The 50,739-nt window shown below is 41.9% G+C and overlaps 2 protein-coding genes across 2 annotated transcripts in view; one reads left to right on the forward strand and one right to left on the reverse strand.

Moving 5' to 3' along the window:
* Positions 1-4,164: 4,164 nt before the first annotated feature.
* LOC111821330 (zinc finger protein 239-like) lies at positions 4,165-31,210 on the reverse strand. The gene is made up of 6 exons (XM_023735365.1): positions 31,102-31,210; positions 30,775-30,866; positions 28,393-28,525; positions 14,058-14,127; positions 9,213-9,327; positions 4,165-7,651 (listed from the first exon to the last, which is right to left on the reverse strand). The coding sequence occupies exons 5-6, from the start codon at positions 9,247-9,249 to the stop codon at positions 6,717-6,719; spliced, it is 972 nt and encodes a 323-aa protein (XP_023591133.1). The 5' UTR covers positions 9,250-9,327; positions 14,058-14,127; positions 28,393-28,525; positions 30,775-30,866; positions 31,102-31,210; the 3' UTR covers positions 4,165-6,716.
* Positions 31,211-49,067: 17,857 nt separating this feature from the next.
* The window catches only part of RNF216 (ring finger protein 216), a 150,203-nt gene continuing 148,531 nt past the window's right edge, over positions 49,068-50,739 (forward strand). The window contains exon 1 of the mRNA XM_004380829.2: positions 49,068-49,275. The gene's annotated coding sequence lies outside the window, so the exon portion shown is untranslated. The remainder of the gene's footprint in view (positions 49,276-50,739) is intronic.

Raw genomic sequence — 50,739 nt, forward strand, 5'->3', positions numbered from 1 at the left:
AAAAAAAAAAAAAACAACTACATTCAGAAAACTTGATAGATCTGACTGTATCCCCAAGCCCAGACTTCTAGATTCCATGAGAGGGAACTTTTTCCTAAGACACGCGTAAGGACTCACTCAGTTTCTCCCATTATTAACCCTTACATTGGTATGGTACATTTGTTACAGTTAATGAATCAATGTTGATATATTGTTGTTGTTATTATTAATTAAGGCTGACAATTTATTCAAATTTTCTTAGTTTTTACCTAAAATCTCTTTTTTATTACAGGACCAATTACATTTAGTTGGCATATCTCCTTGGCTCCTCTTGCCTGTGTAAGTTTCTCAAACTTAGCTTGACAATTTTGAGAAGTACTAGGGAGGCATGGACCCCCAGAACTGCTCCATAGGGTTTTCTTGGCTGTAATCTTAATGAAAACAGATCACCAGGACTTTTCTTTTGCAGTACCACTGGGTAGGTCCAAAACACCAACCTTAGGTTAGCAGTCAAGCACAAACGGTTTTTGCCACCTAGAGACCTTATTCCATCCATAAACATGGCTTATGTCATCATTTATCTCTGATTTTACATCTTTCAATAAACTTACATCATTTTTTCCATAAATATCTCATGCATTTTTTAAATTTTTATTTAGTCCTAGGCATCATAGAGAGTTTGTGGCTATTGTATATTGTCTCTTTTTAAAAAAAATTATCTTTTTCTGTTTGTCTCTAGTACATAGGAGCACAATTGATTTTTGTGCATTTAACTTGTATCCAGCACCTTGTGTCCACAACACCTTCCTAGATTCTCTAAGCAGATCAGCTTGCCTGTAAATTCTCTTGGACTATCTATACAGAATATTATATCTAAGTTTGGCAGCTTCCTTTCCAATTCTTATAAAATTTTTTTTCTTTTCTTATTTTATTGGCAAGGCTCTCCAGTTCAATTGTTAACGGAAGTGATGATACTGAACATCTTCAGTCTATCCCTATCCTTAGAGAGAATGTTTCTACTTATTCTCTAATAATATGATGTTTACTGTAGGTTGTTGTAAAAACCAGTTGCCATCAATTCTACTTCAACTCATGACAACTCCATGTGTGTCAGAGTAGCATTGTGCTGCACAGGGTTTTCAATGGCTGATTTTTTGGAAATAGATCGCCAGGGCTTTCTTCTAAGGTGCCTCTGGGTAGACTCGAACTTCCAACCTTTCAGTTAGCAGCCACGTGCATAAACCATTTGCACCATCCAGGGACTTAGATACTCTTTACTAGGTTGTGAGTTATGTTTTATTCATGTTTGCTATGAATCATTACTTGAATGGGTGTTGATTTTGTCAGGTGCTTTTTCTGCCTCCATTGAGATGATCAAGTGGTTTTATTCCTTTAGTTTGTTAACATAGTAAATTATATTTAAGATGTTTTGAAATGTAAACCTGCATTCTTGGGATAAAACCAACATGGTCATGATGTACTTTTTTACACATGAAATTGTTTGGCTAATATTTTTCATCCATGTTTATAGGTGAACCTGGCATATTATTTTCTTGTTTTTTTTATTGTCTGTCTTTAATATCATGGCTATAAAATTAAGTTTTATAAAATGAGTGTTGGGACTTTTCTTTTTTTTCGACTTTGGAATCCACTGAGCCTGTTACCATCCAGTCAATTCCGACTCAAAGCAACCCTATGGGACAGAGTAGAACTGCCTTTATGGAAGCAGACTGCCACAACTTTCTCCTATGGAGCATCTGGTGGGTTCAAATCACCGACCAATCAGTCAGCAGCCAAGCATTTAACCACTGTGTCACCAGGGCTCCTACTCTGGAACAGTGTGTATAAAATTGGGTTTATCTGCTCCTTGAATGTTTGGTAAAATTCATCTGTAAAACCATCTGGATCTGGGATGTTTTTGTTTTATTTTGGTAATGAGTAAATTTTTAATTATCCATTCAGCTTCTTTAATAGTTACAGGTCTATTAAGGTTTTTATTTAGTCCAAAGCCAGTTTTGCTCAGTTGCATTTTTCTAGGAAATTGCATAGTTCATAAATATTTTCAAATTTATTGGCATAACATTAATAGTTTTCAAAATCTCTATTTCCATGGCCCCTTTATCAAGCTCTTTGTGCACATTTTATTTAGGCTTCTCACTTTTGTTTTCCTCAGTCTTGTCGGAGATTGTCAATTTTATTTATCTTATTTTCCTCAGAGTAACATATTTGGTTCTAGTGTGTCTTATTTTCTAATTAATAAATTTTATTCTTGTTTAAATATTTTCCAATTTCCATTTTTATTTATCCTATAACACAGTAGTTACTTAGAAATGAAATGTTCTTTTTGACTATGAATGCAACACCATTCCTCTTCAATTTGCCATTCCCAGCATAGTAGACCATTTGATTGTCCAATTCAAAATGGCCAATACCAGTCCATTTCAGGTCACTAATGCCTAGGATATTTGATCTTTATGCATTCCATTTCATTTTTTGACAACTTTCAATTTTCCCAGATTCATACTTTGTATATTCCATGTTCCGATTATTAATGCGGCTGTTTCTTCTCATTTTGAGTCATGCCACATCAGCAAATGAAGGTCCCAAAAGCTTTACTCCATCCATGTCATTAAGGTCGACTCTACTTTAAGGAGGCAGCTCTTCCCCAGCTGTATTTTGAGTGCCTTCCAGCCTGAGATAGTGCTCATCTTTCGGCATATATCACTCAATCTTCCACTACTGTTCATAAGGTTTTCACTGTCCAGTTTTTTCGAAGTAGACTGCCAGGTCCTTCCTAGTCTGTCTTAGTCCGGAAGCTCTGCTGAAACTTCTCCACCATGGGTAACCTGGTTGGTATTTGAAATACCAGTGGCATAGCTTCCAGCATCACAGCAACACACAAGCAAAAGAGTAAGACAAACTGACAGCGAGTGTTAACAAGAAAAGATGTCGCTTTGTGGTCTAAGGTGCACCTGACCCAAAATATGGTATTTTGAATTGCCTCATATGCATGCGAAAGCTGGACAATGATGAATTGTCCGAAAAAGAATTGATGCCTTTGAATCATGGGGTTGGCAAAGAATATTGAATACATCATGGACTGCCAGAAGAACAAACAAATCTGTTTTGGAAGAAGTACGAGAATGTGCCCTAGAAGTGAGGATGATAAGACTTCATCTCATGCACTTTGGACATGTTATCAGGATGGAACAGTCTCTGGAGAAGGACATCATGCTTGATAAAGTAGAGGTTCAGTGAGAAAGAGGAAGACCCTCAACGAGATGGATTTGCACAGCGGCTGCCACAATGGGCTCAAACACAGCAACGATTGTGAGATGGTGCAGGACCCGACAGTGTTTCACTCGGTTGTACACAGGGTTGCTATGCGTCAGAACTTACTCGACGGCACCTAACAACAACTTAGAAATGACTTTTAATTTCCAAACGATGGAGATGTTTTGATTATCCTTTTGTTATTGATTTCTAACTTAATTGCAATGTGGTCAGAGAAGTCTGTATATTCTTTTTTTAACAGAGAAAGGCATTGTGACATAATACATAGTTAGCTTTTTGTTGTTGTTCAATGTGTGCTTAGAAAGAATGTGCACTCCCTATGTAACCAAGTTTGTTAATTATATTGCTCAAAGTTCTTATTATCTGCTTTATCCACCCATTACTGGGAAGTGTGTTAAGAATAGCTTGCTATGACTGTGGATTTGTCAATCCCTTCTAATTCTTTCAAATTTTGCCTTTTGTTTTCTCAGGCCAGGTTTTGTGGTGCATGTAACCTTAGAACTGATGAATGGAAATGTAAAATGTAAAAACTCATCTCTTTAGTGAACTGATTTTATAATCCCTATGAAGTGGTTCTGTTTATCCCTAATAAAGTTATTCTAGATTGACATATTATTTTTGACAATCATATTCCAAAGACTTCTGACTTCTACTGTGCTGGTGAAAGGTCGGCTTCAGTTTATTTCTGTGTAGAATATCTGTCTTTCCTCTGTTGTTTTTAAGGTCTTTGCCTTTAGTATTTTGATATGTACTTAGGTGTAAATTTATGTTTATTCATCCAGCTAGGCATATATTGTGCTGCCTAAACCTGTTAAATCCCTGAGTGGTGTAAATGGTTAAGTGCTCAGCTACCAACAAAAAGGTTGGCAGTTTGAATCCACACACAGGTGCCTTGGAAGAAAGGTGTAGAAATCTACTTCTGCAAGAACATAGCCACTGAAAACCCTATGGAGCACTGTTCTACTTTGACACACGTGGGGTCATCATGAATTGGAATTGACTTGACAGCAACTGATAAATGTGATAACTCATGTCTCAGTCAAATCTGAGCCATTATATCTTCGAGTATTTGCTTTTCTTCAATTTTCTCTTTTTTGAGTTTCTGGCACTCCTATTAAACTTGTTTGCTCTACTTATTTTAATCTATATGTCTCTCACCAATTCTTTTATATTTTTCATCTCTCTCTATACTCTATACTGAATTCCATGTAATTTGCTAAGCTCTATCTTCTTGTTTGGAGCCCTGGTAGCACAGTGGTTAATAGCTCAGGTGCTAACCAAAAGTTTGGCAGTTCGAATCCACCAGCTGCTCCTGAGAAACCCTTTGGGGGTAGTTCTACTCTGTCCTATAGGGTTGCTATGGGCTGGAATCGACTTGATGGCAATGTTTCTTTTTTTAATCGTTTGCCAATTTCTCTTCAGCTGAGTATAATCTGCTATTTGACATGTTCATTGCATATTTTAATGTTAACTGAGTTTTAAATTTTAGTGGCTATATTTTTCATTTCTAGATACTCTATTTTCCAAACAAACCACTTATTTCTGTGTCTTGCTTTCACAAGGTTTCAATTCCTTTGTCTTTAATAATTTTAAAGATATATACTTTATATATTTTCAGATTCTTCTATTACCTAACGTCCCTGGGGTTCTTATTTTGCTGAAATATCTGTTGACTTTAATTGTGGATTATTTTCTCATGTTTTGTAATTTTGGATTATGAATTCATCCTGGGTTTATATGTCAAAATCCTGAAAAATATGAGTTAAGGGTATCTCACTTCAAAAATATTTTGTATTTGCTCCTGTAAATTGTTTCAAAGACCAAGACCAATTTCTATGTTGATTAGTCTGTTTTTCAACTAGGAACACATGAATAGGGTAAATTCTAAATTCTAAATCCTGTGAGATGCAGGTCAGTGCTTATGAATCATCAGAGTGAACTATTTCCCTACCCAGGGCTCACTGAGAGACCAACAAGTTTCCTGTACAAAGGAGATTTTTTTTTCCTAGTCCACCTTTTTCCTAAATATGCAGAATTTTGAAAGTTATGAATTCACTAGTTATTTCAATGCCAACTCCCTGCCTTATGTGGGCCCAAGGCTTTGTTTGTTGTCCTCCTGTAGTTCTTAATGCCCAAGCTTCTCAGTAAACAAAACCAAACTCAAAGACGGCAGCTACAGCATCAACTCAGAAACTTAATCTCTGGTTTTCTGTTCCCTCTACATAGTTGGCACCTGAAAACATCTCTTGTTCTCTTGCAAGATGAATTATACATTTAAAAGAATATTAGTCTTTTATTGTCCATTATCTGTGGTTGTTTATAGTGGACAAGCTTTCACATTAGATAAAGTCTACCATATTTTCATAACAGGGAGTCTTAACCTTACACACTTAATATAAATGTAAATAAAACTTAGAAGCTAGCTGATTGAGAGATATCAGAAGATGTCATAAGTGAGAAATGGAATGTGGCACTATAGACTTCGTGTTTAATAATAAATCCAAATTATTCCAGTTATAATGTGTATTTCAAAGACAAAATGGTACAATTTACTGTAGAAGATCTTGGTAAATGTCATTTCATATATTTTGGTGGGTGTGTCTACAAATTCACAGTTATTTTCAGTTAATACAGTTTCAAAGATAAAAAATTATTTTTATGCAGCATACTCAGGAACATAACTCCTATACGTCTCTGGAATTTCTCTGATGCTTATTAGATCTACTGTCTTAATGATTTAATTTAGTCACATATTAAAAAGCTTACTAACCACAGGGAATATAGATACCCTTAATAATTAAATGTATTTTGTAAAAATACATCACTCTAGAGCATCATTATCTTTTTGTTATGGATTGAACTGTGTCCCTCAAAAATACATGTTGAGATCCTAACCCCTAGTACCTGTGAACGTGACCTTGTTTAGAAGTAGGGTCTTTGAAGATATCAGTTAACATGAGGTCATACCAGAGTGGGGGGGTCCTAATCCTACCTGAGTGCTGTCCTTATAAGAGGAGAACGTATAGAGACACGCAGGGAGAAGACAGCCATGCGAAGACGCGTCTACAAGCCAAGAAACACCTGGGGCTACCAGCAGCTGGAAGACACCAGGAAGAATCTTTCTCTAGAGTGGACAGAGCATGGCTCTGTTGACACCATGAATTTGGATCCGAAGCCTCCAAAACTGTAAGACTATACATATCTGTTTTTATAAGCCACTTAGTTTTTGGTATTTCATTACAGCAGCCCTAGGAAATGAATACACCAAGTTTTAAGAGAACATGTTTTTCCTAGTTCACTAAATTGGTAGAATTTCACCTAGGTATTAATCTCTGCATACAGTGGCACTGGATTTCCTGCTGAAAGCTCTTCCGTATTCAGAATATCCAAAATTTTTCATTTCTAGATGTACTGTGACCTCTTGACGAATATTCTCTCTCACTTCATCCATAGAGTTTATCCCTAGTGTGAATTCTGTGGTGTCTAATGAGATTTGCCTTCTGGGAGAAAGCTTTCCCACAGTCAGAGCATTCATAGGGTCTCTTTCCCATATGAGTTCTCTGGTGTATAATAAGGCATGAGTTCTGGGAGAAAAATTTCCCACATTCACTGCACTCATAGGGCTTCTCTCCTGTATGAGTCCTCTGATGTAGAATGAGGTGTGACTTTTGGAAAAAGGCTTTGCCACATTCACTGCATAAATAGGGCTTCTCTCCTGTATGGATTCTATAATGTATAATGAGGCATGACTTCCGGGAGAATGCTTTCCCACATTCTCTGCATCCGTAAGGTTTCTCTCCTGTATGAGACCTATGATGTTCTATGAGACGAGAGTTGTGGGAGAAGGTTTTCTCACATTCTTCACACTTATAAGGTTTCTCTCCAGCATGAATTGTCTCATGTACAGAGAGGCTTGTCTTCTGGGAGAATATTTTACTAGAATTGTTGTTTCTTCTGAGTTTCTCTCCTGTGTGATTTCTCTGACGTTTATTGAGGAAAACCTTCTCCCTGTAGCCATTCCCATGTTCACATTGATTACATTCACAAGGATGCACTCCGGAATGTGTATTTTCAAGCTTTGAATAGAGAAATAAGTTCCCATGTAAATCGTACTCAAATTTCTTTCTCACAAGATATCTGTTAGGACTAAGTAAGTCTACGTTACATTCCAAACTCTTTCCATATGAGTCACATTCACGGGCTTGTTGTCTTGAAGGAACAAGGTTTGTCTTCCAGCAGAATATTTTTTCAAGTGCATTACATTCATGGTGCCTCTCTTCGGTCAATGTTTTCTTGTCTAAGAATGCAACCTGCTTCAAAAGTTTGCCTTTGTGTTCCTGTTGTCTATCTACTTGGTCATCAACTTGCTGAACTTCTTCTAAAAAAAGAAAACACAAACTTGTTCATCTTCCCAGTATCATATCATAGAATTAAAGTACTTCAGAAATGTTTGGAGAGGGGGTTAACTTTTTGGTTTCAAGCCTAATGGTCCAAACTAAATAATAATAATCCTACTACAAACATTTGCTAATCCCTTATAGCTTTTGAAAAGAAAATACGAGATTCTGGAAATTGGGACAAGCATTAACAATGAATATAAGTAGCTTTACTATGAACAAATTTTTTTACAAAGTAAATTGGGGAGAAGATAAAAGCAGACACAAGTAAATGTGAGCAAGAGAAAAACTGGAAGCAGATTCAGGTTTGATGGCATTGTTGTGATGATGAACCGGCTTGGGATGGTAGTGTAGTGAACCCTGATTTGTAGCATTTGCCATTTCCCATGGTGAAAATATCTGCATCACAGCAGATTTCAAGCTACCAACATGACATAAAAGAAAAAAGAGAAAATAAAAGATAGCTAAAAGCCCTGGTGGCACAGTGGTTAAGAGCTCGGCTGCAAACTAAAAGGTCGGTAGTTCTAATCTACCAGCTGCTCCTTGGAAACCCTGTGGGGCAGTTCTACCCTGTCCTATAGGGTTGCTATGAGTCGGAATCAACTCAATGGCAACAGGTTAAAAGGAACATGAAGTGGCATAAAATAACACAGTTGATTTTTTAAATCTGGCAAATTTATGAATCCCTGAGAGCAAGAGTAAGCCTATTTTACAACCACGGGGAAAGTGTAAGATGGAAGATTCCAGAAAAAGCTGAGCTAGCAAGGTCTTAGATGAGGACAGCAGGGTAGAATAAAAGGGATATGTCTTTCTCCAGGGAAAGGAAAGCAACATGTGGTGATGTGTGATGCATGGAGGTGGGAAGAGTAATTCAAGCATGTCAATAGTGGGCCAAATTTGGTGACCGCCCTGACAAGGAACACAAGAGAGTCCCTGAAGGAGTAGGAGAAAAGTGGGTGCAGAACTCAAATTCTAGTAAAAAGACCAGACTTAATGGTCTGACTGAGGCTGGACAGACCCCGGAAGACATGGCCCCTGGACTCTCTGTTAGCCCAAACCTGAAACCATTCCCAAAGCCAACTCTTTAGACATAGATTAGACTGGACTATAAGACATAAAATGATACTTGTGAATAGAGTGCTTCTTAACTCAAGTAAATACATGAGACTAAATGGGCAGCTCCTGTCCAGAGGCGAGATGAGAAGGCAGAAAGGGATAGGAGCTGGCTGAATGGACGTGGGAAATCTGGGGTGGAAAGGAGGAGTGTGCTGTCACATTACAGGGAAAGCAACTAGGGTCACATAACAATGTATGTATACATTTTTGTACGAGAAACTAACTTGAACTATAAACTTCCACTTAAAGCACAATTAAAAAAAAAACAAAAAACAGTGGGCCAAATTTGGACATTGGGCATACAATGTCCATAGCAGCTTGTAAAAATCGAACAGTTTCCTGAAACAAAAAAACTCCCAAGGTTCTCTTTCTTTATCACCTGGAACCTTATTTCCACTGACTCCTTGCATGCTGGTTCTTTCTCACCTGAGAAGCTCCACCCAAGGATCTCTTCCACCTCCATCTATGGTTCCTCCCCCTGCTCCAACCTGGAGATCACAGCTGGTTTGATTTGTGCTGAGCCACATGGGTTTCTGAACATCTACAGAAGCAGAAGGTTCAGGTTGCACAGTGATTTACGTATCGGCCAAAGAGAAGATAGATATTTCATTACTTGGGAGGTAAATTTACAAACTATCCAGGTGAGACCAAGACTCTTGGACCACTGGAACTCAAGGTCACACACTGCTACTACTTAAAAGGTTTCACAGTTGTACATAACTGAGAAAAGAAAGGTACTCTGACGTAGTCTGAGGAATACAGGGAAGTTGCCCTCACCCACAGTGACTAGGTGGTTGTAGTTCTCCAGCATCACATCACTGTACAAGGTCCTCTGGGCAGGGTCCAGCTGCTGCCACTCCTCCCGGGTGAAGCCCACAGCCACATCCCTGAAGGACACTGACCCCTGGAACAGCACATTCCTGATTAATCTGGAGTGGTTGGCACCAAGTATTGTGGTAAGGGTGTAGAGGAAATTGACATTACTACCTTCATAGGTCAGGTTTCCCCCTTTGGAATCATACAGAAAGCTTAATATGCCCCTAATTTTGTATTACGCTTTGTGGGAGAAAAATAAAAAGATCACTAGAAAAGACCTCCTTCTGGAATGATCTCCATTCATTCCTTCAGTGAGCAAGTATTTATTGAAGACTTGGCATTCGGCTTGGTGCTTGAGATGGAAAGCTGGATGCGACATTGCTCATATCCTAAAGGTGCTAATAGTCTGGTGGAGTGAGATGAACATATAAATGTAACCGTGTAATAAGATTTCAGTGAAGGCTATGACAGAAGTATACTTAAGTACAGGACAAGCACCAAGAAGGCAGCAGTCAATTCAACCTACCGATGCCAAGTTAAGCTTCATAGGTCATGTTTGAGCAGAGTCATTGTCATGGATTGAACTGTGTCCCCCAAAAATATGTGTCAACTTGGTTAGGCCATGATTCCCAGTATTGTGTGGTTGTCCTCCATTTTGTGATTGTAATTGTACGTTAAAGAGGATTAGAGTGGGATGGTAACACCCTTACTAAGGTCACATCCCTGATCCAATGTAAAGAGAGTTTCCCTGGGGTGTGGCCTGCACCACCTTTTATCTTACAAGAGATAAAAGGAAAGGGAAGCGAGCACAGAGTGGGGGACCTCATACCACCAAGAAAGAAGCACCAGGAGCAGAGAGCGTCCTTTGGACCCAGGGTTCCTGCGCAGAAAAGCTCCTAGTCCAGGGGAAGATTGAAGAGAAGAACCTTCCTCCAGAGCCAACAGAGAGGGAATGACTTCCCCTAGAGCTGATGTCCTGAATTGGGACTTCTAGCCTACTAGACTGTGAGAAAATAAATTTCTCTTCGTTAAAGCCATCCACTTGTGGTATTTCTGTTATAGCAGCACTAGATGACTAAGACATTCATAAAAGAGAAATAGTATGTTCTGGAGTCCCTGAATGGTATAAATGGCTAACGTGCTTGGCTGCTAATCAAAAAGTTGAAGGTTGGAGTCCAATTAGACGCATCTCAGAAGAAAGGCCTGGCAATCTATGTCCAAAAAAATCAGCCACTGAAAGCCCTATGCAGCACATTTCTACTCTGATACACATGGGTCGCCATGAGTCAGAATCAACTCAATGGCAACTGATTAGCTCGTTCCGATGTCTGAAGGATATTCCTATTAACAAGCATGGCATGAGCCAAGGCAGAGTCATGGAAAAGTCTGGTAATTTTAAGAACTGCAAATAGTTGAGAATGACAGTTGTTATAGATTGAATTGTGTCCTCCAAAAATGTGTGTCAACTTGGCAAGGCCATGATTCCCAGTATTGTGTGATGGTCCACCATTTTGTCATCTAATGTGATTTTCCTATGTATTGTAAATCCTGCCTCTATGACGTTAATGAGGCAGGATTGGAGGCAGTTGTGTTAATGAGGCACGACTCAATCTGCAAGATTAGGTTGTGTCTTAAATCAATCTCTTTTGAGATATAAAAGAGAGAAGAGAGCAGAGAGACAGGGGACCTCATACCACGAAGAAAGTAGAGCCAGAAGCATGTGTCCTTTGGACCCGGGGTCCCTGCTCTGAGATCTCCTAAAGCAGGGGAAGATTGATGACAAGGACCTTCCCACAGAGCCGACAGAAAGAGAAACCCTTCCTCTGGAGCTGGCGCCCTGAATTCAGACTGCTAGTCTCCTAGACTGAGAGAATAAATTTCTCTTTGTTAAAGCCATCCACTTGTGGTATTTCTGTTACAGCAGCACTAGATAACTAAGACAGAATTTGGTACCGAGAGTGGCATACTGCTCTAAACAGATACCTACAATGTGGCAACAGTTTTGAAACTGTGAATGGATAGAGGCTGGAAGAGTTTTAAAATACCTAATAGTAAAAGCCTAGATTGCCATTAAGAGACTAATGATGGAATTATGGACATCAAAGACAATTCTGGTGAGGACTCAGAAGGAAATGAGGAGAGCTGTCACTGGAGATGACCCAGATGGCAAGCAGCAGCAGCAGAGAACTGGCCGCAGCAGAGAAACAGCAGCAGCAGAACCAGGAGACCAGCAGCAGCAGCAGAACTTGGAGACCAGTGCGAGACAGCACTAGAGCCGACCCATGGAGTGAGAGAGTTGAGTGACTTTGGTAGAAGGCTTCCTGGCAGAGTAGGGTGCCTCTGAGCACTTATAAGTGGAGAAGGCTTGATGACCCATGAACAAGAGAGCTGAGTGCCTTCTGGCAGAAGTTTACTGGTGGAGTGGAGTGCTTCCAGGCACTTCTTGGTGGAACTACAGAGCTTTGGAACACTTGCCCAAGCAGGGCAGATACAGGCTGCAGCCCGAGGGACCGAGAGACCAAGAAACCAGGAAGCAGAAGCTGAAGAGACAAGGAACACAGGAAGCAGAGCTGTTCAGTCTCAAAGGGTATGGCCATCACCTCTGAGGTCTCAAAGGGTGGAGCTGTCACTAAGATGGACTAGGAGAATGGGGCCACCTAAAACCAAGGGAGCAGAGTTGCTGTCCCAGTGGGCCCAGAAGGTGGAGCTGAAGCCCAAGGCTGAGGGGCCTCCACTCCGAATCTGGACAGTATGGTCAATACCTAGAGTCTGGAGGGCAGGGCCATTGTGTAAATGGTCTCAGAGAACAGAGGATTATTTTCAAATTTTAAGGCTAGTGTAATGTGTTCTGCTGACTTGCTTGGTGCCTGTTATCCTTTCTTTCCCTCCACTTTCTCCCATTTGTAATGGAAATGTCTAGCTTGTGCCTGTTCCACCATTGTACTTTGGAAGCAGACAATTTGAATTCTAGATTTCAAAGGTAAAGAGGAATTTTTGGGTTTTGGACTTGGAGTTGATTTAAGACTTTTGCTCTGATGGGGTGAATGTGTTTTACATGTGATAAGGACATGAATTTTGGGGGGTCAAAGGGTGGAATGCTACTGATTGAATTGTGTCCCCAAAAAATGTATGTCAACTTGACTAGGCCATGATTCCCAGTATAGTGTGATTGTCCACCATTTTGTCATCTGATGTGATTTTCCTATGTATTGTAAATCCTACCTCTATGATGTTAATAAGGCAGGATTAGAGGCAGTTGTGTTAATGAGGCACGACTCAATCTACAAGATTAGGTTGTGTCTTAATTCAGTCTCTTTTGAGATATAAAAGGGAGAAGTGCAGAGAGACAGGAGGACCTCATACCACCAAGAAATTAGTGCCAGGAGAATAGCATGTCCTTTGGACCCTGAGTCCCTGTGCTGAGAAGCTCCTAAAGCAGGGGAAGATTGATGTCAAGGACCTTCCCACAGAGCTGACAGAAAGAGAAAGCCTTCCCCTGGAGCTGGCACCCTGAATTCGGACTTCTAGCCTTCTAGACTCTGAGAGAATAAATTTCTGTTTGTTAAAGCCATCCACTTGTGGTATTCCTGTTATAGCAGCACTAGATAACTAAGACAACAATATAGGGGATAAGAGGTGTGTGTGGGGGAGTAGGGGGGTGGGAGGGTGGGGGTGAGAGAGAGAGAGAGCACCGATTGAATGACAAATTAAGACTTTTCCTATAGGCAATGGGGACTCCATCATGGTATTTAAGGAACTGCAGAAAGATAATTTGATGTAGAAGAAAGGAATCACTAAAAGGGAGAATAAATAAGAGACAAATTAGGGCACAATTATAATCATCTACATGAAATATAGTCAAAATTAAGGTGGCAGCCAATAGATGGATCCTGATAGAAAAGAGAAAAACGTGGAACAGAACTCAAACTCCTAAAAAGTCTAAACTTACTGGACCAGTTGAGACTTGAGGACTCCCCGAGACTACTGCCCTGAAATACTCTTTAAACCTTAAACCAAAATTATTACTTGAGGTCACAGATTCACTAAATAAAAGACTGGCTCATAAAATATCACCTGTGAGTAATGAACTCCTTTTGAAAAACCATCTGTATGAGACCAAATGGTCAAAAATTACTCTAAAGCAAAGATGAGATGGTTAAGGGGGCAAGGAAACTAGAGTACTGGAAAGGCTACAACCAGAATAGAATGAATGAGAATGATGACACACTGTGAAAAATGTAATCAATATCACTGAATAATTTCTGTAGAAATTGTTAAATGGGAACCTAATTTGTTGTCTGCGTTACAAGGGCAACTGGGTAGTTTTTGGTGCTACTGGGAAAACAGGAGGAGAAACACGTTAGCTTCCAGACTGACAGAAAAGCCTGGTGATCTACTTCCAAAAATTAGCCAATGAAAACCTTATGGATCATGACAGAACACTGTCTGACTCACTTGCTTTGGACATGTCATCAGGAGGAATCAATCGCTAGAGGAGGTCATCATGTTTGGTGTAGTGGAGAACCTATGAGGGTGAGGGAGACCCTTGGTGAGATGGATTGGCACAAGAACCACAATGATGGACTCAAACATGCTGGCAACTGTGATGATGACTGGGCAACGTTTCATTCTGTTGTACATAAGGTCACCATGATTCAGAGTCGACTCCATGGAAGCTAACAACAACAACAAATACTGCTTAAGCCAGCCTAACAACATGTTTAGTACTTATGTTCTACCTGTTAGTTCACTGCATAGTGCCTAGCATCTTAAAAGGTTGCAAGTGGCCATCAGAGGTATAACAATTGGTCTCTATTCACTTGGGGCAACAGAGGAAGAAAAAAAGTCAGGAACAGGAGGAGGAAAGGGAATGTGTGGTTAATTGCTTCCACGAACAACTGTCTCCTCTGCCTTGAGACCACAGAACTTGATGGTGCCCAGCTACCATTACGGAACATTTTGATCAAAGATTCTATAGAAAAATCCTGATTAAAAGGGGGAAAATGTAGAACAGAATTTAAAATTCTCATGGATTCCAGACTTCCTGGAGCCATGGAGGGTGGATGAAGCCCTGGAAATATTGCCCTGAGATTTTTAAACCTTAAACCAAAAATATCTCCTGAAGTCTTCTTAAAACCAAATAGTAGTTTAGCTTAATAAAGAATGTTTGCCTTGAACATTATGCTCTTTTAAGATATATGGGATCAAACTGACAACAGCAACTTGAAAGATTAGATAGAAAACATAGGTGACAGTGAGTTTACGTTAATAGCGGAGGAAAACCAAAACCAAACCCATTGCCATTGAGTCTATTCCAACTCCTAGCAAGACTGTAGGACAGAGTAGAACTGTCCCATAGGGTTTCCAAGGCTGTAAATCTTTATGGAAGCAGACTGCCACACCTTTCTCCTGCAGAACAGCTGGTAGGTTTGAACTGCCGCCCTTTTGGTTAGGAGCTGAGTGCTTAACCACTGCAGTACCAGGGCTCCAATGGGGGAGGAACAACTTGGAAAAAGACAGTGAGAATTGTTGCACAATTCGAAGAATGTAATCAATGTCACTGAATTATACGTGCAGAAATTGTTGAACTCATATATGTTCTGCTCTGTATACTCTCAACAACAACAAAATAGAATAAATTATAAAAAACAAATGCTGCTTAAGCCAATGACTCCTTAACATCGATACTGACCTAGGGCAAACTATACCAGTGCTGTTCAGTAGACATAATGCAAGCCACACATGTAATTTAAAATTTTCTACTAGTCATATTAAAAAAAAAAAGTTAAAAAGAAACAAGTGAAATTAAGTTTAATTATGTATTTTATTTAACACAATATATTCAAAATACCATGTCAACTAGCAATCATTATTTTAAAATTACTAACATATTTTTCTTTTTTTTCCACATCACATTTTTCAAAAATCTGGTGTGTATTTTACATGTACAGCACATCTCAATTCAGACAGTATATTTTCAATGGTTAAGGTGAAATGTAGTCCTCTCAAAACATTCAGGTTATGTTTAATGGAAAAAATATTTTACTCTAATTCAGTTAAATGAAATTAAAACTTAAATGTAAGTTAAATTAAAAATCTAGTTCGTTGGTCACACTAGCCACACTTCAGATGCTCAGTGGCCACATGTGGCTAATGACTACCATACTGAACTGCATAAACACTATTGTGTTCCTTTGCTGGGTGCCTTAGTTATCTAGGGCTACTGTAACAGAAATACCACAAGTGGATGGCTTCAACAAACAGAAATTTATTTTTTCACAGTTTAGGAGGCTAGAAGTCTGAATTCAGAGCGCCCACTGGAGGGAAGTCTCTCTCTCTGTGGGCTTTGGAGGAAGGTCCTTGTCTCTTCAGCTTCTGCTTCCTGGTTCCTTGGAGATCTCCATGTGTCTTGGCATCTATCTTATCCCTTCTCTCCTCTGCTCCCTTGCTGCTTTAATCTCTTTTACATCTCAAAAGAAACTGACTCAATACACACCCTACACTAATCCTGTCCATTAACATAACAAAGACAACCCATTCCCAAATGACATGATAACCACAGGCATAGAGGTTAGGATTAATAACACATATTTTTGGGGAACAGTTCAATCCATAGCACTGGGGATAAGGTATTGATAGGTAAAACTAAAGTTCAGATCTATCATTATAGGCCCAGTTCTATTGTTCCTGTTGTTGTTAGGTGTCATTGAGTCAGTTCCAACTCATAGCAACCCTGTGTACAAAAGGATGAAACATTGCCAGGTCCTGCACCATCCTCACAATCATTGCTATGTTTGAGGCCATTGTTGCAGCCACTGTGTCAATCCATCTCGTTTAGGGTCTTCCTCTTTTTCGATGACCCTCTTCTTTACTAAGCATGATGTCCTTCTCCAGGGACTGGTCACTCCTGATAATGTGTCCAAAGTACGTGAGACGGAGTCTCACCATCCTTGCTTCTAAGGAGCATTCTGGCTGTACTTCTTTCAAGACAGGTTAGATTTGTTCATTCTTCTGGCAGTCCATGGTATATTCAATATTCTTTGCCAATACCATGATTCAAATGCATCATCAACTCTTCTTCAGTCTTCCTTATTTGTTGTCCAGCTTTCGCATGCATATGAGGCGACTGAAAACACCATGGCTTAGGGCGGGGGCACCTTAGTCCTCAAGGTGACATGTTTGCTTTTCAACACTTTAAAGAGGTCTTTTGCAGCATATTTGCCCAATGTAATACATCATTTGATTTTTTGACTACTGCTTCCATGGGTGTTGACTGTGTATCCAAGTAAAATGAAATCCTTGACAACTTCAATATTTTCTCCATTTATCATGATAGTCTGTTCTATAGTTTGTCTGATTCAGATCCCAACTCCACCACTTAACAGATGTGAGGCCTAAGGCAACTTATGTATTCTTATCTCTAGCCTTCTATACAGAAGACTGGGTCCAATTCATGGCCAATGTACCTCCAGTGTAGCCACCACTCATCTGTGGAGGCTTGAGGGTAGCTATGATGCTGAACAGGTTTCAGTGGCATTTCCAGACTTAAGACAGACTAAGAAGAAAGTCTTGGTGATCTACTTCCAAAAATCAGCCAATGAAAACTCCATGGATCACAATGGTCCAATCCCATTTTGCATGGGGTTGCCATGAGCTGGGAGCCAACTTGACGGCAGCTAACAACAACAACAGCCTCAGTCTGTTCATCTGTAAAATGAGAGGAAGGGAATAATAATAATTTCTATCTCACAGGTTTATTCATGAAACAGTATATGAAAACCACAGAGCCTGGCATGTAAGTGCTCAACAGATAGATTTGTATAACTTTTATTGCTATTATCCCCTAACAGGGAGACTCTCCCAATGTGACTTGGTTTTCCAAAAAACAATAGCTTCTGAAGAAGACACCAAATGAAACCTCCACCCTGACGCCCAGGTCTGACCACCTCGGGTCACAGCCAGCTCTCTCCTCAGAATGCAGTGGAGTTACTACTTTGTCTTCAACCTCATACTGGTCCTGCTCTAAGTCCTAGCTTTACAGAGCTCAGCCACTCCCACAAGATAGGTTCCCAAGATAGAAACCAAGGCCCTGTGAATGCTTTCTTTTCTGGAGGGGTCCCTGGGAGGTGCAAATGGTTAAGTGCTCAACTACTGACAGAAAGGTTGGCAGCTCAACCCCACCCAGAGGCACCTCAGAAGAAAGGCCTGGCTATCTGCTTCCAAAAGGTCACAGTCTTGAAAACCCAATGGAGTGCAGTTCTACTCTGAAACACACAGGGTTGCCATTGAGTCAAAATCGACTTGATGGCAACTGGCTTTCCTTGGTTTGGATGGTTTTGGTGTTCGTCCATGAGAACTCATTCTCCTCTGGGACTAACACTCTCCTACCCCTACTCCAACTCTGAGGTTTTCTTGGGAGCTCCCAGTCAGAGCACCCATTCCCTCAGTCCTCAGACATGGCTGACTGGACGAAGAGGCTCTAAACTGACACTAAGCAGGACCAACCTGAATCTTTCCCAGAGATCTTTGAGACTGGATCTAAGAAGGCGCCTGTATCCCTTCGCATGGTAAAAACTGTGAACATGAGGTGTATGAGCCAAGGGCTGTCACGTCTGGCCATGTGGATGGAGTCAGCATGAGAGAATGAAGTCGCAGAAATAGACAAGGGGACAAGAAAGGCTCCTGACAATATCTAGGTTCCCGTTGGGTTCTCTGAGGCCCAGCTGCAAACCTGCTCCTCCCATAGCTGGGGGTGCTCCTAGTAGGGTTTTTCTTCCTAAACTAGTTCTAGTTGGGTTTCTGGCTCTGTTATGGGTTACATAGTATTCTCCCAAAATTTATGTTGCAGTCCTAACCCCTGGTACCTGTAATCTTGACCTTGTTTGGAAATAGCACCTTTGAAGATGTTATTAGTTAACAGGAGGTCATACTGGAATAAAATGGGTCCTAATCCAATAGGGCTGGTGTCCTTATAAAAAAAGGGGAGACGGCCATGTGAAGATGGAGGCAGAGCTCAAAGTGATGCAGCACAAGCCAAGGGAAGCCGGGGGCCACCAGAAGTTGGAAGAGACAAAGAAGGATCTTCCCCGAGAGGCTTCGGAGGTAGCATGGGCCTGCTGGCATGTTGATTTCAGACTTCTGGCCTCCAGAAATGACAGAAAATAGATTTCTGTTGTCTGAAGCTGCCCAGTTTGTGGTATTTTGTTATGGTACCCCTAGGACACTAACTCAGGCAGTTATAACTTGGAGAGTTTGGACCAAAACCTTTCACATTCAGGCATTCCCAGAACCCAGGAAAAGAGAGAGATACTTCAGGAGTAGAGAAATCTGAGACGCTATCAGGCTGGTGGAAACCAATGATGTCAAAAGAAAAGACAGTGATAACCAAGTGAGCAAGGACTCCAAGGAGGCCAAGGGCAGACAGGTGAGGACAAAACTCTGAAAGAAGAAGGTGGCTTTCTCTTTAGACTAGAGGAGAAATGGTCACGGGGGCCCAACTACCTTCCCTCCACACCTTTGCCAAAGATGGAAGCTTTGAGCAGTACACGCTCCATCTGGTCAAAAGTTATTATGGAAAATAATGGGAAGAACATGCAATTCATTTATTCCTCCAGATGATGCAAGTGTTGTATCTAGAGCAGTTTGAACCATAACAAGGCTGTTTATGTACACCTGAGTATTCTGATCTGATTCCCTAAAGAACTGTAATCACAGATTTCTACAATGGTGTGATATCCACTTACACTGGAAAAGAAAAAAAAAAGGCACAGGAGACCTGCTATTGCATTTATTTCAGGGTTGCTGTTATTGAGGAGTCTGCCTGTTACATCTTGCATATGACAACCCATCAAATACATTTCTAACTGACCAACAAAGCTTTACTTCCCCTGAGAAGTTGATACGCTTTCTCCAAGCAGACAACACAAGCCATATGCTGGATTGCGTCTGCCTTTTTAAGAAGCAAGAACTGTCAGGCATAAATTTAAAAAAAAAGTTACCATCAAGTCAACTACAACTCATGGCGACCCCATGTGTGTCAGAGTAGAACTGTGCTCCACAGGTTTTCCAATGACTGATTTTTCTAAAGTAGATTGCCAGGCCTTTCTTCTGAGGTGCCCCTGGGTGGACTTGGACCGCCAACCTTTCAGTTAGCAGCCGAGTGTGTTAACTGTTTGCACCACCCAGGGACTCTCCATAAATCTGCAGTGCAGCTAATAACTCCATCAGCCTCTACAGGATATGCACCTCCACCCTTCCCAAGACTTGATCTTCCATTCTCTTCATCTGTTCTCTGATCCTGATTTCTAACTGTTTGGGTTCTTTTTTTTTTTTGGATACATTCTATTAAGTATCCTAAGGTCCTCTGTAAAACAAAGCATGGTAGGAAGAAATGCCCCACTTACCTGGTACATGGTCCTTCCCTGCTGTTCTGGGACAAGCAGACACCTGTGAAGGCAGAGATTGGGGTGGGAGTAGAAGAGGACATGAGAGTCCAAGCTGGCCCCATGGCCCAGAATCAGCTGCTGGAACACCCCAGCCCAAGTGGAGGAAGGACTGCTGCAGAAGCCCTGTAATCACAGCAAAGCCCTCACCTTAGAAAGGTGATGGGACTCTATCCTATGAGGCTTGAACTTGGACTTTGTTAACTTAATGAATGTGTATATTGTTGTCCCAGTAATCAATATGCGATGTATTATCCCCCTATTACCCAGAAATGTAATTGATAGAAATTTATTCGGAAGAAACAGTCATGAGTTTGGGCAAAGACTTAGCTGTCAAGATATTGATTACAATTTGAAATTACAATTTGATTACAATTACTCTGACAAAAACCAAATAACTAAATATCCAACTACAGATGACTAGTTAAATAAATATAATACATCCAAAGGGAGGGTGGAGGAAACTTTATAAAGCTGATAAAAATAAAATCATAGAAAAGTATGTACTTCTAGCACATTGATCATTGAACAAGGTGGCTGAAAACGATTTGATCCAACACAACACACACACACACACACACACACACACACACACACACACTCTCACACTCATACAGAATAATCTCTGAGAAGGAAGAAGATAAATGCTAATAGTAGTTATCTTTGGGTGGTAGGAAAACAATCATTTTTAAAATTTTCTTTTTTGTATTTATATAAATTCTCTAAGCTTCTCTGTAACATATGGATTTTTTTTTAAATGATCATTTTTCAAAGTTATTTTTAAAATATCTGTAGCCTACTAATCTTCAAAGCCAAAGCCTCTATCACCAGCCCTGCCCCTAGAGTTGAGGAAATTCACAAGAAAATTAAAAAAAGAAAAGAAAAAAAAAAAAAGTGCCCTTGTAGGAGAGTTCATTAAATTGAGCTAAGCTAATGCAACTGCAGGATCATTATGACTGGGGCACTCGATTCTCTGCATGTATCCTGCTGTCTCAGTTTTGTCTGTTTGTCCTCTCAGAGTTGCAGTCTGTCAAAAGTAACTTTTATTAAGAATTGTCCTGGCTGAACCGTGCTGATCTCTGCCCAGAAAGTGGTCCTGGTCTGGTTCTGCCACTTACAAAATATGGGATAAGATTTGATGACTTTTCCTAAGCCTTCCTCCTCCATCCCTCATTAGGGTCATCTTTTCCCAGGGAACAGGAACATAGGGGTTCAAAAGCAAGTATGCCATAGCTGGAAGCATCAACTGGACCCCACACCTATTCTTTCTCCTTGGACAGGCTCAAGGTTTGACCTTAAGTACGTTCCTACTCAGAAGAGGGACACCTTGGAGTTGCAAAATGGCCCCTGCTGCCTTCACTGCTGAGTCTGATCCAAGAATTCTTCAGAGACATTAAACTCTATGGAATTACAGTAGCTCCATAAAATAATTCTGAGGGTGTTTAAAAGAAAACTGCCATTCCACTCTTAGGTATATACCCAAAAGAATTAAAAGCAGGTACTCAAACACATATTTGTACACCAATGTTCATAGCAGTATTACTCACAATAGCCAGAAGGTAGAAAGAAATGAAGTGTTTATCAACTGATGAATGGATAAACAAAATGTGGTATATCCATAAAATAGAATATTATTCACCAATAAGAATGAAAAACTTCTAGAGCTAATGGAGGAATTTAGCAAAGTTGCAGGGTACCAGGTCAACAAACAAAAATCACTTGGGTTTCTATATACACCAGCAATGAGAAATCTGAAAGGGAAATTAGGGGAACAATTCCAATTACAATAGCATCTAATGAATAAAATACCTAGGAATAAATCTGACACAGATGTAAAGGACTTACACAATGAAGACTATAAAACACTGCTGAAAAGATTAAAGAAGACTTAAATAAATGGAAAGATGTTCCATGTTCATGGATTGGAAGACTTAATATTGTTAAGGTGTCAATACTACCCAAAGTGATCTACAGATGCAATGCAATCCCAATCAAAATTCCAACAGCCTTCTTTACAGAACTAGAAAAACCAATCCTCAACTTTATATGGAATGGCAAGAGGTCTCGAATAGCTAAAACAATGTTGAAAGAGAAGAACAAAGTAGGAGAACTCATACTTCCTGATTTTAACCATTTCGTGAACCAATTATTTTCTGCCTTTAATTTTTTGTTGATACCATGTGTTTTCATTAATGGAAGCATGCTGAATCACTGAGTGTGTCCAAATTTTTGGAAGGTAGTATGGATTTTTCTTGCCCCCTCCCATGAGCCTATTCTGTTTAGTGGTACATATGAAATACCACTAACTATGCCCCAAAGGCCCTATTGGAGTCTACTGGCACATATGTGTAACAAATAAAAATTTTCAAAATTTCTATTTTTCCTACCAAAAATTTAGACACCTCATACAATACCCTGTAAAAACTAATTTGCAGAACACACCCGTTACTTCTATTTCAGTCATAAAGGTCCCTGCCTTGCGGCATCATGCACTGTCAGTGATGCAGTAGCTTCCCAATAAATCTTTAGAGGCAGAAAAAGTACTCGGTCCCTAGAGGTACCCGTGAGCACAAAGGTTTAAAACATACTATACGGCTACTGGTGGCGTAGTGGTTAAGAGCTACGACTGCTAACCAAAAGGTCGGCAGTTCAAATCCACCAGGTGCTCCTTGGAAACCCTATGGGGCAGTTCTCCTCTGCCCTATAGGGTCGCTATGAGTCGGAATCGACTCGACAGCAATGGGTTTGGGTTTTTTTTTTTTTTTTGGATACAGCTAGAATAATCAAAGTAGCCTGGTACTGGTATAACAATAGACACATAGAATAATGGAATAGAGTTGAGCATCCAGAAATAAATCCACACATCTACAGTCAATGGATTTTTGACAAGGGTGCCAAGTCCATTCAATAGGGAAGAAGAATCCCTTCGATAAACGGTGCTGGGCCAAAGAAGACATTCAGGCAGCTAACAGACACATGAGGAAATGCTCACGATCATTAGCCATTACAGAAATGCAAATCAAAACTACAGTGAGATACCAACAAGGTGGTAATCCAAAAAAACACAAAATAATAAATGTTGGAGAGGTTGTGGAGAGACTGGCACACTTATACACTGTTGATGGGAATGTAAAATGGTACAATCACTTGGAAAATCCATTTGGCGCTTCCTTAAAAAGCTAGAAGTACCATATGATCCAGCAATCCTGCTCCTTGGAATATATCCTAGAGACATAAGAGCCATCACACAAATAGATATATGCACACCCATGTTCACTGCAGCACTGTTCGCAATAGCAAGAAGAGGGAAACTATCTAGGTGCCCATCAACAGACAAATGGATAAACAAGTTATGGTATATTCACACAATGGAATACTACGCAACAATAAAGAACAACGACGAAGCCATGAAACATTTTATAACGTGGAGGAATCTGGAAGGCATTATGCTAAGTGAATTTAGTCAGTCGCAAAAGGACAAATATTTGAATAAGACCACTATTATAAGAACTCAAGAAAAGGTTTAAACACAGAAGAAAGCATTCTTTGATGGTTACGAGGGTGGGGAGGGAGGGAGAAGGGTATTCACTAACTAGATAGTAGCAAGAATTATCTTAGGTGAAGGGAAGGCCAACACACACTACAGGGGAAGTCACAACTGGACTAAACCAAAAACTAACAAGTTCCCTGAATACAACCAAACACTTTGAGGGACAGAGTAGCAGGGTGGGGGTCTGGGGACCATGGTTTCAGGGGACATCTAGGTCAACTGGCATAACAAAGTTTATTAAGAAAATGTTCTGCATCCTACTTTGGTGAGTGGCGTCTGGGGTCTTAAAAGCTAGCGAGCGGCCATCTAAGATGCATCAATTTGTTCCAACCCACCTGGAGCAAAGGGGAATGAAGAACACCAAAGACACAAGGAAAATATTAGCCCAAGAGACAGAAAGGGCCACATAAACCAGAGACTCCATCAGCCTGAGACCAGAAGAACTAGATGGTGCCGGGCTACGACCAATGACCACCCTGACAGGGAACACAACAGAAAGTCCCTGACAGGCAGGAGAAAAGTGGGCTGCAGAACTCAAATTCCAGTAAAAAGACCAGATGTAATGGTTTGACTGAGACAGGAGGGACCCTGGAAGAAATGGCCCCCGGACTCTCTGGTAGCCCAGAACTAAAACCATTCCTGACACCAACTCTTCAGACAAAGATTAGACTCAACTATGGGACATAAAATGATACTCTTGAGAAAATGTGCTTCTTAGCTCAAGTACATACACAAGAGTAAATGGGCAGCTCCTGTCTGGAGGTGAGATGAGAAGAAGGCAGAGAGGGTCAGGAGCTGGTTGAATGCACATGGGAAATTCGGGGTGGAAAGGAGGAGTGTGCTGTCACATTACAGGGAGAGCAACTAGGGTCACATAACAATGTGTGTATAAACTTTTGTATAAGAGACTAACTTGAATTGTAAACTTTTACTTAAAGCAATAAAAGAAAAAAATAATAAGTGATGCTGGGAAAATTAGATTTCCACATGCAGAAAAATGAAACAGGATCCATGCCTCACACCATACACAAAAACAAATTCAAAATGGATTAAGGACCTAAACACACAAACTAAAACCTCAAAATTCTTAGAAGAACAAGCAGGGGCAATGCTGTGAGGCCTAGCTTTCAACAGTGAATTATCTAATATAATAATAACAAAAGCACAAACAAAAAAAGACAAAATAAATAAATGGGATCTCATAAAATTTTAAAACTTCTTTTTTATGGTAAAAAGCCTTTACCAAAAAAGTAAAAAGACAAGCTAATGACTGGAAAAATATCTTCAGAAACCATATATCCAACATGAATTTATTAACCAAAATATATATAAAACTTTGACAAGTTAACAACAAAGGCAAATAACCCAATCATAAAATGGGCAAAGGACTAGAATAGATATTTCACCAAAGAGGACATTCAAATGGCCACCAAACACATGAAAAGATGCTCAGTGTCATTAGTCATCAGAGAGATGCAAATCAAAACCACAATGAGATACCACTTGATCCCCCACTAGGATTGCTAAGATTTAAAAAAAAAAAAGAAAATGAGAAATGTTGGCAAGGATGTGGGGAAATTGGAACCCTTATCCATTGCTGGTGGGAATGTGAAATGGTACAGCCATTGTGGAAAACAGTGTGGCAGTTCCTAAAAAAAATAAAAATAGAACTACCATATGACCTAGCAATTCCACTCCTAGGTATATACCCAAAAGACTTGAAAGCAGAGGCTCAAACAGAGATTTGTACACCAATGTTCACAGCAACACTTCACAATAGTCAAAAGGTAGAAACAACCTAAATGCCCATCAGCAGATGAATGGATAAACAAAATGTGGCACATATATACAATGGAATACATTCAACCAGTAGGACAAATGAAGTCTTGATACATGTTACAGCATGGATGGAGCTTGAAGACATTACGCTGAGTGAAATAAGCCAATCACAAAAGGGCAAATATTCTATGACCTCACTTATATAAAAAGATAAGAAAAGGCAAAGTGTAGACACCAAAGTTTATTAGTGGTTACCAGGGGTAGGAGGGAGAGGAAAAAGCAGGGGTTAACGGTGACGGAAAAATCGCATTGATTAAGGGTAGGGTTGCACAGCCAATTATTGCAACTGTGGCCAATAAGTTGTACATCTATAAAAAGTTGAACTGGTAAAATTTGTGTGATATATTTACTTACAACAATAACAACAACAAAAAAAGAGTAGCTGCTGAGGCTGCTTATGTACAACCAAAAACCTCATGGGATTTAGTTCCTTGGTTTGGAGGTTTAGGGTCATGGTTTCATGGGATATCCCAGTTAATCGGCTTAATAACATGTTTAGTGTTTCTTTTTTACCTCCTAGTTTATTGCATAGTGCCTGGGATCTTAGAAGTTTGCAAGCAGCCATCCAAGGCACAATAATTGGTCTCATTCTCCTGCAGCAATACAGGAAGAAGGAGAGTCAGGAACAGGAGAAGGATATGGAACATGTGGCTAATTGCCTCCATGAACAACTGCCTCCTTTGCCATGAGACCAGAACTGGATGGTGCCTGGCTACCATTACTGAACATTTTGATCAAAGAGTCTATAGAAGAATCTTTCATATAAAGGGGGAAAAACGCAGAACAGAATTTAAAATTCTCATGGACTCTAGACTTTCTAAGCCATGGAGGGTGGATGAACCCCCAAAACTGTTGCCCTGAGATAATCTTTAAACATTAAACAAAAAATATCCCCTGGAGTCTTCTTAAAACCCAACAATAGTTTAGTTTAACTAGTAAAAAATGTCTGCCTTGAGCATTATGCTCTTTTAAGAACTATCTATACCAGATCAAACTGACAACAGCAATTCAAAAAATTAGCTGGAACCTTAGGGGGCAGTGAGTATATGTTAATGGGGGAGAAACAACTCAGAAAAGCTGGGTGAGAAGGGTTGCACAACTCGAAGAATGTAATAAATGTCACTAAGTGAAGTTGTATATGTAGAAACTGTTGAACTGGTGTATGTTTTGCTGTGTATATTCTCAAGAACAACAACAAAATAAAAACAAAAAGAGAGCAAATAGGGAAAAATGTAAACAACCAGTGAATCTGGGTAAACAAAAAATCCATTGCCACTGAGTCGATTCCGACTTATACGGACCCTATAAGATAGAGTAGAACTGCCCCGTAGGGTTTCCAAGTCTGTTATCTTTTCGGAAGCAGACTGCCACATCTTTCTCCTGTGGAGCAGCTGGTGGATTCAAACCACTGCCTTTCAGCTAGCAGCCAAGCACCTTAACCACTGTGCCACCATGGCTCCTGTAAAAGGTACATAATTCTTTGCAGTATCCTGGATAATGGGTACATAATTGTTTGTAATATACCCTTTCCTCACTTACTGACATGGTTAGGTTCCAAAGACCAGGTTGTTATGCAAAAATTGGCATTATGAGAAAATGGAGGATGACCACATAAGATTACAAAATGGAGGATGGCTACATCATTACATAACAGCCAAATTACATCATTACATAACTGCCAAACCACTGAGAATCATGGCCCACCCAAGCTGACACATAACCTTAACCATCACATCCGGCGTTACTCTTGCCTCACACCCCAATGTTTGTAACTGCCAGACGTATGTGTTAATCCAAAACAGTCAGATAGATTTTTTTACTATTGTCGTAAATGAAAAATGTCGGATAATGAGATAGTAGGTGCGGAATAGGTGTATTCTTATAACTCTTCTGTAAGATTGACAATTTCAAAATAAAATTGATAAGTTTTCCATTAAAAAGAAAAAAAGAATATAGTGGTAACCTTTAAAGGGGGATAGTGACTGGAAGGGGGCATGAGGGAGCTTTCTGGGGTGATGGAAGCACGCTATATTTTGAGCTGGGTGGTGGTTACATGGGTGTGTACATATATAAAAACTCTCACTGAGTGTACACCGAAGATTTGTTCCCCTTACTGTATGTATTTACTTCACTAAAAAAGAAAACTAAACTATGGAAAATCTTGTCTATTAAAAAAAAAAAGTGAAGAACTGATACATGCTACAACATGGATGAATCTTGAAAACATTATGCTAAATGAAAGAGGTCAGACACAAAAGGCCACATATTGTATGATCCCACTTATGTGAAATATCCAAAACAGGCAAATTCACAGAGACAGAAAGCCAACTGCTGGTTACCAGGGGCTGGGGGTGGGGGGTGGGGGAGAGGACAATGAGGAGTAACTGTTTAATGGATATGAAGTTTCTTTTTGGGGTAAGGAACATACTTTGGAACTAGACACGGGTGGTGGTTGCACAACATTGCAAATGAACTAAGTTCCAGTGAACTGTACCCTTTAAAAGGGTTAATTTTGTTATGTGAATTTTACTTTAATTTTTAAAAAAGTGGTTTGGAGGTTATCCTTGAATTTCACAGTGATCGCTTCCCTACTAGTCTAAGCCCTCTCACATTGTAAAGCAAGATACCCTTCTTTCTCCTATCAAACCCTCCACTAAACAAAATCCAAGATGATTCCTTGATGTGATGATATCACTCAGATTAGCTGTCAGCAAGCAGCTCAGGGCTGTTTCAGGCACAGGGACTCTGGAAGCTACTCTATAGCATGACCCTCCAACGTCAGCCCTAAACTATGTCAAGAGGCCTCAGAACAGGGCTCTCTCTTTCCAAAGCAGATTCATTTCTGCTCCCTAGGTTGGCTTCTTTACAAGAATTATTTTATTCCTTGGATTCCTGGGACTTGAGGACTTGGGTAAATGAACTTGATTGCCAAAGCTCAGCTCTCTTGCTGAGAACTTACCTTCCTTTGGAGGCTTAGCTTCAGCCTTCAGATACTCTCTGGGAGACAGAAACCAGCTTAAATATGCAGAAAGGATTGAGCTGCCTTAGTTATGAAGTCCGATCCTCAGCCTTTGCAAAGACACTAAGCAAACCTAGAAAAAAATAAAAGACATGGTGAGGCTCATGTGACAACAACAGCAGGATAATTTATCTCTGAGTTGGTTTCCATAGTTACAAGGGTGTGATTAGTAATTATAACCATACTGAACATGTAGTATTTCCTGTGTGACTCAAATAAGTAGAAAAGTAGAAGTAGAAAAGGCATTTGGCTAGATGCAATAATATTTAAAAATACATCTCTTTATATAAATGTTTAAAGTTTTTTAAGGTATGTGTATATACACATACACACATATATATACACACATATATATGTGTAAATACATATACCCAAAAACCCACTGCCATCAAGTCAATTCCAACTGACAGCAACCCTATAGGACAGAGTAGAACTGCCTTAGGGTTTCCAAGGATGTAAACCTTTACGGAAGTAGACTGCCACATCTTTCTCTGGCATATATACGTGTGTGTGTGTGTGTGTGTGTGTGTGTGTGTGTGTGTGTGTGTGTGTGTGTGTGTGTGTGTGTGTGTATTTGGAGCCCAGGTCCAAAACAAGAAAGAAAGGAAGAAAGCAAGAAAAATCTCCCAAGATCGGAGGCTAGAACTAAGATCACATCACACTGGTTAAACAATGATATTGTACCAATGAGGCTTATTTCCTGATTTTGATCACTATAAATAATTCAATGCCACAAATTTGAAATTAAAATGGACAATTTTCTAGAAAAATATAAATAACTAACATTGACTGACAAAGAAACACAAAATCTGAATAAACCAATCAACATTAAATGAAATAGATGTACATTTTTGAATATGGATAATTTTCATATTACCAGTTCACTTTTCCCCCAACTCACATTCATTAAGGGATACTAAGATTTGGTTTGGAGTCCTGTGTGACACAGTTAAGCAAAAGGTTAACCAAACAGTTGGCAGTTTGAACCCACCCAGGAGCACCTTGGGAGAAAGGCCTCTGGCGATCTGCTTCTGAAAGGTCACAGCCTTGAACATCCTACGGAATTCAGTTCTACTTTACACACCTGGGGTCACCACGAGTCAAAATCGACTCAATGGAATTGAGCTTTTTGTTATTGTATTTTGGAGTTTCTGTGATGAAAGATGTGATGAAAAAGTTTGAGTGATGAAAAAATTTAGAAAGAAACAATGGTAATAGAGACATAACATGGTGAATATAACTAATATCACTGAACTGGATGTAAAAATGGTTGAAATGGCAAATGTTTTATTATATGTATTTCCCCACAATAAAAATTAAATTCATATATCAAAGAAACACCAGTCCCAAATGCTTTTACAGGAATTGTATCAAGTTCTATTCAAGTTCTATGCAATGTATATAAAACAAAACAGATTTGTATCTAGAATATATGAAAAAATCCTAAACATAAATCAGTAAGAAAAAGACAATCCCAAAGAAATAGAGGCAAAGGTTATGAACACACAAAACAATCCTATGTATTGTTTATGGCTACATTCATATCTAGTAAGTAAATACATAAGGGGCCCCAGTGGCGCAACGGTTAAGTGTTCCGCTCTTAACCGAAAGGTTGGAGGTTCGAACCCACCAGCGGCTCTGAGGGAGACGATCTGGCGATCTGCTGCTGTTAAGACTACGGACAGGAAAACACTGTGCGGCAGTTCTACTCTGTCACATGGAGTCGCTCTGAGTCGGAATCTACTGGACCACACACACAACTAGTAAATTCAGACAGGAAGGATACATAGCAATTTCAGAAGAGCTGTTACCTCTAGAGTGAGAAGGAGGAGAATGGACCCAGATACTGTTCTTAAAGGGGCCCGGAGAGCCCGAAATAACAATTTTCCATCCTTCCTTGGTTTCCCTCATAGTTCAAAGCCAACAGTGGCTGCAACATAGGATCTGCAAGAGTGAGGGGAAGGAGCCTTGGTGGCGCAGTGGTTAAGCGCTGGCTGCTAACCATAAGGTCAGTGGTGCAACCTACCAGCAGCTCCGCGGGAGAAAGATGTGGCAGTCTGCTTTCATAAAGATTTATAGCTTTGGAAACCCTATAGGGCAGTTCTACTCTGTCCTATAGGGTCGCTGTGAATCGGAACCGTCTTGAGAAAACAGGTTTGGTTTTTGGTTTCCTCGGCAGTCGCCCTCCATCCCCCCGTAACCCTCCCCAAAAAGAGGCCCAGCCACCTGACGAGGCACAAATTGAGTTTAAAGACCTAGATGGGCAGAGAAGCTCTAGGTCATCGGACGAAAACAAATCCACAGTCAGGAAGGAGGGGTTACCTTTCCGGAGAGAGAAACTCAACTGGGCCGACGCTGTCACCATCATCCTCCGCGTTCCCTGCTGGATATGGATGGTGTGCCTCTGACCGAGGCTGCGGGAGGAGCGAGAAGCCAAGAGCTCACAGGCTGGCCCGCTACCTCCGGACCCACCCACCTACACCGCCCACCACTCCAAACTGGAAACTAAACCCGCACCCCGCACAAGATGTCACAAGGAGCCCGCAGCAGGCCTCTCCTACCGGGCACAGAATCGCGAACCTGCACAGAGCCAACAAAACACGCACCCTGTGCTGCCAAACCCCTCCACCAAGTGGACGCGAGCCGCACCTGCGCTGTCTACGCAGCTTGCAGCAGACAGCACCGCTTCTCTACATCCGCAGCACAAGGTTCCAGAACAGACTGGGTCCGCGACTCTAGTTGCCGTGGGATTAGCTGCAGCAACTTCAAAACTGGGTTTAAGCCGCTAGAGTCTGGGGGAACTACAACTCCCAGAAGCCTCATCGCCACTGCGCTTCCGATCGCGGCGAGGCATTGCCTGCCGCGGGGGAAGCTGGCGTGGGTGGCCCGGCCTGAGGTTGTGAGCCAGCGGGGAGACCTTTGGCGCTGCGGCTTGAGTGAAGGGGGTGAGCTGGCAGTGATTGTACCCTGTTACCTACTCCCGGGGCTCGCAATCACCTTGGCTTCATCCCACCTGGACTTCTTATGTGTTCCAGGCGCTGTTGTACACTGAGGTGTGCGTTCTGTCTCTGAAACCGGCCCCAGAACCAAAAAAGTACGACATGGACCTGTCTTTAGGCCTCGTTCCTACAGAGTTTACTACCTGAGGGCCTCCATATCAGGCACTTTATATTTTTAAAGGACTTAACCTTAAGTCTGTGCTGCTGTTATTGTTAGGTGCTGTCTAGGCAGTTCCAACTAATGGCGACGTAGGACAGAATGAAACACTGCCCAGTTCTGCGCCATCCCCACAATTGTTGCTTTATTTGAGTCCATTGCTAAAGCCAATGTGCAGTCCGTCTCACTGAGGGTCTTCCTCTTTTTCGCTGACCTCTACCAATGTGTAAGGATTCCAAAACTGACCTGCCTGGCATACCTAGTGTGGGTGGCTCACGTGTAGGCCCTACTCCATTTTTTGTGTTCAGCTTCTGCATTCCTTTAATATGCGTGTAGCCCAGGGCCTCTGGCTAGGTGGAACTGGCAGACTAACTTTTTCCGATTCATATGCATATGGCCTTGGGCCTCTCTTGTTATTGTAGTTAGATGCCATCCAGTCAGTTCCAAGCATAGTGCCCCCATGTACAACAGAAGGCAACACTGCCCAGTCCTGCACCATCCTCACAGTTGTTGCTACCCTTGAGCCCATTGTTGCAGCCACTGTGTCAGTCCATCCTATTGAGGGTCTTAATCTCTTTCGATGACCCTCTACTCTACCAAGCATGGTATCATTCTCCAGGGACTAGTCCCTCCTGAAAACATGTCCAAAGTATGTGAGACAAAGTTTCTGACAGCCTTGCTTCTAAGGAGCATTCTATCCGTACTTCATCCAAGATAGATTTGTTCTTTCTTCTGGAAGTCCATGGTATATTCAATATTCTTTGCCAACACCATAATTCAAAGGCACCAGTTCTTCTTCGGTCTTCCTTATTCATTGTCCAGCTTTTGCATGCATGTGAGGCTATTGAAAATACCATGGCTTGGGTCACAGGTACTTTAGTCCCCAAAGTGACGTTTGCTTTTTAACACTTTAAAGAGGTCTTTGGCAGCAGATTTGCCAATGTAATATATCATTTGATTTCTTGACTGCTGTTTCCATGGGTGTTGATTGTGGATCTAAGTATAATGAAATCCTTGACAACTTCAATCTTTTCTCCATTTATCATGATGTTGCTTATTGGTCCAGTTGTGAGGATTTTTGTTTTCTCTATGTTGAGGTACAATCCATACTGAAGGCTATGGTTTTTGATCTTCATCAGTAAGTGCTTCAAGTCCTCTTCAATTTTAGCAAGCAAGGTTGAGTCATCTGCATATCTCAGATTGTTAATGAGTCTTCCTCCAATCGTGATGCCGAGTTCTGGGATTATTTGCTCAGCATACAGATTGAGTAAATATAGTGAAAGGACACAACCCTGACACACACCTTTCCTGATTTTAAACAACTCATTATCCCCTTGTTCTGTTCAAACGACTGCCTCTTGGTCTATGTACAGGTTCCCCATGAGCACAATTAAATGTTCTGGAATTCTCTTTCTTCACAATGTTATCCATAATTTGTTATGATCCACACAGTCAAATGCCTTTCCATAGTCAATAAAACACAGGTAATCAACTTTCTGGAATTCCCTGCTTTCAGCCAAGATCCGTCTGACATCAGCAATGATATCCCTCATTCCACATCCTCTTCTGAATAAAGCTTGAGTTTCTGCCAGTTCCCTGTCAATGTACTGCTGCAACTGCTTTTGAATTATCTTCAGCAAAATTTTACTTGTGTGTGATATTAATGATATTGTTTGATTAACTTCCACATTCTGTTGAATCACCTTTCTCTGGGATGGGCACAAATATGAATCTCTTCCAGTCAGCTGGCCAGTTAACTGTCTTCCAAATTTCTTCCAACACTGTACCCATTTGTTGAAACATCTCAATTAATTCTGGAACCTTGTTTTTTGTCAGTGCCTTCAGTGCAGATTGGACTTCTTCCTTCAGTATCATGGGTTCTTGATCATACAGTACCTCCTGAAATGGTTGAGCATCAATCAATTCTTTTTGGTACAGTGACTCTGTATATTCCTTCCATCATCTTTTGATGCTTCCTGCATCATTCAATATTTTGCCCATAGAATCCTTCAGTATTGCAACTCAAGGCTTGAATTTTTAATTCCGTTCATTCAGCTTGAGAAATATCGACTGTGTTCTTCCCTTTTGGTTTTCTAACTCCAGGTCTTTGCATATGTCATTATAATATTTTGTCTTCTCAAGCTGCCCTTTGAAATACTCTGTTCAGCTCTTTTACTTCATCATTTCTTGCATTCACTTTAGCTACTCTATGTTCAAGAGAAAGTTTCAGAGTCTCTTCTGACATCCATTTTGGTCTTTTCTTACTTTTCTGTCTTTTTAATGACCTTTTGCTTTCTTCATGTATGATGTCCTTGATGTCATCCCACAACTCATTTGGTCTTCAGTCATTAGTGTTCAATGCATCAAATCTATTCTTGAGACGGTCTCTAAATTCAGACAGGATATACTCAAAGTCGTACTTTTGCTCTCCTGTTCATGTTTTAATTTTCTTCAGCTTCAAGTTGACCTTGCCTATGAGCAGTTGATGGTCTGTTCCGTGATCAGCTGCTGGCCTTGTTCTGACTTATAATATTGAGCTTCTCCATTGTCTCTTTCCACAGATGTAGTCAATTTGATTCCTATGTATTTCATCTGGCATGGTCCACGTGTATAGTTTCTGTTTATATTGTTGAAAAAGGTATTTGCAATGAACAAGTTGTTGGTCTTGCAAAATTCTCTCATGAAGTCTCCTGTTTCACTTCTATCACCAAGGCCATATTTTCCAACTACTGATCCTTCTTTGTTTCCTACTTTTGCATTCCAATCACCAGTAATTATCAATGCATCTTCATTGCATGTTTGATCAGTTTCAGACTGCAGAAGTTAGTCAGCAGAGCTTCTAGACTAAGACAGACTAGGAAGAAGGACCTAGTGATCTACTTGTAAAAAAAACTGGCCAGTGAAAATCTTATGAACAGCAGCAGAACATTGTCTGATATAGTGCCAGAAGATGAGCCTGTCAGGTTGGAAGGCACTCAGAATATGACTGGGAAAGAGCTGCCTCCTCAAAGTAGAGTCAACCTTAATGACATGGCTGGAGCAAAACTTTGGGACCTTCATTTGCTGATGTGGCACCACTCAAAATGTAAAGAAACAGCTGCAAACATTCATTAATAATCAGAACATGGAATGTAGGAAGTATGAATCTAGGAAAATTGGAAGTCATCAAAAATGAAATGGAACACATAAAGATATCCCATGCATTAGTGAGCTGAAATAGACTGGTATTGGCCATTTTGAATTGGACAATCATTGTTCTACTATGGTGGGAATGACAAATTGAAAAGGAATGGTGTCACGTTCATTGTCAAAAAGAGCATTTTGAGATCTATCCTGAAGGACAACACTGTCAGTGATAGGATAATATCCATAAGCCTACAAGGAAGACCAGTTAATATGACTATTCTTTAAATTTATAAACCAACCACTAATGTCAAAGACGAAGAAATTGAAGATTTTTTACCTATTTCTGCAGTCAATCTGTACTAGCAAACCCCTAAAACTGAGGCACTTGGCATAATAAAATGGCTGACATGAGGTCTCAGTCAAAGCTCCATCTTGTTGCAGGCTCTTGATTCCACATTCCTCAGACCATAACTGTCATGAATTGAATTATGTCCCCCCAAAAAATGTGTGTATCAATTTGACTAGGCCATGATTCCCAGTATTGTTTGACTGTCCTCCATTTTGTAATTGTAATTTTATGTTAAAGAGGATTAGGGTGGGATTGTAACACCACCCATACTAAGGTCATCCCTGATCCAAAGTAAAGGGAGTTTCCCTGGGGTGCGGGCTGCACCACCTTTTATCTTACAAGAGATAAAAGGGAAGGGAAGCAAGTAGAGAGTTGGGGACCTCAAACCATCAAGGGAAGGGAAGCAAGTAGAGAGTTGGGGACCTCAAACCATCCAGAAAGCAGTGCCAAGAGCAGAGTGTGTCCTTTGGACCCGAGGTTCCTGCACAGAGAAGCTCCTAGTCCAAGGAAGACTGATGATGACGAGGACCTTCCTCCACAGCAGACAGAGCAAAAGCCTTCCCCTGGAGCTGATGCCCTGAATTTGGACTTCTAGCCTACCAGACTGTGAGAAAATAAATGTCTCTTCATTAAAGCCATCCACTTGTGGTATTTGTTAGAGCAGTACTAGATGACTAAGACAGTAACCTTGACTTCTTCCTTTCATATGGATATAAACTTGGGCCTTTGGCTGGATGGGATGAGAAGACCCTGGCCCCTTAACAATCATCTTGTTTAACTGGCCTGGCTCTAACCCCAAGACACTCTCAGCAAGTAAGTGTGGGGGTCAGGAGTGTAGTTTAGCCATTCTTATTAATAAATAAGGGTGGAAGTCCAGAAGGGGATTGTAGGAGAACAAGTTCACTCAAGATGTTCCAGGAAGAAGGTTGACTAGCTAATGACGTACCCGCATTGTGACCATGGGACCATCATGCACTTGCCTTCCCCATCTTTACTATAAAAGCACACCTCTTCCTCCATGCTCCAGAGCACTTGGTAGACTCCTTTCTGCCCTGTTCCCACAATTCGTGAATTGTATTACCTTCAATAAATCTCTTTGCTTTTGCCCTAACAGAGTGAGCATTCTTACCCTTAGACAAGTCCTTCTGACAACCTTGAAACAGGTGTCATTATAAGGAGCCCTGGTGGCACAGTGGTTAGGTGCTTGGCTGCTAACCAAAAGTTCGGCAGTACGATCCCACCAGCTGCTCCATGGGAGAAAGATGTAGCAGTCTTCTTCTGTAAAGAATACAGCCCTGGAAACCCTATGGGGCAGTTCTACTCTGTCTTACAGGGTTGCTATGAGTTAGAATCAACTCAACAGCAATGGGTTTGGTTTTTGGTATATCCATTTCAAAGGAACCCTGGTTACGAACTGGTTAAGTCTGGGCTGCTAACCGAAAGGTTGGTGGTTTGAACCTGCCAGCTGCTCTGTGGAAGAAAGACGTGGCAGTCCGCTTCTGTAAAGACTACAGCCTTGGAAACCCTAAAGGGCAGTTCTACTCTGTCCTATAGGGTCACTATGAGTCAGAATCAACTCCACAGCACACAACAACATGCCATTTTGCAGATGAGGAAAGGAATCAGCCTTTCTCTAAAGAACCCTCAAAATAATTACCAGGACTCAGGGAGCCCTTGCATAAAAATTATGTCTGCAACTCATGGTAGGATAAGGTGCTATTAAGCTATAGATGCAATAATAACAGTTGCCAATATTTTTAAGTAGATTCTATTCATTTTGGCCAGCTTATTAGCCAACTCTTTGTGTGGTTTTCCTCTCCATGTTTGCCATTAAAAATTTATTATTCAAAATTCACAAAAATCAAAGAGGGTAAAAGAAATTTAAGTACTTAAAATTTCCAATGATGCTTTTTGTATGCTTGTAGCATTTATACACCTGAATTTATTAAAACGTAAAACTTTGAGATATCTTGTATTACATAATAGTGTTAGTAAGCTGGAACTCTAGTTTCACAATACTAATGGAATTGCCTGTAGAGTTTGAACAACCAAGTGTGATATTGGCCTAAAACAGAGATTCTTTGATATCATGTATTTTGTGTGTCTGTGTGTGTGTGTGTGTGTGTGTGTGTGTGTGTGCGCAGAGGGGCAGACTGCAATGAACATCATGGGACTTTAAAAAAAAACTTCTTGAAAGGATCATCTTAATTACTTATAAACCCCTTGCTGTCAATTCTGATTCATAGAAACCCTATAGGACAGAGTAGAACTACCCCATAGGGTTTCCAAGGAGCAGCTGGTGGATTCGAACTGCTGACCTTTTTGGTTTGCAGCCAAGCTCTTAACCACTGTACCACCAGGGCTAACTATGTTCAAATAGTAAGTTTCTTATCACTGAACCTATTTTGCATTATTGGATAAAGGCAATAAGAAATTTTAAATGTACTGTTAGGTTAAGCTCATGGTTTTTTGAGGGAAAAAAAAAGGTAATCCTTTTCTGTTGTCACATGGGACTGCTTTTCCTTTTGTTTCTACTTCCTGTGCCAGGTTTGGATATTAGGAACTTGAGTCCTTTGCAGATTCAGCTACATAGATTTCTACCTCGTGGTTTGTTCTAAACAGAAAGATATTTTCGCTGGGCATAGAATTCTAGGTCGACAGGGGTCCCCCCCACCTGGTACTTAAAAATGTCATTCTATTTTCTTTTGGCTTGCATAGTTTCTTATCTTGTTCCTCTTTATAGAAGCTACCTTTATTTTTTACTGTGTTTAAAATTTGTATGCTTCCACAGTAAGAATTTTAGAAAAGGAACAGAAACTAAATGTAAAGAAATTAGAAGATTGGAGGATAAATTAATAAAATATCAGATAAATTAAAAGTAGAGAGTCAATAAGGCCAAAAGACCTAGATATAAAAGGCAAAATTATATCACTTTTAGAAGATAATATAAACGAATATCTTCATGGTTTTAGAACAGGGAAGGATTTCCTAAGAAAAACATCAAAATCATTAACTGTAAAGGAACATACTGGTAAGGTTTTATCAAAAGTAAAAAGTAGTAGAAGAGCTGAAGAGAAAATTTCAAAGGGCAGCTCAAGAAGCAAGGTAAGTATTATGATGAAATGTGCAAAGACCTGGAGTTAGAAAACCAAAAGAAGATCATAATCAGCATTTCTCAAGCTGAAAGAACTGAAAAGAAAATTCAAGCCTCAGGTTGCATGACTGAAGGATTCTATGGGCCAAAAATTGAATGATGCAGAAAGCATCAAAAGATGGAAGGAATACCGGGTCACTGTACCCAAAAGAATTGGTCAATGTTCAACCATTTCAGGAGGTAGCATATGATCAAAACCAATGGTACTGAAGGAAGAAGTCCAAGCTGCATTGAAGGGACTGGCAATAAACAAGCCTCCAGGAATTGATGGAATACCAACTGAGATGCTTCAACAAATGGATGCAATGCTGGAAATGCTTACTTGTCTATGTCAAAATACTTGGAAGACAGCTATCTATCTGGCCAACGAACTGGAAGAGAAACATATTTGTGCCCATTCCAAAGAAAGGCAATCAAACGGAATATAGAAACTATCAAACAATATTATTATCACATGCTAGCAAAATTCTGCTGAAGATAATTCAAAACAATTGCAGCTATTCATCAGCATAGAAATGCTAGAAGTTCAAGCTGGGTTCATAAGAGGACATGGAAGGAGGGTATCACTACTGTTGTTAGATAGCTCTTGACTGAAAGCAGAGAACCCTAGAAGAGGTTTACCTGTGTTTTACTATGTGAAGGCATTCGACTGTGTGGATCATAACAAATTATGGATAACACTGAGAGAATGGGAATTTCAGAACACTTCATTGTGTTCATGTGGAACCTGTACATGGATCAAGAAGCAGTCATTCAAACAGAACAAGGGGATACTGTGTGGTTCAAAATTGTTAAAGGCATGCACTGTGGTTGTATCCTTTTACCTTTTATTCATCTGTATGCTGAGCAAACAATCTGAGAAGCCAGACTATATGAAGAAGAACTTGGCATCAGGATTTGAGGAAGACTCATTAACAACCGGCAATATGCAGATGACACAACCTTGCTTGCCGAAAATGAAGACGACTTGAAACACTGATGAAGGTCAAAGACCACAGCCTGCAGTATGAATTACACCTGAACATGAAGAAACCGAAAATCCTCACAACTGGGCTATAAACAACATCATGATAAATGAAGAAGAAATTGAAGTTGTCAACAATTTCATTCTACTTGGATCAGCAAACAACATCCATGGAAGCAACAGTCAAGAAATTAAACAACATATTGCACTGGGCAAATCTCCTGCAAAAGACGTCTTTAAAGTTTTGAAAAGCAAAGATGTCAGTTTGATGACTAAGGTTCACCCAACCCAAGTTATGGTCTTTTCAGTCTCCTTACATGCATGTGAAAGCTGGACAATGAAAAAGGAAGACAGAAGAAGAACTGATATATTCGACTATGGTGTTACTGAAGAATATTGAATGTACTGTAGACTGCCAGAAGAATGAACAAATCAGTTTTGGAGAAAGTACAGCCAGAATGCTCCTTAAGAAGCGAAGATGGTGAGACTTCATCTTGCTTACTTTGGACATATCATCAGGAAAGACTAATTGCTAGAAAAGGACCTCATACTTGGTAGAGGGTCAGCGAAAAGGAGGGAAACTCTTCATGACGTGGATTGAAACACTAGCTGCCACAATGGGCTCAAACACACCAACGACTGTGAGGATGGCACAGGACCAGGCAATGTTTCGTTCTGTTACACATAAAGTCACCGTGAGTAAGTGCGACTCAATGGCAACTAACAACACCCCCATTACAATGGCTAAAATTAAAAAGACTGACAATACCAAGTATAGAGGAAGATAGAGAACAACTGGAATTCTCAGTCATTGCTACTGAGAAAGTAAAATGGTACAACCACTCTGGAAAACAGTTTGACACCATGACTCAGCAATTCCACTCCTAGAGTAATACAAGCACGTATCTACTCCAAAACTTGTACATAAATGTTCATAGCAGCTTTTGTTATAACAGACCAAAACTAGAAACAGCCCAGTGTCCATCAACTGGTGAATGTATAAACAAATTGTGATATATCCATACAATGGAATACTATTGTTGTTGCTACGTGCCCCTCTAGTTGGTTCCAACTTATAGTGACCCTACATATAACAGAACGGAATATTGCTCAGTTCTCTGCCCTCCTAATGGAATAAACCAAACCACCTGTTGCCATCCGGTTGCTTCTGACTCATAGTGGCCCAACAGAACAGAATAGAACTGCCTTAGAGTTTCCAAGGAGCGCCTGGTGGATTTGAACTGCCTGACCTTTTGGTTAGCAGCCGAACTCCAAACCACTAGGCCAGCAGGGTATGCTACTCAGTAAAAAAAGAAACTACCGATATACGTAACAACATAGATGAATCTCAAAAACATTGTGCTGAGCAAAAGAAACCAGACAAAAAAGAGTATGTGCTATATGATTCCATCTATATGAAACTAGAAAGTGCCTCTGGACCGGATGGATGGCAGTGAGGGGGACAGCCTGCTGCACCCAAGGTCGCGTGGAGCCCCGGAGGTGGGGAGCACCGTGTGAGGTTTCGGGGTTGCGGAGGCAAACCTGCGTTCCAAGCGTCACAGGGCAGCCCTTGAGCTCGATGCTCTGGCGATGAGACCACCTGTGCGTTTTCCTGGCGCGAGACTGTGTCCGAGGCTTCCCCAGGCCATCCGCGCGCCCCCGTCTCTCTCGCTGCAGTCGATCCCCCGTCATCCGACCGGTCATGCCGTGTGGCCCCCGAAACCGGCCTCGCGACGTTGGGTGTCGCCCCCAGGCTCCCCGGCTGGTAGTGTCCCCTGGCCACGTGCCCTCGGACCAGGCCCCGCGCGAGTCGGGCTTGTCGCGGGTATGCCGCCATCGAGAGCGCCGAGGGGTGCACAACCGGGCCGTGGGCTCCGCGACCGCGGTGAGTTGCTGGGATCCGACTCCCCCCGCCAACGCCTCCGCCTTTCTGGTGCCCGCCCCTCTCCCTCCGCCTCCCGCCTTAGTCCCGTCGTCCGTCCTGCTTCCGATCCCGCGACGCGCCCGGCAGCGTGCAGCCAAGGGTCTCCGCCAGAACGGCCTCTCCTCCCTGGTCTGGTGTACCCGTGCAAGCGCCTAAGGGTCCCGGTCGGCCCAGCCTCTGCCGCCGTTCCCGCGTTCCCCTAGGGCGACACCACGACCCTCTTCCTGTGTGAGCGCGTTGAGCGGTGTTGGAGCCGCCGTGCTCCAGCTGCTGACCCCCGGCCGCTCCCACGCCCGCCTCTGGGGCTGCCCCAGGAGAAACACGCCCCTGGGCGCTCCTGGCCGCCGCGCGCACGCACTCGCGTTCAGTCACGGCCACTACGGCGGGCGGGCAGTTCGCGCCTCCTCGGGCCGGGTGGGTCTGTCGGGGGGGTCCGCCCCTCCCACCGCTGCTCTACGCAGTTCGGGGACCGCCTCCGCGCACGATCCGCGACCGGCACAAGCCGAGGCCTGCTCAAAGGCGCTCTCTAGAGAGTCCTGGTGGTGCAGTGGTTAAGAGCTTGGCTGCTAACCAAAAGGTCAGCAGTTCAAATCCACGGGTCGCTCCTTGGAGATCCTGTGGGACAGTAGTACTCTGTCCTGTAGGGTAGTGTGAGTTGGAATCGACTGGACAGCAGCAGGGTTTTTTTGGGGGGAGGGGAGGTTAGACAATGACAGCAGATGAATGGTTGCCTAGAGCCAGGGATGGGGCTATTGGGTTGGCTAGGGAGGAGCACAAGGGAGTATTTTGGGCTGATGGAAAAGATCTATACCTTGATTGTGGTAGTGGTTGTATGGGTGTATAAATTTGTCAAAACTCATAGAAATGTACACTTAAAATGGATGCATTTTAAGGTATACAAATTATACTGCAATAACATTGATTTAAAAAAAAAAAAAGGAATGAGCCAGAATGGCAGAAGATTACTACTTCTACAAGCAGAGTGTAGGAATAATTTCCTCCACGACAAGACCAGCACAGCATCATCTAGATAAAGGTCATGAAAGTGGCAATACTTACAGCTCTTGGGAACATAATGATGGTCAAATTGTGAGTAACAGCCACCCTTCACTATTGTAAATGTGTTTACAGGTTGAATGCACATTAAAATAACTGTAACCAGAAAATAAAGTAGTGCTGTGATGATTGGGAGGAGCCCTGGTGGCATCGTGGTTAAGAATTCCGCTGCCAACGAAAAGGTCGGCAGTCCGAATCCACCAGCTGCTCCGTGGAAACCCTATGGTGCAGTTACCAGGTTAAGTATTACGATGACATGTGCAAAGACTTGGAGATAGAAAACCAAAAGGGAAGAACACGCTCAGCATTTCTCAAGCTGAAAGAACTGAAGAAAAAATTCAAGCCTCGAGTTGCAATAGTGAAGGATTCTACAGGGAAACTATTAAACAACGCAAGAAGCATCAAAAGGAGATGGAAGGAATATGTAGAGTCACTATACCAAAAAGAATTGGTCGATGTTCAGCCATTTCAGGAGGTAACGTATGATTAGGAACCGAAGGTACTGAAGGAAGAAGTCCAAGCTGCACTGAAGGCACTGGCAAAAAAAAAAAGGCTCTGGGAATTGACAGAATACTAATTGGGATGTTTCAACAAATGGATGCAGCACTGGAAGTGCTCACTCGTCTATGCCAAGAAATCCGGAAGACAGCTACCTGCCAACCGACTGGAAGAGATCCATATTTATGCCTATTCCCAAGAAAGCTGATCCAACCGAATGTGGAAATTATTGAACAACATCATTAATATCACATGCAAGCAAAATTTTGCTGAAGATCATTCAAAAGCAGCTGCAGCAGCCTATCGACGAAGAACTGCCAGAAATTCAAGCTGGATTTAGAAGAGGACATGGAACCAGGGATATCATTTCTGTCAGATGGATCCTGGCTGAAAGCAGAGAATACCAGAAAATGTTTACTTGTGTTTTATTGACTATGCAAAGGCATTTGACTGTGTGGATCATAACAAATTATGGATAACATTGCGGAGAATGGGAATTCTGAACACTTAATTGTGCTCATGAAGAATCTGTACATGGATTAAGAGGCAGTTGTTCGAACAGAACAAGTGAATACTACATGGTTTAAAGTCAGGAAAGGTGTGTGTCAGGGTTGTATCCTTTCATCATACCTATACAATCTGTATGCTGAGCAAATAATCCAAGAAGCTAGACTATATGAAGAAGAATGGGGCATCAGGATTGGAGGAAGACTCGTTAACAACCTGTGACATGCAGATGACACAACCTTGCTTGCTGAAAGTGAAGAGGACTTGAAGCACTTACTGAAGAATATCAAAGACTACAGCCTTCAGTATGGATTACACCTCAACATAAAGAAAACAAAAATCTTCACAACCGAACCAATAAGCAACATCATGATAGGCGGAGAAAATATTGAAGTTGTCAAGGATTCCATTTTACTTGGATCCACAATCCACACCCATGGAAACAGCAGTCAAGAAATCAAACGATGTATTGCATTGGGTAAATCTGCTGCAAAAGATCTCTTTAAAGTGCTGAAAAGCAAAGATGTCACCTTGAGGACTAAGGTGCGCCTGACCCAAGCCATGGTGTTTTCAGTCGCCTCATATGCATGCAAAAGCTGGACAATAAATAAGGAAGACAGAAGAATTGACACCTTTGAATTGTAGTGTTGGCGAAGAATATTGAATATACCATGGACTGCCAAAAGAACAAACAATTCCATTTGAAGAAGTACAACCAGAATGCTCCTTAGAAGCAAGGATGGCGAGATATATCTCACATGCTTTGGACATGTTATCAGGAGGGATCAGTCCCTGGAGAAGGACATCATGCTTGGTAAAGTGGAGGGTCTGCAAAAAAGAGGAAGACCCTCAATGAGATGGATTGACACTGTGGCTGCAACAATGGGCTCAAGAATAGCAACAATTGTGAGGATGGCGCAGGACCGGGCAGTGTTTTGTTTTGTTGTGCATAGGGTTGCTAAGAGTCAGAACCAACTCGATGGCACCTAAAAACAACAACATAGGGTCGCTGTGAGTTGGAATCCACTCCACAGCAATGGGTTTGGTTTTTGGTTTTAGTGATGATTGGACTCACAGAGAAGGCATGAATTATAGCCATGGTACGCTGGTAGGCACATGTCTCACACCTTCTGCCATAACTGCATGGAAATGTGGCCAGTACAGATGATAAGGATTTTCATAGATGGAATTTCCGTGCTTCTTCCCAGGAAAATATCAAAACATCACTTCCAGAAATTGACAATAGTTTAATCTGCAGGTAGATATCTTTCATCCTTTCTCACTCTTAGTGTGCTGGTCAGCATTAAAACTAAAAAAAGTGAGTCACCTTATGACATAGGACTTCACTTTTCCCTTAGATTAAACACACATGGAGCAAATACATATTCCTTTACTTCTGATCAATCACGAACTATTCCACTCTTTTCCTAAAGAAGGTCATTTTCAGTTATACGTTTCTCACTTTGCTATATATTTGATTTTTACTTGTAATTGTTCATTGGTTTGTTTGCTCTAATTACAATTTTTTCATTTTATTTATTTTGTTGTTTTTGTTGAGAATATACATAGCAAAACATACACCAATTCAATGGTTTTTACATGTACAATTCAGTCACATTGATTACATTCTTAGAGTTGTGTAACCATTCTCACCCTCTCTTTCTGAGTTGTTCCTTCCCTATTTACATAAACTCACTGCCCCCTAAGGTTACTATCTAATCTTTTGAGTTGCTGTTGTCAATTTGATCCAATATAAAAAACCAAAACAAAACCCGTTGCTGTCGAGTCTATTTCAACTCATAGCTACCCTACAGGACACACAGAATTGCACCATAGGGTTTCATATAGATAATTTTAAAAGAGCATAATGCTAAAGGCAGACATTTTTTACTAGTTAAGCTAAACTATTGTTTGGTTTTAAGAAGACCTCAGGGGTATTTTTATTTCAAGAGTTAAAGATTATCTAAGGGCAATAGTTTCAGGGGCCCATCGAACCTCCATTGCTCCAGGAGGTCTGGAGTTCATTAGAATTTGAAATCCTGTGTGAAAATGTCAATTGTACCCAAAGCAATCTGTAGATACAATGCAATCCCATTCCAAATTCCAATAGCATTTTTTAACGAGATGGAGAAATGAATCACCAACTTTGTATGGAAAGGGAAGAGGCCCTGAATAAGTAAAGCATTACTGAAGAAGAAGAACAATGTGGGAGGCCTCACGCTACCTGATTTTAGAACGTATAATAAAGCCACGATAGTCAAAACAGCCTGGTACTGTTACAACAGACACATAGACCAATGAAACAGAATTGAGAACCCAGAGGTAAATCCATCCATCTATGAGCAGCTGATATTTGACAAAGGCCCAAAGTCCATTAAATGGGGAAAAGATAGTATCTTTAACAAATGGTGCTGGCATAACTGGATATCCATCTGTAAAAAAATGAAACAGGACCCATACCTCACACCATGCATGAAAACTAACTCAAAATGGATCAAAGACCTAAATATAAAATCTGAAACAATAAAGATCATGGAAGAAAAAATAGAGTCAACGCAAGGGGCCCTAACACATAGCATAAATAGTATACAAACCATAACTTACAACGCACAAACAGCAGAAGAGAAACTAGCTAACTGGGAGCTCCTAAAATTCAAACACTTATGCTCATCAAAAGACTTCAACAAAAGAGTAAAAAGAGAACCTACAGATTGGGAAAATTTTTTGGCTATGACATATCTTATAAGGGTCTAATCTCTAAAATCTACAAGATACTGCAACACTTCAACAACAAAAAGACAAAAAATCCAATTAAAAAATGAGCAAAGGATATGAATAGACACTTCACCAAAGAAGACATTCAAGCAGCTAACAGACACAGGAGGAAATGTTTGCGATTGTTAGCCACAAGAGAAATGCAAATCAAAACTACATTGAAATACGATCTCACCGTGACAATTCTGGCACTAACCCAAAAAACACAAAATAACAAATGTTGAGAGGTTGTGGGGAGATTGGAGCTCTTATGCACTGCTGGTGGGAATGCAAAATGGTACAACCACTTTGGAAAACGGTATGATGCTTCCTTTAAAAGCTAGAAATAGAAATACCATGTGATCCAGCAATCCCACTCCTAGGAATATACACTAGAGAAATAAGAGTTGTCACACGAATAGACATATGAACATCCGTGTTCACTGCAGCACTATTCACAGTAGCAAAAAGATGGAAACAACCCAAGTGCCCATCAACAGATGAATGGATAAACAAATTACGGTACGTACACACAGTGGAATACCGTGCATGGATAAAGAACAGCGATGAATCTGCAAAACATCTCACAACATGGCTGAATGTGGACGACATTATGCTGCGTGAAATAAGTCAGTCACAAAAAGACAAATATTGTATGAGACCACTATTATAAGAACTCAAGAAAAGGTTTACACACAGAAAAAGCATTCTTTGATGGTTATGAGGGTGGGGAAGGAGGGGGTTGGGAAATCATTAGACAGTAGACAAGTGTCAACTTCGGGGAAGGGAAGGACAACACACAATATAGGGGAAGTCAGCACAACTGGACCAAAGCAAAAGCCTAGAAGTTTCCTAGATACATCCAAACACTTTGAGGGACTCAGTAGCTGGGACTGGGGCCTGGGGACCATACTGTCAGGGGATATGTAGGTCAATTGGCATCACAAAGTTTATAAAGAAAATGTTCTACATCCCACTTTGGTGAGCAGCATCTGGGGTCTTAAAAGCCTGCAAGTGGCCATCTAAGATACATCTATTTGTCCTGTCCCACCCACAGTAAAGGAGAATGAGGAAAACCAAAGACACCAGGAAAATACTAGCCCAAAGGACTAAAGGACCACATGAACCAGAGACTCCACCAGCCTGAGACTGGAAGAACTAGATGGTGCCTGGCTACCACCAAAGATCGCCCTGACAGGGATCACAACGGAGAGTGCCGGACACAGCAGGAGGAAAATGTAGAACAGAATTCAAATTCACCTAAAAAGACCAGACTTACTGGTCTGACAGAGATGGGAGGAACACTGAAGCTATGGCCCCCAGATGCTCTGCTAACCCAGACAATAACACATGTGAGGAACGTGCTTCTTTGTTCAATCAAACATACGAGACCAAATGGGCAGCTCCTATCCAAAAGTAGGATGAGAAGGCAGGAAGGGACAGGAACTTTTAGACGAATGGACACAGGGAACCCAGGTGGAAAGGGGGAGTGTGCTGTCACATTGTGGGGATTGCAACCAATGTCACAAAACAATATGTGTATGAATTTTTTGAATGAGAAATTCACTTGAGCTGTAATCTTTACAGAAGAGGCCCTGGTGGTACAGTGGTCAAGCTACTGGCTGCTAACTGAAGGGTCAGTAGTTCGAACCCACTAGCTGCTTCATGGGAGAAAGAAGTGGCAGTCTGCTTCTGCAAAGATTTACAGCCTTGGAAACCCTCTGGGGCAGTTCTGCTCTGTCTTATAGGGTCACTATGAGTTGGAAACGACTCGACGGCCATGGGTTTGATTTTGGGTTTGGGTAATCTTTATGGGAGCAGATGACCAGGTCTTTCTTCCTGCAGAGCCACTGGTGGGTTCAAACAACTAACCTTTCGGTTAGCAGCCAAGCATTTAACCATGTGCTACCAGGGCTCCTTTCTCTAGCATTGCTCTCTGTTCCACCTTTAAAAATATCCTCACTCTAGCCCCATTTCTCACCACTTCCTCGCCTCCCTCACCATACTGGTTCAAGTTCCCATCGCCTTATCATTTGTTGTTGTTGTTGCTGGATGCTGTCGAGTCAATTCCGACTCATAGCGACCCTATAGGACAGGTAGAACTGCCCCATAGAGTTTCTTAGGCTGTAATCTTTATGGGAATAAATCGCCAGGTCTTTTCTCCCAGGAAGCATCTGGTAGGTTCAAACTGCAGACCTTTCGGTTAGCAGCCGAATCCTTAACCATTGTGCCATCAGGGCTCCTTCCTTCCTTATTATTTAGGCTACTGCAATAGTGTCCTAACTGGCTTCATGCTTCTCTTACCTCTCTGTAGTTGATTTTCCACACAGCCACCAGAGTGATTATTGAAAAGCATGAGTAAATCAATTCATGCCCCTGTTACCAATTCTTCAGTAACTCCTCATCACACTTAGAACAAAATCCAAATTCCTTTGTGATTTGACTCCTAGCTCCCTCTCCAGCCTCATCTCCTACCACTCCCTCTCACTCACGGCATTGCAGCCAACTAACATCCTCACTGTTTCTGGAACACACTGGTTATATTTACATCTCAGGGCCTTTGTCCTTTCTATACCCTCAGCTTGAAATGTTCTTCCACCAGGTGGCCACCATTGGCTCACTCTTTCACTTCATTCATTTTCTGCTCAAACGTCCCCTCCTCAGGAGAGGCATCCCTTCACCACAATCTATTCCCATCACTCTGTCCTTTTTCTTCCTTTATTTTTCTTCATTGTATTTTGCCTGAACACTTACTGCCTGAGCCAGTATTTTCGTTAGTTAGTTCCTTTGTCAGTTATTGACTTGGCTGCTAAAGCGTAAGCTTCAAGAGAGCAGGGACCCACCCACTTCACCATAGAAGGGTGCCTGGTGCACAGGAAGCCCTCAGAAAATATCCATTGAATGAATGAATGACTTCCCAAAGGCAACAGAGCAAATAAGTGGATATCAACTAAATTTCCATAGCCCTCCACCCCCATACCCTTCTCACCGCTGGGGAGACAGTACCACCTCATGGGGGCAGGAGATTCATTTCCTTTTGTCCTCCCGCCTAATGGAGGAGTCAAGACTCGGTGGGCGTGAGCTGAGCTAGAGAGGTGGATAGGCATCCCTCTCTATGGTCCCCTCCCTCAGCCCCTCCGCCCAGCGTCGCTCTATGGTTCTTCCTGTCAGTAGTCGGGAGGGGGCGCTGTGCGCAGGCGCGAGGTGACGCCGCGGCAGGGCCGGAAGGAGCGCGGCGGTGGCCGCGGAGCTGTCTGCTGCTGCTCTGTGTGACTAAAAGCCGCAGTAGCAGAGGCCGCCGAGCCCGCCTCGCGAGCTGAGGTCTTGAGTGACGAGTAAGTGTGGGCGGCGGGGCGCGCTGGGCTCCTCGGCGGGCTCCGTGAGGCGAGGGGAGGCCCAAGGGTGGGGGTGGGGGCGGGAAGCCGTGGCCGTGAGGGGCCGCAACTGGGACGGACCTGAGGCCCGGCCGGCGTCCCGAGGGCCACCAGGGCCGGGGGACGCGCTGGGCGCCGCTGAGCCCCAGACGGCCCGGGAGTGGGAGCCGTCGCTGAGGCGGGAGCGACAAAGGGCGCCGGCCGGCGAACACCGCTCCCCGCCGCTCCGGCTACTTCGCGAAGTTTCGCAGTCCGACCGCTCGGCCGTCGACGCGAGGGTGCAAGGACCCAAGGACCGCGCTGCGCTAGGTGTCCTTTTCCTTGGCTCTCGAGAGCGCCCGGAGCCGCCGCGGGAGGCTGTGTCTGAGGAAGTGCCCGCCGCTCGGGGCGAGTGCAGGGAGCCGGCCGGTGACTTTGAACTCCAGCCCTCGAGCCCGCAGGCTGTGGCGGGCTGACGGATTCCAACCTTTTCGACCCGATACTGGAGGGTCTGTCTTTTGGCGGAAATTGGCGATTCCACAGTATTTGTGCACAGACCCTTTTACCGCGACTGCTGTGCCGGGGCTCCGGGCGGGACCGGGACACAGGTTCTCTAACGGTACGTGGCCGCCACACGGGTTTGAACCTTTGCCTGGTACTTTGGGCAGCTTCAGTCATGCTTCCTAGGTGCCGGCTACATTTTTATGGGCGGATATTCAGATGTAAATCAGCCACGAATGCGTCGTGATAAGCGCTTTGGGAGAGGCTGTCCTGGATACTTGGATAATGAATGCCAAGAGAAGAGTTTTCCCTGCTTATAGAGGGCAGATTTGATGAGAGGCCTCAACTTAATCAACTAGCATGAAGGAAGACAGCCTTGTTTGTTCCAGTTTTCTTTTGTTTGCTTGTTTGCTGGGAGGAAGGTAGTAAATTTGAGGAAAGGACTGGAGAGCCTGAGGGGGCAGATTTTGGACTTTACAAAAAAAAAACTAAACCCTTTGCCATCGAGTGGATCCCGACTCATGGCGACCCCATGTGACAGAGTAGAACTGCTCCATAGGGTTTCTTGGCTGTAATCTTTACAGAGGAACCTTTATGGCACGATGGTTAACCACTCAGCTGCTACCCGAAAGGTTGGCGGTTCGAACCCACCAGCCACTCCGCAGGGGAAAGATTTAGCAGTCTGCTTCCATAAAGGTTACATTCTTGGAAACCTTATGGGGCAGTTCTACATGGGAGCAAATTGCCAGGCCTTTCTTCTCAGGTACTGCTGGGTGGTTTGCGCCACTCTACCAAGACCAAACCTGTTGCCGTCGAGTCAATTACGACTCATAGCGATCCTATTGGACAGAGTAGAACTCCCCAGAGGGTTTCCGAGGAGTGCCTGGTGGATTCGAACAGCAGACCTTTTGGTTAGCAGCTGAACTCTTTTTTTTTTTTTTTTTT

Source organism: Trichechus manatus, unplaced genomic scaffold (assembly GCF_000243295.1).
Source record: "Trichechus manatus latirostris isolate Lorelei unplaced genomic scaffold, TriManLat1.0 scaffold00077, whole genome shotgun sequence".
Lineage (NCBI taxonomy): Eukaryota > Metazoa > Chordata > Mammalia > Sirenia > Trichechidae > Trichechus > Trichechus manatus.

Coding starts and splice junctions, on each gene's coding strand:
- LOC111821330 (XM_023735365.1), bottom strand. CDS start 9,249: ATGGAGGTGGAAGAGATCCTTGGGTGGAGCTTCTCAG. Junction 7,652..9,212: donor CCTTGGGTGGAGCTTCTCAG/GTGAGAAAGAAC, acceptor TTCTTTTTTTAG/AAGAAGTTCAGCAAGTTGAT.